General features: G+C 45.1%; 1 long non-coding RNA gene across 1 annotated transcript; it reads right to left on the bottom strand.

Annotated features, from left to right (window-relative positions):
* Nucleotides 1–19,880: 19,880 nt before the first annotated feature.
* Nucleotides 19,881–46,932, bottom strand: LOC141113044 (uncharacterized). Its single transcript, XR_012236703.1, has 2 exons — nt 46,800–46,932; nt 19,881–20,343 (listed from the first exon to the last, which is right to left on the bottom strand). It is a non-coding gene; the product is annotated as an uncharacterized lncRNA (long non-coding RNA).
* Between the last annotated feature and the right edge of the window lie 25,157 nt (nt 46,933–72,089).

Raw genomic sequence — 72,089 nt, 5'->3', positions numbered from 1 at the left:
GCAAAGACAGAAAGGTTACTTTTAATCTCAGACCCTATATCATTTTTAAATAAAAAGTAAGGGTTCCAACACCTTGGGGTACACCACTGATAACCTTAGACCATTCAGAGTATGAATCATCAACCACTACTCTCGGAATTTAGCCAGTTTTCTATCCATGTACAAACTGATTTTTCCAAGCCTGTAGACTTTACCTTACACATGAGCCGTGTGTGGGGAACTGTGTCAAACGCTTTTGCAAAATCCAAGTAAATGTCCACAGCCACTCCTTTGTCTAAGGTTTTACTTACCTCCTCATAAAAAGAAATCAGTTTTGTCTAACAACTTCTGTCTTACATAAATCCATGCTGTCTGTTGCTTAAAATATTTTTTTTTCCAGCATAAACTCATCTATGTGGTCTTTGAATAAACTCTATAAATAAAGGAGCTGTTAGGATGCTGTCCTTAATAAAGGCTCACAAAGATCTGGCATTCCTGCCAGTATTCCACATGGCATGCAGGAATGCTGTAGCAAATTGGTTAATGCTTTGCTGAGGTTTTTTTGTCTTCCTCTGCATCAACTGTGGTTATAGGATTGTGTATATGGGACTGGATGATTTTTTTTCCTCTTTTATTGGTTGAACTAGATGGACTTGTGTCTTTTTTCAACCTGACTGAATGTAATGCTCGCTGGGGCATGGTGGATGTGCACTGGCGAAGGCCCTTGTCCCAAATTGGTGCCAAACAGCCTTTATAAGGAAGTTAGCTTTCTCCAGTGATTGCTGGTTGATCTTCTGCTCTCCAGTGCGCTTGTTCCTGTGAACCTTGTATCTGTGGATTCTCTGTTTGACCCCGTTGCTTAATGGACTTGCTTATTTTGTTTTCCTGTGTATGTTCCTGGCTTACCCTCCTGACCATGCTTGTCTATGCCTGTATTTGGTACATGACCCCAGCTTTGAACCAGCTGCTCTTCTGGCTTCCCCTCTACCTGAGGACTTCTACTTACCATGGACTCCACCTGCCTCCAGTCACTGCTCCGATGCCTTGGCTAACTACCTGGACATCCTGCTCGGCAACACTCCACATCCTCACAAGCAGTTGAAGCAGGCGACCCGTGCTTCTTTGAGCCTAGCACCTCTTGTTCTCACCTTCAGGGGTGCCTGGAGCTTAGCCACAAGGGAAGCCCTCTCACCAATTGGCCTCCAACCAGGTACATTATAGAAGCACTTACCGAGTCTGTTAAATCAGGGCTCAAAATTTCAAGTCCTGAGCTACTAGCCAGGCCTCAAGGGTTTCTGCCCCACCCAACCCTTACCCTGCCCCGCCCTTAATTCCACCCGTAAACACGCCCTCATAAATTATCTCATGAAATGACACTTAAATGTTTTATGCAGAATTAAGTTATAAAAATAAATATTAAGGACAACTTTATCAGTGTCTATCAGTGCAGCCTCACCTGTGCCCAACAATGCAGCCTACCTGTGCCCAACAATGCAGCCTAACCGTATCCATCAATGCCGCTTCACTTGTGCCCAACAATGCAGCCTACCTGTGCCCAACAATGCCACCTACCTGTGCCCAACAATGCAGCCTCACCTGTGCTTAACAATGCAGCCTATCTTTGCCCAACAATGCAGCCTACCTGTATCCATCAATGCCGCTTCACTGTGCCCAACAATGCAGCCCACCTGTGCCCAACAATGCCACCTACCTGTGTCCAACAATGCAGCCTACCTGTGCCCAACAATGCTGCCTCACCTGTGTCCATTAATGCAGCCTACCTGTGTCCATCATACAGCCTGCCTGTGTGCATCATGCAGCCTGCATGTGTCCATCAATGCAGCCTCACCTGTGTCCATCAATGCTACCTGTCTGTGTCCATCAATGCAGCCTCACCTGTGTCCATCATGCAACCTACCTGTGTCCATCATGCAGCCTACCTGTGTCCATCATGCAGCCTGTCTGTGTCCATCAATGCAGCCTTCCTGTGTCCATCAATGTAACCTACCTGTGTCCATCATGCAGCCTGCCTGTGTCCATCAATGCAGGCTACCAGTGCAGGGGAAGAGAGAGGAGAGCAGGTGGCCAGATTATCAGAAAGTGGGACATCACTGTAATAGCTTACATTTCAAATGCCGTGTGTTCCAACCACTCGCCGTCACATACAGCCCCGCCTAACTTTGATATACATCACATGTCCTGGGATTGGATGGGTGATCTATCTATCAAAGTATCGGGGGCCAGAAGGCGGGGCTGTATGTGACAGAACACACGGCAATTGAAATGTAAGCTGTTACAGCGATGTCCTCGCTCTCTCATAATGCGGCTGCCTGCTCTCCTCCCTCTTCCCCTCCGTGGTCAAGATAGAGATATATGTGTAAATATGTATAAATATGCAGTATATAGTATACGAGATGGAGCTGGTCAGAACTTTGTGGTGATTTAATAGTAATTTTTTTAAATGATTGTATTTATTTCAGATACTTCTAAAGCGCTGTCAATTTAAGCAGTGCTTTACATATTTTGTACATTCACATCAGTCCCTGCCCTCAAGGGACTTACAATCTACAATCACAATTACAAATTTTTGATTTGTATTCATTTTTTATACACATGCATTCTTGGATATTTATTATTTAGGACTGACCAGTTCTGGTTATTTGCATACTTTATTTGATTTCATTTGATGTTACTTTACTGATGGGAGGAGCACTTGTTGTTTTGTTGATTGCAGTCTTTATAATGTTTATGGCAGATGTTAATTGCTAGACTCCTGTCCCCTGAAAATGTCCCCTTGTGATGAAATGCGTCATATTGAGCCTAGCAGTGACATTATTTTGCTGGCTGGCAGTGGCGTAGCTAGCACATCTGGCACCTGGGGATGAACCCCCCCCCCCCCAAGAAAAATGGTATGTGGCAATATAGGGGCACCATGCCAAAACTGTGGGTGTGGTCAGATTACATCAACAGTGGGAGGGGCTTAAAGGGCCATATGGTTTAATGACAGTGCCACAAGCGAGTATGTAGCAGACAGTGCAAACCTCAGTATACTTGTTTTAGTAAAATAAAACTGTTCTATTGCATATCCCTTACTACACAGCTACCCTAGTAGAGAGAGATTATCACCGCTCCAGGTGGGTCAGATCAAAGTAAAAGGCATCTCCTTCAGTCTAGAAGTCCAGGTGTTGGCAATGCTGTAGCAGTTAGACATCAAAGAAATCCTGGACATCCGCACTCCAAAAATATTTGCCTTTATTCAATAAAGTGTCATCCAAAATACAGATCACAGCAGAGTGGAACAAAGCTTATGCGTTTCGCACTACACAGAGTGCTTAGTCATATGTCCAGGATTTCTTTGATGTCTAACTACACAGCTACCCTTAGGGCCGGTTCACACAGGGGCAACACGACTTGCAGGTCAACTCACCGAGGCGACCTGCACACGACTTCAGCGGCGACTTGCAAAACGACTTCTGTATAGAAGTCAATGCAAGTCGCCTGTAGTCGCCCCAAAAATACTACAGGAACCTTTTTCTAAGTCGGAGCGACTTGCGTCGCTGCTATTAGAACGGTTCTGTAGTAGAGAACGGGACGCGACTTGTCAGGAGGCTAGGTTGCCTGACAAGTCGCCCCTGTGTGAACTGGGGCTTAAAGTGATATTGAAGTCTTATTTTTTGTTTGTTTTTTCTAAACAATAAACATACTTACCTGCTCTGTGTAGTGTTTTTGCACAGAGCAGCTTGGATCCTCCTTCTTGGGTCCCTCGTCGGCACTCCTGGCCCCTCCTTCTTTCTGGGTTCCCCCACAGCAAGTAGGTTGCTATGGGGGCACCAAAGCAAGCGTGCTCCCAAGCCACAGCTCTGTGTGTCCATTCACACACAAAGCCATGGCTCGACTCCGGTCCTTCCGTCTTCTGATTGGCTCACTGGATGTGATTGACAGCAATGTGAGCCAGTGGCTCCCGCTGCTGCCAAAAGCCACTGGAGTGCGGGTCCCCAGACAGCCAAGGCTCTCGTGAACATTGCTGGATCGAGAGGGGGCTCAGGTAAGTATTAGGTGGGGCTGGGGGGGCTGCTGCACACAGAAGGATTTTTACCTTCATACATAGAATGCATTAAGTTTGAAAATCTTGTGCCTTTACAACCACTTTAACAAAGAATGTGCTGTAGTTAGAATGCAGTAGTCAGGAGTAAGAAATAAAAAACACAGTAAGGGGTATTGATCAAAACTGGTGCAGTCAGAATTTGGAACAACTGTGCATGGCAACCAATCAGCTTCTATCTTCAGCTTGTTCAGCTTTAAAAATGAAAGCTATGAGCTGATTGGTTGGCACGCACAGCTGTTCCAAATTCTGTCTGCTCTATGTAGCACCCTGATGTTTAGGCAGGTTTGCTGGTACATTTACCAAAGTATAGTTGCCTTGGCCAATTGATAGGAGATATATTGATTCCAACCAATTGTGGAATTGCTGCATGTCTCTCTAGATGGTGGCATTAGATAAGACAAGGGCATTGCAAGGACAGATCAGGAATAGATGGGGTGTCTCAGCCAATGGGATATTCTTGGGTCCCTTGGCCTGCTGGGAGAACCTATTTATTTGGGTGAGGTCAGGTGATCGGGGTTCTGTGCCACCTGGATGGCTGTCTGGGTGGATATGTGTTGTACTGCCAGGCCAGAACATGAGGCCTATCCCGGGGACATCTGGCTGCTAGGCTGTCTGAGGGCCTATCCAGAAGCAAGAGAGCAGCGCAGGGTCGGGACTGTGGCTTGCAGTCCAACCAAAATGACGGTAAAGGGGAAGCTGTCGCCTTTAAGGGACCATCCACCTTGTTACCAGGGACCACCATGAGTAGCTGAAGCAAGTACCAGAGCAGCATTCTCACCAACCCGGGATGGTGAAGAATTGGGAAACTTAAGCAGGTGTCAAGCCAGGGACCCAGCCAGTGGAGGTGACACTTGCAGAGCATTCTTGTGTGCCAAGCCAGGGACCGAGCAGGTTAGTGGGGTGACACTTGAGGAGTATCTGTGAGTGCGAAGCTAGGGACCCAGCAGGGACGCGGGGGTGAAGCTTGAGGAAGATACTCAGTGAGAAGATTGGAAGAGCTCAGGAGATCCAGTGGCAGTGGCTCTGCGGGTCTAGGTATCTAGGCGATAGACTGCAAGCTCAGTTGATTGAAGATAGAAAAGGGAGATTGTGGAGGAAGTGAAAGAGTTAATTGCAACCTTTGTTAGAAACTGTTCAAGATTGTTGCTATAGGAGATAGCGTGTCTACACATGCAGACGTGGTGTCCAGCTGGGTGCCTTTCCCTGCTTGGCTGTGTACCTATAGAAGTATGTGAATTAACATTGCAACTACTAAAGGATGTCCTGGCCCTAACCCTCTCTCCCATAGTTTTATTCAAGAGAAAATAAATCTCTTTGCATTCAAGAAGTGCATAGTTGCCAACATTGTAAAAAAAAAATGTGGGACACTTTTGTGGCTGTAGGCGGAGCTGTCTAATAATTAGGGGGCGGGGCATTCGTCAGCAGGCGTGGCCTAGCAAAAATAGACAAGTGCGGCGCGCTTAGCGCGCCGCTGCGAAAAATGGGCGTGGTTTACGCGAAATTGTGGGCGTGGCTTAAATGGGCGTGGCTCTAGAGGGTGTGGTTAGAGTCTGAAATGAATGAGGGATGGAGAGGGGGAGAGAGGGGAAGAGAGGGGGAGAGAGAGGAAAATGACGGGACAGCAGCCCCAGATCCTACACAATAGAAATATGTGTATTCTAGAAAGTTTAACAATCAGCAGATAAAGATACTCCAAACACCTGGTGTTAGCACTTCAATCATCCCGGCACCATGGTTGTTATGGTGTCAGGATGATTGAAGCGCATTATTTCTATTATTATATTGTAATATAAAATGAAATCATTCAACTCACCATAATGCAGAATCAGTGGGATCCCTGAGCGTGTCACCAGCCATGTCGCCTGCCACCAGCCATCCGTCCTTGCTTCAGATGTCCGAGCAGAGTCCGTCCTTGCATCAGATGTCCCCAGCGGAGCCCCCCCTCACACCAGGAGTCCCCGGCGGAGCCCCCCCTCACACCAGGAGTCCCCGGCGGAGCCCCCCCTCACACCAGGAGTCCCCGGCGGAGCCCCCCCTCACATCAGGAGTCCCCGGCGGAGCCCCCCCTCACATCAGGAGTCCCCGGCGGAGCCCCCCCTCACATCAGGAGTCCCCGGCGGAGCCCCCCCTCACACCAGGAGTCCCCGGCGGAGCCCCCTCTCACACCAGGAGTCCCCGGCGTAGCCCCCCCTCACACCAGGAGTCCCCGGCGGAGCCCCCCTCACATCAGGAGTCCCCGGCGGAGCCCCCCCTCACATCAGGAGTCCCCGGCGGAGCCCCCCTCACATCAGGAGTCCCCGGTGGAGCTCCCCCTCACATCAGGTGTCCCCGGCGGAGCTCCCCCTCACATCAGGAGTCCCCAGTGCCCCCCCCTCACATCAGGTGTCCCCAGTCCCCCCCCACTCACATCAGGAGTCCCCAGTGCCCCCCCCACTCACATCAGGTGTCCCCAGTGCCCCCCCACTCACATCAGGTGTCCCCAGTGCCCCCCCTCACATCAGGTGTCCCCAGTGCCCCCCCTCACATCAGGTGTCCCCAGTGCCCCCCCACTCACATCAGGTGTCCCCAGTGCCCCCCCCACTCACATCAGGTGTCCCCAGTGCCCCCCCCACTCACATCAGGTGTCCCCAGTGCCCCCCCACTCACATCAGGTGTCCCCAGTGCCCCCCCCACTCACATCAGGTGTCCCACAGCGCGCTCCCCCCCACCTAGAACCCCCGCCCCTTTCCATATCAGACTGGCAGCGGGGCGGGGAGTAGGCGGGCCGAGGCGGAGCGGGGCGAGGCGGAGCGGGGCGGGCCGAGGCGGAGGGGGGCAGGGAGTGGGCGGCGACGCAGAAGCTTCGTCTAGCCCCCCCCCAGCCGTCTTCCTGAACTTCCACAAAATGGCGGCCGGCGGAGACAATGTCTCCGCCGGCCGCCGACCTCTAGTGGCGGCGGCGGTTTCAAAAACGGGAACCGGATTTTTCGGGACATTTCCCGGGACACCACAAATCCGGGAATGAAGTCCAAGTCCCGGGAATGTCCCGGGAAATCCGGGACAGTTGGCAGCTATGGAAGTGTCTGACGCCCATTAATCTACCTTACATTGCACCCACCATGCCTCGTAACCCACTCTACATAGAAGGATGTCAGCTGTCCCTAACTCTGGAGGTCACCATTAGGCCTGGAGAGGCCCAGGAGTTGGCTATATCTATGTTTGATAAATTCTCCTAAGGGCTCATTCAGACAGCATAGTTGCTAACAGTCCCGATTTTCCCGGGACAATCCCGATTTTGGGACCCTCGTCCCGATTGGAGAGTGTCCCGAATCGGGATTTTCCATAAGGAAAATCGGGAATGTTGTTTTTTTTTTTGTTTTTTTTTGGAGCAGCGGGCTCCAGCAAAATGGCGGCTGGCGCCGCCGCTCTATCTGCCTCTAGTGTTGAGGGGAAGGGGGCTCGATCCGTGCAGCCAATGAAGCGGCTTCTTTGGCTGCACGGCCCCTCCCCTCTCCACTGAAGCGAGCAGAAGACACGGCGCCCGCGCCGTGTCTTCCTGAAAGTTCCCCAGCCCCGTACTGCGCAAGCGCTGCGCCTGCACAGTACAGGGGGTCCGCCATTGCCGAGGGGAACTTTCTCGGCAGAACACCGGCCACTCCTCCACTGAGCGGGGGCCGGTCTGCATTGAGGGGGGGAGGCTGCACTAACTGAGGGGGGGCTGCAATAACTGAGGGGGGGCTGCAATAACTGAGGGGGGGCTGCACTGAGGGGGGGCTGCACTAACTGAGGGGGAGGCTGCACTAACTGAGCGGAGGCTGCACTGAGGGGGGCTGCACTAACTGAGGGGGGGGCTGCACTAACTGAGGGGGGGCTGCACTGAGGGGGGGAGGCTGCACTAACTGGGGGGGCTGCACTGAGGGGGGGAGGCTGCACTAACTGAGGGGGGCTGCACTGAGGGGGGGCTGCACTAACTGAAGGGGGGCTGCACTGAGGGGGGGCTGCATTAACTGAGGGGGGGCTGCACTAACTGAGGGGGGGCTGCACTGAGGGGGGGCTGCACTAACTGAGGGGGGCTGCACTGAGGGGGGGCTGCACTGAGGGGGGGGAGGCTGCACTAACTGAGGGGGGGCTGCACTGGCGGGGGCACCTGATGCAAGGACAGACTCTGGCGGGGGCACCTGATGCAAGGACAGACTCTGGCGGGGGCACCTGATGCAAGGACAGACTCTGGCGGGGGCACCTGATGCAAGGACAGACTCTGCCGGGGGCACCTGATGCAAGTACAGACTCTGCTGGTGGCAGGCGACGTGGCTAGTGACACGCTCAGGGATCCCACTGATTCGGCATTATGGTGAGTTGAATGATTTAATTTTATATTACAATGTAATAATAGAAATAATGCGCTTCAATCATCCTGACACCATAACAACCATGGTGCCGGGATGATTGAAGCGTTAACACCAGGTGTTTGGAGTATCTTTATCTGCTGATTGTTAAACTTTCTAGAATACACATATTTCTATTGTTGTGTAGGACCTGGGGCTGCTGTCCCGTCATTCCTCTCTCCCCCTCTCCCTCTCCCCCTTTCCCTCTCCCTCTCCATCCCTCATTCATCTCAGACTCTAACCACACCCTCTTGAGCCAAGTCAATTTAAGCCACGTCCACTTTCATGCAAGCCACACCCACTTTTCATGCAAGCCACGCCCACTTTCTACGTAAGCCACGCCCATTTTTTTACTAGACCACACCTACAAACAAATGCCCCGCCTCCTAATTATTGATCGGCTCCGCCTACAGCCAAAAAAGTGTCCCACATATTTTTTTTTCAATGTTGGCAACTATGAGACAGGCGCTGAGACAGGTTCTGTATGCTGAGCCACTTTTTTCTGCATCTGCATCCACCAGAGAGCTTGACTTATAGAAGTGAGTGCACAGATCCGAATGTAGACTGTGCGTTTGGATACATGCATCCCTTCCTGCTCTGCATGTCAAATTTTGACATTCGACTATGTCCATGCTGCTGTGCCCAAATTGACTTCGACTGGACTGCCTGCACAGGGATGCACAGCAAGTATCCCCATGCAGTACACGCCCATTACACTAGGCATGGACACATATGCTCCATGTGAATGAGGCCTAATTGCCATGTGGGCCAGAGAGCAGGAAAGAGGAGATGTTGGATAATTAAAAGAGAAGTATGAGAATTTTATTATTCATACTTACTAGGTGGATGCTGCATCTGTCCCCTGCCGACTCTAAGGCTGAGAACCGAGTAATCAAACACCGCCGATCACTCAGTTCTCAGTGCTCCCTGAGCAGGGAGCTGGTCGCTGTCAATCTCTGGCTCTGCTCCTCCCCCCCGGGTGCTCACCGAAACACTGGGCTGTGGAGGGGGCGGGAGTGGCTGGCTCAGGCTCTCAGCAGTTCGCGCCAGTCCAGGCATGTGGGCAGATCCCAACCATATGGGTGCAATCTTTCCCCAGCCTGGACCGACTCTGTGACATCACCGAGAGCGGGCTTAAGCCTGCTGTCACCTGAAAATGGGTCTCGCAGTGGCATTGCTATGGGGGTGCAGGGGGTGCGGCCCGCAGCGGGTGACACCCGCCAGAGGGGTGACACCGGGGCCAGCGCTGCTACACAGTGCACTATATTGCTTGAAGCTAGCAGTTCGAGCAGGGCACCCAGCCATGCGGGGGAGGCTGCTTGTATCACTCTGCAGTCAGTCTAAGCTGTCACTCGAGACCTCCAATATCTCTTGAGGCAGCCGGAGTTGGTGGGCGGAGCTGGGGTGTGGCTGTCTCTTCCACTCCTCCCACAGACTCCTTCACTCTGGCTGATCGCGCAGCCGAAGAAGGAGAAAGAGGTGAGGACACAGCAGCCCTGCTCGGGTGTCTGTCTTCATCTGCAGGCATGTTGTAAGTTGCTGTGTAAGCTATAAGTCCTAACCTGCCCTATAGCCCCCCAAACTGCCACTATACCACCCCAAACTGCCCTATACACCCCAAACTTCCAATATACCACCCCAAACTTCCAATATACCACCCCAAACTGCCAATATACCACCCCAAACCGCCCTATACCACCCCCAAACTGCCAATATAACACCCCAAACTGCCCCTATGCCACCCCAAACTGCCCTATACACCCCAAACTTCCAATATACCACCCCAAACTGCCCTCATACACCCCCAAACTGCCAATATACCACCCCAAACCGCCCTATACCACCGCCAAACTGCCAATATACCACCCCAAACTGCCCTGTACCACCCCAAACTACCCTAAACCACCCCAAATCACCCCCAAACTGCCAATATACCACCAAAACTGCCCTATACCACCCCAAACTGCCAATATACCACCCCAAACTGCCCTATACCACCCCAAAATGCCAATACACCACCTCAACCTGCCATATACCACCCCAGCCTGCCCTATACCACCCCAAACTGCCAATATACCACCCCAAATTACCCTATATCACCCAAACTGCCAGATACCATCCTAATCTGTCCTATACCACCGCAACCTGCCCTATACCACCTTAACCTGCCCTATACCACCCCAACCTGCCCTACACCACCATAACCTGCCATTATACCACCCTACCCTGCCACTATATCACCCTATACTATCATTTACAAGGGCCAGTTTGGGGTGCACCCCGTGACCGTGCGCTGCCTACAGGGCGCTGGGCAGCCTAGACAGGAGAGGGGAGGACACCATGTTTTACTGCACCAGGTGACACCGACCCTAGTGACGCCACTGACAGGAGAGCAAAACAATCTGCACTGATGTGATCAACAGAAGTACAACCAAACAGGCTTTGGCTGTACTTCTCCTTTAATAAATCTCTCACACGACCTGTCTGTCTGCTCCTGTTTGGCATTACTTGCAACAATTGATAAATGTCCCCATTTGAGTTGTGAACTCATCCTCCAGGGCCCAGGCAAGCTCTTCGGCAGTCCGGGCTTTAAATCCAGGCTCTTTCTCCCTGGAAGGTCCTTCAGGTACACTCTTTCCTAGTTCAGAGGGCCTCCACGATCCCCCTTTCATAGTCCAGGGCCTCCAGACACCTGCTGCCAGGGGCGGACTGACAACAAGATTATGGGGCCCCCGGGCAATAGGAGATTATGGGGCCCCCAGGCAATAGGAGATTATGGGGCCCTCAGGCAATAGATTATGGGGCCACACAGTATACACACACACACACACACATACAGTATACACGCACAGACACACAATATACACACACAGAATACACATACACACACTGAAAAGGTACTGAAGAGGTAGGGCAGCTATAATTTTGGGATTTTTTAAAAAACACAGATTTTTACATACTGTCCCTGGTTTTATTGAGGCTGGCAACCCTGATGGGGCCCCTTAGTGGCATGGGGCCCTTGGGCAGTGCCCAAGTGCCTGAATGGTCAGTCCGCCCCTGCCTGCTGCCCTAGTCCAGGGCCTCCAGACACCCCCTCTCCTAATCTGGGACCTCCAGGAACCCCCTCACCTAGTCCAGTGTCTCCCTTGTACCCCCTCATCCACACCAACCACCATTTCCTAGTCAATGGCCTTCTCTGCACTCCTCTCCCAGTCCAAGGCCTCCTTTACAGCCCAACCCAACTTAAGAGCCTACTCTGCACCCTGCTCTCTGAATCCAAGTCCTTTATTAACCCGCGCTTTTCAAGTCCAGGGCACCTATACCCCCCAGTCCAGGGCTTCCATTGTACTCCCCTCCTAGTCCAGGGCCTCCTCTGCACTCCCCCACTCCAGCACCTCACTCTACACCCCCCCAGTCCAGGGCCTCCTCTGCACCCCCCAGTACAAGACCTCCTCTGCACCCCCCCAGCCAAGGACCTCCTCTGCATCCCCCAAGTCCAGGGTCTCCTCTGCACCCCCCCATGTTAGTGTCTCCTCTTTACCCCCCTCCCCCAGCCAGGGACCTCCTCTGCATCCTCCTAGTCAAGGGTCTCCTCTGTGCCCCCCCCAGGTCAGGGCCTCCTCTGCACCCCCCAGTCCAGGGCCTCCTCCACACTCCCCAGCCCAAAGCCTCCTCCACATCCCTCATCAGCCCAGGGCCTCCAATGCACTCTCCAGTCCAGGGCCTCCTCTAACCCCCCCTCCTCCCAGTCCAGGGGCCTCCTCTGCACCCCCCCCAGCCCAGGGCCTTCACTGCACCCCCCAGTTCAGGGCCTCCTCTGCAACCCCCAGCCCAGGGCCTCCTCTGCACCCCCCTCCCAGTCCAGGGCCTCCTCTGCACCCCCCAGTCCAGGGCCTTCTTTGAAGCCTCCCCTTCTCTGGGATGCCTCACGCAGAAAAGACATAGGCTGTTTGGGCACTGGGCAGGACTAGGAGGGAGACCTGCCTGTCCATTACACTTGATCGGGCCGCATAGACACTCTTAGAGCAGCGGTTCCCAGTACAGGTGGCACCCCTGGCAGCACCCCCCTAGATGCGTCACCCAGGGCAGGCACCCCCCCTGCCCCCCCCTAGTTTCGTCTCTGCCGACTGAATCAAGAGCCGTAATGTTTTCATGCCTGTCTTTGTCTCACGATGTGCCTTGTGTTTGTTTTCGCTAAAGTGGTCTGTGGACCATTGAGTGCTTTCTTGGAACAGTGCGGATGCACCGTTAGGAGCTGGGGAGCTGTGATATATACTACCATATATGCTGAAGACCTCCTTTAATTTATATGTTTTTGGTAAGAAGCCTATGCATTTGGTGGTGTGGGTGCAGTATCATGTAATTGAAGTGGATTTTCTCACATCACATTATTTGGCACAGACTATGGTTACACTGGACCTTTTTTTATAATTGAACATGGCTTATTTGTATTTTTTCAAAGAACCACCTTCATACAGTATATGGTTCATTATTTATCACAAATCTTTTGAAATAATTAATTGGAGCAGAGGTTTTATTTTTATACGTTTAGTTCATCCCTAATTTTATGCATTATACATCACAGGGGAATAGGTAATTTTTCGTTTTTTATTAAATTGCCCAATTTTAGCAGGAATCGGTCACATTCATTCTGTGGGTGGCACTGCCAGTACCACCTGGCTCAATTTTTCATCTAACTTTTGTCAAAAATGCTGGGAAAATTATTATTTGGTTGATCGGCACCTGCATCTAATCAGATGCAGGCACTGTTCAGTTATCCTGACAGCTGTGGATGCTGGTTGTTAAAATACAATAGCCAACACTGCAGATTCATTCATCCATGCTGTTTAGCAAGGATGGGAGACTTTTTTTGCACAGGGGTTTAGTGTTGTGGGAGGTGGGAGCAAGACATTTGTGTAGGGTGTGGAGCAGATGCTTGGTACACAACATTTTCTTTAGACATTTTATTTTCTTTGGATCACAAATAGTCTGTGAGCTCCTTACATGTTCACAAGATCAAACTCTGACTCACATAGAATTTGCCTATCCTCGGTGATATTTATTCACACAAAAGATTAGTCTATGGGGAGTCAAAGGATGTACGTCATAAAATCAGAAGTACAGGTTAACTTATGTCTAAAACTGGCATTGTTACCAACACTTGAAATGAAAAGACTTGTCTGTAGATACTGTGTAAACTTTAATATAACTCATGAGAGTTTTTTTTGTATGTGTGAGGATACATCTGATAAACATGAAACAAATCCTAACTATGGCACTACCTGCCTAGGGTTTTCATGTTCTCCCTGTGCCAGTGGCGGCACGTCCATAGGGGGCGCCCCCACCCCCCCCCAGGCAGTCACAAAAAAAAATGTTAAACATGGCCTTTTCAAAAAAAAAAAAATAAAAAAAAAATCTTTAAGTGCACTGTGTTCGGACGCCGGACACAGTGCACTATGGAAAGCGCCACGTCAATGCAATCACGAAATTGCAGACGTGGCGCTTCATTGCCAGGTTTTGGAGCTGCTTTGCGGCGCAATTCATCGCTTTGTTCTCATTGTGAGAACAAAGTCACTTCTGGCGGGCTACAAAAAGATAGCTGTCGTGAGGACTAATCCCCTTGTGTTCAGTGGAGAGGGGAGGCCCCTCCCCTCTCCACTGAACACACGGAGAAAGCCAGAAACTAGCTGGGGAGAGACAGATGCAGCTTGAAGGAGGGCTGTGCTGCACAGATGTGAGGAGGACCCTGCTGCTCTGCTGGGGACACAGGTGTGAGGAGGACCCTGCTGCTCCGCTGGGGACACAGATGTAAGGAGGGACTCTGCTGGGGACACAGATGTAAGGAGGGGCTCCGCTGGGGACACAGATGTAAGGAGGGGCTCCGCTGGGGACACAGATGTAAGGAGGGACTCCGCTAGGGACACAGATGTAAGGAGGGGCTCCGCTGGGGACACAGATGTAAGGAGGGACTCCGCTAGGGACACAGATGTAAGGATGGGCTCCGCTGGGGACACAGATGTAAGGAGGGGCTCCGCTGGGGACACAGATGTAAGGAGGGGCTCCGCTGGGGACACAGATGTAAGGAGAGACTCCGCTGGGGGCACAGATGTATGGAGGGGCTCGGCTGTGGACACAGATGTAAGGTGGGGCTCCGCTGGGGAAACAAATGTAAGGAGGGGCTCCGCTGGGGACACAGATGTAAGGAGGGGCTCTGCTGGGGACACAGCTGTAAGGAGGAGCTCCGTTGGGGACACAGATGTAAAGAGGGGCTCTGCTGGGGACACAGCTGTAAGGAGGGGCTCCGTTGGGGACACAGATGTAAGGAGGGACTCCACTGATGGGGACACAGATGTAAGGAGGGACTCCACTGGGGGCACCTGATGTAAGGAGGGACTCCGCAGGGGGCACCTGATGTAAGGAGGGACTCCGCTGGGGGCACCTGATGTAAGGACGGACTCCGCTGGGGGCACCTTATGTAAGGACGGACTCTGCTGGGGGCACCTGATGTAAGGAGGGACTCCGCTGGGGGCACCTGATGTAAGGACGGACTCTGCTGGGGGCACTTGATGTAAGTAGGGACTCCGCTGGGGGCACCTGATGTAAGGACGGACTCCGCTGGGGGCACCTTATGTAAGGAGGGACTCCGCTGGGGGCACCTGATGTAGGGACGAACTCCGCTGGGGGCACCTGATGTAAGGAGGGACTCTGCTGGGGGCACCTGATGTAAGGAAGGACTCCGCAGGGGGCACCTGATGTAAGGAGGGACCCTGCTGGGGGCACCTGATGTAAGGACGGACTCCGCTGGGGGCACCTTATGTAAGGACGGACTCTGCTGGGGGCACCTGATGTAAGGAGGGACTCCGCTGGGGGCACCTGATGTAAGGACGGACTCTGCTGGGGGCACTTGATGTAAGGAGGGACTCCGCTGGGGGCACCTGATGTAAGGACGGACTCCGCTGGGGGCACCTTATGTAAGGAGGGACTCCGCTGGGGGCACCTGATGTAGGGACGAACTCCGCTGGGGGCACCTGTAAGGAGGGACTCCACTGATGGGGACACAGATGTAAGGAGGGACTCCACTGGGGGCACCTGATGTAAGGAAGGACTCCGCAGGGGGCACCTGATGTAAGGAGGGACTCTGCTGGGGGCACCTGATGTAAGGACGGACTCCGCTAGGGGCACCTGATGTAAGGATGGACTCCGCTGGGGGCACCTGATATAAGGACAGACTCTGCTGGGGACACCTGATGGCTCATTATGGTGAGTTGAATGATTTCATTTTATATTACAATAGAAATAATGCGCTTCAATCATCCTGACACCATAACAACCATGGTGCTGGGATGATTGAAGTGCTAACACCACGTGTTTGGAGTATCGTTATGTGCTGATTGCTAAACTTTCTAGAATACACATATTTCTATTGTGGTGTAGGATCTGGGCCTGCTGTCCCTCCCTCTCTCCCTCCATCCCTCATTCATCTCAGACGCTAACCACACCACCTTAGAGCCACGCCCACTATTTAGCTGAAAGCACGCCCATTTTCACCAAGTGGGAGGGGTCAAAAAGGAAGGGCGGGTCTGGTGCCCCATCCTAAAACTTCACCAGCTGCCACTGCCCTGTGCCCACCTGAGTTTTCTCTGGATACTCCATATTCCTCCCACATTCCAAAGACACGCTGGTAGTTTAATTGGGTCCTATCTAAATTAGCCCTAGTGTGCGCAGAGCTGGTGCAAGGATTTTTGACACCCTAGGCGAAACCTCATTTTGCCGCCCCCTGGCTCCACCCCTGACTCCACCCGCTTTCCCCTGCCCATGTAAACCCCACCTTTTTAATGAAGCGCCCATCCAATGCAGCCTCACCAGTGCCCATCAAATGCAGCCTCACCAGCGCCCATCAAAAGCAGCCTACCAGCGAGCATCAAATGCAGCCTTACCAGCGCCCATCAATGCAGCCTCACCAGTGCTCATCAAATACAGCCCCACCTGCGCTTATCAAATGCAGCCTCACCAGCGCCCATCAATGCAGCCTCACCAGCGCCCATCAAATATGGCCTCACCAGCGCCCATCAAATGCTGCCTCACCAGCGCCATCAAATGCAGCCTGCCAGCGCCCATCAATGCAGCCTCAACAGCGCCCATCAAATACAGCCTCACCAGCGTCCATCAAATACAGCCTCACCAGCACCCATCAATGCAGCCTCACCAGTGCCCATCAAATGCAGCCTCATCAGCGCCCATCAATGCAGCCTAGACCAGCGCCCATCGAATGCAGCCTCACCAGCGCCCATCAAATGCAGCCTACCAGCGCCCATCAAATGCAGCCTACCAGAGCTCATCCAATGCAGCCTACCAGTGCCCATCAATGCAGCCTACCAGTGCCCATCAATTAATGTTTGCTTGTGTTCCATTCATTCAGGAGTTGGGACACAGACACAGCCCCCTGCTGCCGCTGCGCCTCTGACACTATGTGCAAACTGAGCGTCGGCTGCCTGCTGATGCTGAAACTTAGTTGCTTGCTGCAGAGAGTAGAGAGTAGGAACACCAGTGGCCGGGTGCCCTAGCCAGCAGGGCGCCCTAGGCAGCTGCCTAGTTTGTCTAGTGGTAGCACCGGTCCTGAGTGTGTGTATGTATGAATGCTAGTTAGGGACCTTAGACTGTAAGTTCCATGAGGGCAGGGAGTGATGTGAATGTATATAAATATGTAAAGCACTGTGTAAATTGATGGCACTAAATAGTAATTACCTGTAATTAAAAAAAAAAATAAAACACATGAAAAGACCTTCACCAGAAACTACCCTCTACTACTCAGCAAAAGTAAATCTGTGGAATTGGTAGAACTAAACTTGTAGATGTTAAAACTCAGAAACTAATGATGCTATCAAAATTTTTTGTTTGTTTACCATACATTAACCACTTCAGCCCCAGAAGAATTTACCCCCTTCCTGACCAGAGCACTTTTTGCGATTCGGCACTGCATCGCTTTAACTGACAATTGTGCGGTCGTGTGACGTTGCTCCCAAACAAAATTGACGTCCTTTTTTTCCCACAAATAGAGCTTTCTTTGGATGGTATTTGATCACCCCTGTGCTTTTTATTTTTTGCGCTAGAGACAAAAAAAGAGCGACAATTTTGAAAAAAACGCATTTTTTACTTTTTGCTATAATAAATATCCCCAAAAATATATAGAAAAACTTTTTTTTCCTCAGTTTAGGCTGATATGTATTCTTCTACATATTTTTGGTAAAAAAAAAAGCAATAAGCGATTATTGATCAGTTTGCGCAAAAGTTATAGCGTTTACAAAATAGGGGATAGTTTTATGGCATTTTTATTAATAATTTTTTTTTTTTTTAATGGCGGCGATCAGTGATTTTTATTGTGACTGCGACATTATGGCGGACACATCGGACATTTTTGACACATTTTTGGGACCATTGTCATTTATACAGCAATCAGTGCTATACAAATGCACTGATTCCTGTGTAATTGACACTGGCAGTGAAGGGGTTAACCACTAGGTGGCAGTGTAGGGGTTACGTGTATCCTAGGGGCGTGTTTCTAACTGTGAGGGGGAGGGACTGTGTGTGGCACGTCACTGATCTCCTCGTTCTTCCTCCCCGTGAGGCGATCGCGGGTATCCCCGCGGCGATCGAGTCGGCGGGACCCGCGACCCGACTCGCGGCCCTTGCCGCGCACCCGCTGGCCGCCTCTTAAAGGGGATGAGAAGGAGGAAATGCATTAGTACACAACATGATGTAAGCAGGTTGCTGTCAAATTAAACATAATTCTGGCCAAAATGTGACTAATGAGCAGGGCCCTCTGATTCCTCCTGTATTGAATTTTAGTGTAACTGTACTGTTTGCCCTAATGTTGTAAAGCGCTGCGCAAACTGTTGGTGCTATATAAATCCTGTATAATAATAATATTTTCATACAATTTGGGTACAGTGGGGACAGATTAAAAGCCCTGCTGGATTTTTATTGCTCCCTGTTTGAGAAATTTCTCCACGCTGTGAGTCCTGGTGAAGTAGCCATTTTATTAAATGATTATGTGTTGTGTTATTATTTTCATAATTTAAACCCTGTTCAGAATAATCTATAGGGCCTGTCATTTTTCGTTTCTATCCCCGCTGTTTCAGCTCTGTAACAATGTGCCCGGTAAATTTGTAGCAGCCCATTCTAGAATATAATTACTTAAAAGACAATCTGAACAAGTTTGGCCAAAGAAGAGAACAAGCTATTATTTAAACCTGATTTGCTAATCAGTCTTGCATGCAGTTTACTGTATGTACATGAAAAAGGATTTTGTATATTATCTGTATTATTATTTTTTACTTTCAGGACAATAAAATGTGCAATATATGTTCTTTCAAGAATACATAAAACAGAGGAATTGTGAGTTAAATGGAGCAGATGTGTAGTTGGAAAAGGAGAGGACTCAATAGATAGGGGAAGAAGGTTCATGAAGTCTTGAGAAAGAGTCAGGAATTGCCTTGAAACATATAGTCACGCCCACAGGCATCACTTCCGGTTTCGCCACTTCCAGTTTCGGGTGCGCTCCACTGATCTCAGCATGCTGCTTCCTGGTTCCTCCCCAAGGCTGCCTGGTCTCCTAGGACACCATACCACCACTTCCCAGTGCCAGTGTTAACCACTTGGTTTCGGAAACTACTACAGATTGACCCTGGACAAAACCTTCATAGGACTACATACATGAGATCTTTGCATCTGATTAGTACAGGTGTCTCTACTGGCAATTTTCCTACTCTATTCTATAATCTATTCACTGATGCCCCTTCTGGACAAGACCCCTTTCTGTGATGAAAGGCATTTTATTTTTTATTTTCATCCTTATGTGAGCTACTAATTGCTGTGTTTTAAATACAATTTTGTAATAGCTATGCTTAATCTGCACACTCTACTACAGTGTTTCTCAACTCCAGTCCTCAAGGCGCACCAACAGGTCATGTTTTCAGGATTTCCACTATTTTGCACAGGTGATTTGATCAGTTTTCACTGCCTTAGTAATTACCACAGCCGTTTCATCTGAGGGAAATCCTGAAAACATGACCTGTTGGTGCACCTTGAGGACTGGAGTTGAGAAACACTGCTCTACTATGTTTGCATAAAACAGAGGAATCCAGGTGTTCTAACAAAAGAATATTTATGCTGCTTTCACATAAAGTGCATGTGTTTCAGCATGCATTAACGTGTGTTTTACATTCAGTTTGGGTATGTTTTGTACATGTTGTAAAGGACCTCACTCGGTTGGCTTGAATAGAAAAATGCATGGAATACATGAGTAAAGCAGCTGTCAGGACATTTTCCTCAAACACCTTGATGCCGTAGATTGCTGTGAATATGTACACATTACCTGACCTGGGAAATGCAACAAAATGCAAGAAAATGACGACATGCAGGAACACTCCATGTACTGTGAAGAATAAAAAAATGACTCTTTTAGTGTGCTCAGAATAATAAATATAACCTTAGAATCAATACAGAAAATAGAAAATATCTAGTGAGTGATAATGATTATCCATGTCTAGGGTTTCAGTGTTAGTGAGACAACGATAAAGCAATTCTTCATTTGCTGGACATGAGATGGAAGGATTAAACGGTGCCACAGCCACTTGACCCGAATGCAGTATGTCATCCTTTATTATGATCATTTCTGGCTGGGGTCTTGTACCATCTGTGGTCAGTGTTCAGTTCAACTCATCCTTCTTCCTCTTGACTGTTTCCCATATCCTTCCTGATTAACAGGATTCTGTAAATCCTTTCTCTATACTTCTTCCACCAAACCAATACTGTTTGAGGTTTTTCTTTTCTTATTCTTTTTCTTCTTGTTCTTTTTTTCTTTAATCTCCTTTATTGGTGTTTGCAGGTTTTCTTCTACAAATATGAAATAAAAAATATATATATTTAATATATATTTATTTTTTTATATTTTATTCTTGATCCTAATATTATTGCCACATTTAACATTTAAAGCCAGGCAGATAGAAAATAAACAAAGAAGTTATATTTCTGTAAAAATAAGTTAAAAATAAAAAAATTACATCTGACATTTCACTGCTAAAAAATGAATGACAGATCTCTCCTCCAGTTATGGAATTCTGTCTGGTTCGTTAAACTGAAATAATTTAGTAAATTACTGCAGGCTCTATTTTGTGGTGGGACCATAAAATGCAGGCCCCAGTGTGGAGTACCCTGGCAATGTATAGTGGTGAGTTTTTAATGTAATTAATGTAACTACCTGAATTTGTTTTTGAATCAACTCTCTCTCTCTGAGCAGCAAGACCCAGTCTGGGACCTAGGGGAGGATCATCAAAAGCAAATCATGCTCTTCTGCAGTGCACTGTAAAGCTAACACAGGGAACATGCTTATTGAATAAAAGAGCACTAGGATGACTTATAACTGCTAACAATCTTACTGCTTACCCTTGGTGTAAGGTGACCAGATTTTTTTAAATGAAATCCAGGGACATCTTTCTTTTTTTGTTGGCAAATGATAAACTATTTTATAAGCATATTTTCTATGCAGTGTATGTGGTATGTGTTTATGGAATGATTGTATGATATATAAGTTATTTCTCACATTTTGTCCATGATATAAAAAAAGCTACTTCTTAGAATTTTTGGGATATAACTATCAAAGATAAGACAGAGAAAAAACTTTTCAATCCATATTTTGTTTTTTATTCTTACCAAATAATTTTGGTTCAACAATAACAATATAAATTAACAATTCAGAACAGTAAAAGATTGCATGGTGAGAACACGTACACATATGACAATTAAAATTTTTTTCACACAACTAGGGCATTCTTTTGGTGGTATTTAATCACCACTGTGTTTTTTTATTTTTTTCTAAACAAACAAAAAAAGACTGAAAAAAAAAGTTTTCCTTAGTTTCTGTTATAAAATTTTGTAAATAAGTAATTTTTCTCCTTCACTGATGTGCGCTGATGAGGCTGCACTGATGGGCACTGATAGGTGGCACTGATATGTGGCAATGATGGGCACTGATATGTGCCAATGATGGGCACTGATAGGCTGCACTGATATGCGGCAATGATGCACACTGATAAGCGGCAATGATGGACACTAATAGGCGGCACTGATGTACAGCAATGATGGGCACTGACAGGTGGCAATGATGGGCACTGATAAGCATTACTATCCCAATGATGGACACTGATAGGCGGTACCGATGGGCACTGGTAGGCAGCACTGATGGGCACTGTTAGGCTGCTCTAATGGACACTGATAGGTGGCAATGATGGGCACTGATAGGTGGCACTGACAGGCATTACTGATAAGGAAGGGGGGCACTAATATAAGGGAACTGTGAGCTAATGGGGGTCTCTAATGGGGGGGCTTCTGATCTAATGGTTGGTCACAAACCATTAGATCAGCAGTCAGGACCCCCTCTTAGAGACCCCCATTAGCTCACAGTCCCCTTATATCTGTGCCCCCCACACCCCCTTCCTTAGAGACCTCCAGAGGTCAGAGAGCCCCCCCTTTTATCAGCGCCCCCTGCCCTCTTTAACACATCCATTTAGATTGCCTTATTATTGGGACCCGGGAACTACTGCAACCAAGTGTGAGAGCCGAGCTGGGGGGCAGAGCTGGGAGGTGGAGCCACTCTAGGGCTTTTTATCTCCCACTATGTAGTGTGAAGGGCAGAAAATGCATTTCATTGGTTGCTAGGACAGCAACCAATGACTGTAAAGGAGATGATCGAGGCGGCGGCAGCGGCGGTGGGGGGTGAACAGCACTGGGTGGGGGAGGCAGAGAGGCGCAGCCTAGACTGTCCGGGGCATTACCAGACAGGTGGCAACCCTATCCAGGGACATTGTCCTCAGTCCGCGGACTGTCCACGGAAACCTGGGACATCTGGTCACCCTACTGCAGTGGATGTCCAGCATTTGGACCAAAAGTAGGCTGAACAGAATTACATCAAATAATTTAGCAGTTAAAGTGATAGTAAAGCGTCCCTTTTTTCATTAAAATAGTGAGATGGTTTTGCACAGAGCAGCCCTGATCCTTCTCTTCTCTGGTCCCGTGCCAGGGCTTCTGGCTCCTCCCCCCTGCCCCCTCATGCCTGCTTGATCCTGAGCGAGGCTGTTTGGATCTATTTAAATACACAGTCTGGCTCGCCCGCCACCCACTCTCTGCTCACAGGTTTTGATTGACAGCCAAGCCTGTAAGACCCGGGAGAAGAGCTGCTGCAGATGTGCACATCAATGGACCGAGATCGGGCTCAGATTAGTTTTTATTGGGGACTGCGGGGGGGAGCTGCACTTGTCTGCACTAAGGTAAATAACCTTTTACCTTTACAACCAATTTTTAGGGTAACTAAAGTCTGCAGAATACTCACCTCCATCTTCTACCTGGGCTTCCTTTGGATGCTAGGTTTTTGACTTCTCGATTGGCCAGCAGAGTTAATGGGACACATTGGCACTGTACAAGAATGTTTGCTAAGCTGCACATGCGCAGCTCAGTGTACATTCAATAGAATAGAATAGAAGACTGAGAACAGGCAAGTGAATCTGTTTCATTGCAGAGCAGAGAGAGCATGTTCTTACTGCAATAAGAAGCAGCATGTTCGCAATTATTTTTACTGAAGGTTTAGTTCCACATTTCAAACATATGTGTTTTAACTATGTATTTAGCTTATTGCATGGGGTTCAGCTTTAAAAAAACTGAGCACAAGCAAGCATTCACTTAGCCAAGAACTTAGCCAAGAAAATGTGCCCTCTACTGGCTGCTAGGTATTTTGCAATCAATTGTTTTTTATCAGTTTTGAAGGACAAGTGCAAGAGTCTGAGAGTTGGAATGCATTGAGGTTAATGGGAATTATAACATTCAAAATCAAAGGTCTCAACCTTTGTATTGTCTCACTTCTTTGGAGATCTTGCTTAAGGAATAAACTAAAAATAGCCTTGGAATATGCATAGACAAAAGACGGTGGTTGGATAAGTGGCAAATAATCCAAATGTAGAAAATGAGTTTCCCAAAATTAGAGATGCATACACATGGATATGAACCCACAACCTAAAAACATGCATATCTATTCTACATGTCAGCTTTGTCTGCATGAGCCTGTTTCCTGCGTGAACAGCTTAATGATTGTTCATGCCAATTCTTCAAGATTCCAAAATTTCCCAAATACAGAGATACCATTTGTTAAACATGGGCATTTTTAACCTGCTGTAATGTCACATAAAGAAATGCATTTGGTATGGTGAATATATTGTACCTTTACTTTCCTTTGTAAAACAGCAACAGCAAGATACATAACATTTTTTTATTTCTGGAAAGACCATTGCTAAATAAATCATTTTAGGGAGGGGTCTTTTGAGGTATTGAGGGATTGATGTGTAATAAAAATAATCTTTAATGACATGGTTGAATCAGTTCATTCTAACCAGGTCAACAGGCAACAAAGTCATTCATATTGTTCAATTGAAGGCTCTATAATACCTCTTTCCCTGGGTAGTGAAATAAATAGGACTTTCAAAATGATTTCTTCCTAAAATAGCAATATTCTTTAAATGTTTTTTAACAGAACTGTTTGTGTCCAACCAGCCTGTGGAAAGAATCAAATCATTTAGGTCATTATACTATCATTTACCCTTGCCATTACTTTTGTCCCCAGGCTGGCTATGTATACTTGGATGTGTTTATTGTCCATATATAAGTTATACTCAGCCTTGCTTTTCTCCAGCAATGTTTCCTCTCCATAATTTTCAAGGAATGCCAGCATGCATTTTAAATTTGTATTCCCTTATTATAATTCTTGCATAAATTATTGACTTATATGTAGGGATGAGGTTTGGGTTCTCTACTACCATGGGTTCATGGCGAACCCCGCATGTTTGAGGTCCAGGGACCTGCCAAAAGTAATGTGCGAATTTGCTATAGTAACCACAATGGCCTTTGAAGTTAGGTCATCTGGCTTAGGAGGGTCAATAAAGAGGCATTTGGATAAGAGTCACATAAAACAGACACATAAAACTGTGTGTAACAGCAACCATATTGATAATGCGCTATAACTGTGAAATGAAGAGCTTAAGAATTGTTGCGGATGCACTACTTAGAAAAAGATTAGTGTAGGCCTTGTAGGCACTGGAAGGTCTGTTAAAGTAGATGTAAAACCCTTACTAATTAACATGTAGTTTTTTTACCTTTTTATAAACTTCGTTGTTCATACATTAATAGATTACTTTTGTTCAGCATGTGGGATGAATGATAAAAAATCTCACAGATTCCTCCATCCACACAAATGGCATTGATGGACAATTCTCCCCTGCTAGGCTATTGCATTCTGACAGCCACTGGTGCTAGCTGCCAAAATACAAAACAGTGCCTGCAGCTGATTGGCTGCGGGCACTATTTGGCCAACAATTGTAACCCTGACTCCTTTGAAGAAAGTCAAGTGAGTAATTGACTTTTTACAAACCAGCAGGGTCACCCACTATTCCAATTTGACAGAAAATTTAACAGGGTATGGCCAGCTTTATTGCTGCTGATGTCGTTCTGACTCTTTACAGCCTGTCCCTGTCCATATACAGTATCTCACAAAAGTGAGTACACTCCTCACATTTTTGTGAAAATGTTATCATATCTTTTCATGTGACAAAACTGAAGAAATTACACTTTGCTACAATGTAAAGTAGTGAGTGTACAGCTTGTATAACAGTGTAAATTTGCTGTCCCCTTAAAATAACTCAACACTCAGCCATTAATGTCTAAACCAGTGGCAACAAAAGTAAGTACACCCCTAAGTGAAAATGTCCAAATTGAGCTCAAAGTGTCAATATTTTATCGAAATAAAAGAAAAACAAGGGCGCACCAGCCTTGTGCATTAACTTTTTAAAAAATATTTAATATAAAAAGATAAAATGAAACGACTCACAAGCAGTAGATGGAGGAGGCACAGCATATAGTGTACCGACAGCTAGCATGCAGCTTAGGATGAGCGATGCCTTCCAATAGTCGCGGAGAGACGCACAAACATCACAATCAGCTATCACAATCACTATCACAATCAGCTTACGCGTTTCGAAGGGAACGTCCCTTCTTCATCAGAGCTGTGCTGTGTGGGCACAGCTCTGATGAAGAAGGGACGTTCCCTTCGAAACGCGTAAGCTGATTGTGATAGCTGATTGTGATGTTTGTGCGTCTCTCTGCGACTATTGGAAGGCATCGCTCATCCTAAGCTGCATGCTAGCTGTCGGTACACTATATGCTGTGCCTCCTCCATCTACTGCTTGTGAGCCGTTTCATTTTATCTTTTTATATTAAATATTTTTAAAAAAGTTAATGCACAAGGCTGGTGCGCCCTTGTTTTTCTTTTATTTCGGTTTGCACTAGGATTCCCCATCCCTGAGGGCAGCAAGGCCTGTGTTGACGCATCTTTTATATGGTGATCCACCTGTGCGCAGGAGTCATTGTGTTTTGTTTGTCAATATTTTATGTGGCCACCATTATTTTCCAGCACTGCCTTAACCCTCTTGGGCATGGAGTTCACCAGAGCTTCACAGGTTGACACTGGAGTCCTCTTTCACTCCTCCATGACAACATCACGGAGCTGGTGGATATTAGGGACCTTGCGCTACTCCAGCTTCTGTTTGAGGATGCCCCACAGATGCTCAATAGGGTTTAAGTCTGGAGTAATTGGCTCAGTCTAGTCGTTCCATCTCATTCCATTCCATACTCCACAGTTCGGTTCGTTGTCAGTCGCAATTACAGGCACACTGATTCGTGTTTCTGTCGTAGCAATCATTCCATTTGTCTCATATACCCATCAGTCGCATCTGCGACACACCGATTTGTGCCGACTTATTATAGTCATCCCGTCTCATGCATTTCATGCTGCACAGTCTGGTTCATTATCAGTCGCAAATTGCGGCACACGGATTCGTGCCTCTGTCATGGCAAGTAATTTAATTTGTTACATTCACTCTAATTCGAATTCAGTCACAATCTGAGATGCACCGATTCGTGCCGGCCCGTTCTAGTCATTTCATCTCATTTCATTCCACGCTCCACAGTCCAGTTCGTTGTCAGTCGCAATCGCGGCACACTGATTTGTGCCACTATCATTGCAAATCATTTAATTTGAAACATTTTGCATACCCTTCACTCCGATTCGAACCAATCGCATCTGCGACGCACCGATTCGTGTTGGCTCATTCTAGTCATTCCATCTCATTCCATTCCATGCTCCACAGTCAGGTTCGTTATCAGTTGCAAAATTGCGGCACACCAATTTGGGCCACTGTCATGGCAAACATTTCATTCATTACATTTCGCATACCCTGCACCCCAATTCAAATTCAGTCGTGTCTGTGATGCACTAATTCACGTCGACTCGTGTTAGCCATTGTTATATCATGTTCCTCAGACAGTTTCATTGTCAGTCGCTATCGTCACACACCAATTCGTGCCTCTGTCATGGCAATCATTTCGGTCCAGTCTCGCCGATCCGGCGCTTTAGCAGCACTCCAAATCGTGTCGGCTTCATTTTGCTCATTTTATTTCGCCCTCATTTCATCCCATATTCCACAGTGTGGTTAACTGTCAAGTCACAGTTACGGCACCCTGATTCGTGTCACCATCACTTCAATCGGTCACCCCTCAGTACGGCTCACCTTACGGTCCAGTTCGAATCCAGTCTCAACAAGGCACATCGGTCCACATAGATTCAGATTCAGACCAACTGTTCTCAAAGCCATTTTCCTTTAAATTCCATTTACGGTTTCAAATTCATTCATTTCACCATCGTTCGCCTCCCGATAAGGTTTTCCTTGCAGTCGCTATAAACGCATCTCAAAGTAGTACGACCTGGTCACTCATGGCATTTTAGTTAAGCCACCACCGTTGTCTGTCTGTCATTTCTCCTCTAGGTTAGTCAAGTTCAGGTAGTTCCATCCTGGACCAGGTTGGACGTTATTCCCCCAGGTTCCGGTCGACTGAGCTTTCAACCTCAAAAACCAGGACTTTGCAACTAGGGCACAAGTCAGCCAGAGCCATGTATCAGGCCGGCAGTGAAGACCTCACATCTGCCCCTCTGTCACCCTCTCTGGTTTCAGAGAGCAGCAGCGTACAGTCCCTCAGGGGATGGACCATCCCCAAGTTACACCGGAAATAAGGCACAGTGGTGTGCCCTTCCCCGCTACAGCCAGGAAAGCCGAGCTTTTCAGCCTCCTCTTCCCACCACCAGCGACAGATGGGCCCCAGCACCCAGCAGGTATCTCTTCAGTCCGTGTCCATTTTTTAGCTTCACAAAAAATGTGTTTGGTGTATGACCTGTCTGCGCCTCATTCTTCCCTCATTCCTTCTGAGGAACATGTCGACATGGCGATCCAGGCCATTATCAAAATAGGCACAAGCACCTAGCTCTCTAAAGCTGACATATAAGAGGCATTTAAGCTTCTACCCATCCAACCATCCCTCTGGGGCTGGCACGGCATTAAATGGAAAGAATCATATTACTTCACTACCAAAATGACCTTTGGCTCTAAAAGCAGCCTGTGGCTCTTTAAAACCTTCTCAGTCCCTCACTTGGATCCTGTCGCACCAAGCCCAGTGCCAGATGGTCATTTATTATCTGGATGACTTCCTGCTAATCGAACAGCCTGGCATGCCCCCAGTAGACCTAGATAGGTTAAGAGTGGTGTTTCGGTATCTCAATGTGCCCATAGCACAACACAGTGGAAGGCCCAGCACACTCTATCACCTTCCTCGGGGTCAGCCTTGACACTCGCTCCATGCAACAAAAAGTGCACAGGGGTGTACTAAGAAATAGCTTCAATCCCTCTTAGGGATGCTCAACTTTGCAATGAGAATCATTCCCCATGATCTTTTATTTCGTGCCTCTTGATCTTCCTCTCTCAGACACAGGACCCCGATAAAATCCTTAGATGAGACACAGCAGCAGTAGCGGATTGAGTCCCTTACTAGTTGGAATGGCATATCCATGTTCATACCATCAGTATTGCCTTTATCACCACAGGTAGTAACGTATGCTGCAGCCTCCACATGCTTCGCTGCAATTTTTGGCCATCATTGGTTTGCAGGACCGTGGCCTCCAGAGATACTCCTAATCCCCGGGTTTAACCAGTCTTCCTCATTTCCAGCTATACCTGATCGTGGCAGCCACTCAGGTCTGGGGCCATACCTGGACCGGACAAACGGTGGCCTTCGCCACCGACAACCAGGCCACGGCTGATATCAGTAATAAGGGCAGGTCCACGTTGCTTCCTGTTATGTCCTTCCTACGCAGGCTGGTACAGTTATCTCTGCAGCATCAGTTCAATGTGCACTGCACATACATTCCGGGCAAGTGCAACGTCGCAACAGTCCTGTTTTAACTTCATTTCATCTTTCCAGCAGAAACCAGGAGCCGACCCACCTTCATCTCTTAGCCCTCCTTTGCCTCAGCTGACATTGGATTAAAGCAGTACCTTCACAGCACAACCCAGTTTATCAATCAATACATTTCCCGCAACACACTCAAAGCCTACCACACTGCTTGGAACGCCTTCTGCAAGTTTCTGGCACCCTGCTCCACGGCAACGTTAACAGACACTAAGCACATACTAGCTTTCATTTCATATTGCCACACTCAATTGGCTCTATCACACAACACCACCAGAATATACTTAGCTGGCATCTAACACTTCCTGGCTTTACAGGATCTCATAAAGCCATCCTCCTTCGCAACCCATGCAATCCAAGCCATTTCCGCGTGGCATTCAGAAGCAGCAGCCCATAGCCAACTCCAAACTCCTGCCCATCACGAGTACCATCTTCAGAGACATGTCATCCATCCTCTCTCGTTCCCCATTTGGCTTTCTTCTCAGCTTGGTCATTCAAGCGGCCATCTAAATGGCCTACTATGGTTTCTACGACCTAAGCGAGTTTATCAGTAATAGCCCTGCCGGCCAGGTACTGTGTAGATGTCACCTGGCTCGCTTCCAAGATCATTTCATTCTCCACCTCGCAGTATCCAAAACCCAGCAATCTGGCCCCGGGGTCGACATCCATCTTTTCAAGACAAACAACAGTTAATAACACTAAACCAATAAAGAGCTTTCAACCCTACCTGAATGTTTTTTCCCCCTTTTCTGGAATACTGACCAGCAGACCAGAGCACACTTCAGGTCCATTTCATGATGTAAGTCTTGTGGTGCATTTATGTGGTTCACATCCATCCCGGTTGAAGGGCTTCGACCATAAATAAGAAGGCCAGTATGGTGGTCTGAATTTATGGGAGGAGTCCGGGGGGTTATTTAAGCAGCCCACTCATCTGTGGTCTTTGTCGGTTCCGGTGCGCGATTCTTTCCCTCCCATTCCCCTTTTCAGGGCATTTCTCAAATTCATTTATCTCTACAAACATCTATTACTTATCTTGGGTATGCCCCCTTTTTTGGTATGCCCCCCTTTTATCAGTGATCACATACAGTGTCTTGCAAAAGTATTCACCCCCTTGGCTTTTTACCTATTTTGTTACATTACAGACTTTAGTTCAATGTTTTTTAAATCTGAATTATATGTGATGGATCAGAACACAATAGTCTAAGTTGGTGAAGTAAAATTAGAAAAATATATACAAAAAACTATTTTTCAGAAATAAAAAACTGATAATTGGCATGTGCATATGTATTCGCCCCCTTTGTTATAAAGCCCATAAAAAGCTCTGGTGCAACCAATTACCTAGCACACATAATTAGTGAAATGATGTCCACCTGTGTGCAATCTAAGTGTCACATGATCTGTCATTACATATACACACCTTTTTGAAAGGCCCCAGAGGCTGCAAAACCTAAGCAAGAGGCAGCACTAACCAAACACTGCCATAAAGAGGAAGGAACTCTCCAAACAAGTAAGGGACAATGTTGTTAAGAAGTACAAGTCAGGGTTAGGTTATAAAAAAATATCCAAATCTTTGATGATCCCTAGGATCACCATCAAATCTATCATAACCAAATGGAAAGAACATGGCACAAAAGCAAACCTGCCAAGAGAGGGCCGCACACCAAAACTCATGGACCGGGCAAGGAGGGCATTAATCAGAGAGGCAGCACAGAGACCTAAGGTAACCCTGGAGGAGCTGCAGAGTTCCACAGCAGAGACTGGAGTATCTGTACATAGGACGACAATAAGTCGTACGCTCCATAGAGTTGGGCTTTATGGCAGAGTGGCCAGAAGAAAGCCATCACTTTCAGCAAAAAACAAAATGGCACGTTTTGAGTTTGCGAAAAGGCACGTGGAAGACTCCCAAAATGTATGGAGGAAGGTGCTCTGGTCTGATGAGACTAAAATTGAACTTTTTGGCCATCAAAGAAAATGCTATGTCTGGTGCAAACCCAACACATCACATCGCCCAAAGAACACCATCACCACAGTGAAACATGGTGGTGGCAGCATTATGCTGTGGGGATGTTTTTCAGCAGTTGGGACTGGGAAACTGGTCAGAGTTGAGGGAAAGATGGATGGTGCTAAATACAGGGATATTCTTGAGCAAAACCTGTACCACTCCGTGAGTGATTTGAGACTAGGGCAGATGTTCTCCTTCCAGCAGGACAATGACCCCAAACACACTGCTAAAGCAACACTTGAGTGGTTAAAGGGGAAACATGTAAATATGTTGGAATGGCCTAGTCAAAGCCCAGACCTCAATCCAATAGAAAATCTGTGGTCAGACTTAAAGATTGCTGTTTACAAGTGCAAACCATCTAACTTGAAGGAGCTGGAGCAAGCTCAAGCTCATAGAGACTTATCCAAAGCGACTTAGAGCTGTGATAGCCGCAAAAGGTAGCTCTAGAAAGTATTGACTTTAGGGGGGTGAATAGTTATGCACATTGACTTTTTCTGTTATTTTGTCCTATTTGTTGTTTTCTTCACAATAAAAAAAAAAAAAACATCTTCAAACTTTTGGGCATGTTCTGTAAATTAAATGATGCAAATCCTCAAACATACCATGTTAATTCCAGGTTGTGAGGCAACCAAAACACGAAAAATGCCAAGGGGTGTGAATACTTTTGCAAGGCACTGTATCCTGTGTTCTCAGCTGCACAAGGAGCTCAGAGAGCTAGATGAGGAGAAACAGCAGCTCACTGGTCTTTCCAGTGAATGGCTGTGTAAGGGTGGGGGGAGGGGTTGGCATGTCAGCACAGGTCTGATCATTGGAGTAGAGCAGCCTTAGTTCCCAGCACAGCCAGAGAACTGACCACGGTGCGTTCTCATGCCTAATGTGGTAAGGTTTTAATAGGAAAGCAGAGGGACTGGCAGGAACACCAGGAATTTCACACAAAGGAAGCAATACAAAGAGAACAGGAGACTTTTTTCATACAAGTACAGGCAGTCCCCGGGTTACAAACAAGATAGGGTAGGGAACAAGTAGAATTTTTAAGTGTAGTTCCAGCCCAACAAACAATTTTTATTTTTTTTTTTGATAGCATAGCGAAGGGGTAACACCCCATGTAATGTTTGTTTTGCTGTCTGTGCCCCTGTTCAGAAGACTTCACCTCACTTTCTGTCCCTATGACAATTGGATTTTGAATATTTTGGGTTGTTGTGGAACCAAGGATTGCTGATAAAGCTTTAGTTTAAACCATGATAACTCTTACAGGAGTGAATTTCCCTACCTAGGGGTAGATTTCTTCTCACTCCGTTTGTAAGTAGGAGTCGTTTGTAAGTCGGATGTTTGTAACCCGGGGACCACCTGTACATGGTACAGCAGGCACATATTAGGAATATGAAATGTTGGGTTTACATATTCTTTAACTAGAGGGCAGGGGAGACATAACAAATCTAATGGACCCCTAATGTATCAGTAAAGAGACCCTTCCACAGCAAAATTCTATCACATAGAGATACCGACACTTTAGCCTTTATTCAGTTTTACTAGTTAACCCAACTCCCTTCCATTAGAATATTTCCCAAATGCCTACAGGGATAATCATGTAGCTGGATGTGTTAAACATGCAACTATTTTCCAAACAGCGTTTCTCAATTTTATTTAGTTTTGATTAAAAAAAAAAAGAAAGACTACATGGGAAGCATTTTAATTATCTGGGAAGAAAGGGGGGGCATTTCACTTAACTGCTCCCAAAGTATAATATGAATGTCAAATATTTAAATAAGCAACTTTTTGTTAATTGCATTGAACAAAGTAGTTTTTTTTCTGATACTTTCTCTTAATCTATCTATTTTGATTTCTCTTCCCCTACTAGTAAGTGTATTCTGTTAAATTCAGAGATGTTAATTATGCACAAACCTAACACAGCAGGAAAACTACAATTATCCAGACTGTTCAGAGAAATCAAAACAGAAAAATAAATTAAAGCTAAATAAAAGTGGAATGTTCCATGGCGCCCTGGTGTTAATTGCAGAGAGAGTGTTATTTCTGCTACAAAGTTATTGAAGAGTTACAGGCTGAATGTAAAAAATCAGCTAAGTTTGGCATGTCAGATATGTAGCATACAATAACAATGTCATAATTTATTAATTTACCAATTATTCCTGTCTGCTTTCTGGCTGCAGTTTTTTTTTTTTAACTAAAATAAACAATGCCTTCTGTTGTTTCTAAAGAAAATACATTTCTGGAACTTTGTGCCAGAAAATTGTACAACTCTACACTGGTGCTGACAAGCTAAAAACAGTGGTTAATCTGAATTAAATAGAGTTTATTTAAAAAAATGTAAGCTGATTGTACACATGCAATCGTAATTTATTCACGTATACCATTATTTCTGAGTTAAACATAGAATTTATAGTGGAAAAAGGAAACAATAAATTCCATGTGAAAGATGTAGGCCAATATAATAATGGAGGTGTTAGGGTTTTCCTTACCTTTACATAGAGAACAGGGCAAAGCATGGTTCAGTGACTAAAGCAGGCTCTCTTGCACTCAAAAGGCTGACCTCTGGTATCACTAATGCCGCATACACACGAGCGGACATTACGGCGGACTTTGCCCGGCGGACTTTTCGATGTACTTTCCGACGGACTTTCTGAATGAACGGACTTGCCTACACACAATCCACCAAAGTCCGTCGAATTCGTACGTGATGACGTACGACCGGACTAAAACAAGGAAGTTCATAGCCAGTAGCCAATAGCTGCCCTAGCATGGCTTTTTGTCCGTCGAACTAGCATACAGACGGCGGACTTTTCGACCGGACTCGATTTCAACGGATAAATTTTAAACAAGTTTCAAATCTAAGTCCGTCCAACTTTTGAGAAAACAAAGTCCGCTGGAGCCCACACACATCGAATTGTCCGACGAAATCCAATCCGCCGGGCAAAGTCCGCCGTAATGTCCGCTCGTGTGTACGCGGCATTAGGGAACCATGGTGTGGAAATGACCAAAGACCATTCAAAACTTTTCCTCTAGTGAAAATTTAGGTATAGCAGTGACCATAGCCTAGCACAGTGACTTAAGCAGGTTCTTTCTAGCATTGACATGGTCTGCACCCTGGTATCACTAAGGATGCTATAATGCGGACATGATCTAAAGTCCATCCAAAACCTTTCTTGTAGTGTGCATTTAGGTATAACACAGGGCAGAGCATGGCAGAGTGATTAAAGCAGGTTCTCCCTGACATTGAAGAAGTTTGCATCCTAGCAACACTAAGGGTGCCATGGTGTGGCAAAGATCTAAGGTCCAGCCAGAACTTTTCCTGTAGTATACATTTAGACATAGCACATGACAAAGCTTGGGACTGTGGCTAAAGCTGATTCTCTTTAGCAGTAAAGAGGCCTGCCCTCTGGTATCACTAAGGAGGGTATGGTATGGAAATTATTTGAGGTCCATCCAAAACCTTTCCTCTGGAATACATTTAGGTATAGCACAGGGCATAGCATGGTACAGTGCTAAAGCAGGTTCTCTTTAGCAGTGAAGAGGCCTGTATCCTAAAATCACTAAGGGACCATCATATGGAAGACCTAAAATCCATTAAAAACATTTCCTATAGTATACATTTCAGTATAGCACTGGGCATAGCCTAGTACAGTGACTTAAGCAGGTCCCCTCTAATGCCCCGTACACACGGTCGGACTTTGTTCGGACATTCCGACAACAAAATCCTAGGATTTTTTCCGACGGATGTTGGCTCAAACTTGTTTTGCCTACACACGGTCGCACAAAGTTGTCGGAATTTCCAATCGACAACCACGCTGTCACGTACACCACGTACGACGAGACTAGAAAAGGCCGGTTCAGAACCAAGTGCGGCACCCTTTGAGCTCCTTTTGCTAATCTCGTGTTAGTAAAAGTTTGGTGAGAGACGATTTGCGCTTTTTCAGACTCGTGGCTTTCAGATCGTTTTCTGCCGTTCAGTTTGTGCTTGTGGGTTTGTATCTGCTCTTCAGTGCGTGCAGTCAGTTCATATCAGAGTTTTCTGTGTGATCTTGCCTGCTCGTTGCTGTTTTTCAGGTCGCTCTTCACAGGCCTTGCTGTTCTTCAGTGCGTTCTGTTACTTCGTTCTGAGCAGCCGACCGTCTTCTAGCCATGTTTCGTATGCGTACTCCTCGTAGAGTTCGTGCTGTGCGGGGGCTTGGTGTTGGGGTCCTGACCTTGACACAAGTCCAGTCCATGAACAGGGTGGGAGTTCATGGACCAAGAATTGGTTGCTTCAGCGTGACCAGTTCTGTCATATGCCTTTGCTCCGTGAGATCCGTGAGAATAATCCTGATGATTTCAGGAACTTTCTCAGGATGACGGACCCCGTATTTCACCGTTTGTTGGCTTTGCTGACCCCCTATATCAGCAGGCAGGATACCTGCATGAGGCAAGCCATCACTCCGGAGCAGAGGTTGGTCGCTACCTTGCGGTATTTGGCCACAGGGAGAAGTCTGCAGGACTTGAAGTTCTCGACAGGCATCTCCCCCCAGGCTCTGGGTATCATCATCCCAGAGACCTGTTCTGCCATCATACAGGTCCTGCAGAAGGAGTATATGAAGGTAAGATTTTTATCCTTTAATATCACATTTTATTGTATTGAATGTTTGCTAATATCTTGTATTTCTTTCCTCATTCCCTAATTACCATGATTATAATATGCTGTGAATGTCCCCTTTGTTCTCATGCATGCTGGATTTTTATGTAATTATTATTTTATGTCCTTCATACATATTTGCCCTTCAATAACCTCCCCAGCATGGTGTCTCCTGCCCTATATTCACCTCATGTAGTCACTTAACAATGTATTTTATCTGCTCCATAGTAGTGCTTTACCCCAAACACCCCCTAAAATGTTTGGAAATGTTATTTTTGATTTAAATTCAGGCAGAGTGCCAGAGGCTTTTTTTTATGGTGTCCCCAAATTTTTGGTAACCCTCCCTCCCCCAACTGCTAAGTCAGCTGATCACAATTCTCTATCCTCAATCATCTATCTGCTGACTTTGCCAAACCCATACACACTATACCCATCTCTTTACTGGTCAGATTTATGGATGAATTCCCCAAAGCATGTAGTGCAAGGGTCTGCCTGTATACTTTCCAATGGTACTGTTTAAAGTTTTTGTATCCTATTATTATCTTGATAGGTCATAGCAGAATGTCCAAATGTCCTCAAATGTGTACAATGTGTATTTATATCTTTGTATTATGACACTTCTTACCTGTCCAGTGGTCTGCCAATAGTGTAACTAAGGAGGGGCTGTTCCAAGTAATACCCATTATTTAGGCATTCATCTCTCAATGAAGTGAAGAGGGTTACCTGTCCAAGAGTTCCCCCCCTATAATGTTAGAAATGGCCCATGAGAGGGGGGGAGGGGGAATATGATAGGTGTACCTTATACTTTGTTGTTGTTAAATTCCCCTTAATAAATGCTATCTGGAGATTGCCCCATAATGTTTGTGTCTAATCTGCTTGCCATGTTTCTGTGAAAAAATAGTAATGTTTATTGTTTTTTCCTCAACAGTTTCCTTCAACGCCACAGGAATGGCAGACTGTGGCCTCCCACTTTGCCCAGCGGTGGGACTTTCCTAACTGCGGAGGGGCAATTGATGGGAAACACGTCCACATCGTCCCACCACCCAACTCGGGGTCGTATTATTATAATTACAAGGGGTTTAATAGTATAGTGATGTTGGCGGTGGTGTCGGCTAATTACGAGTTCCTGTATGTGGACATGGGGAAGAATGGCCGGATGTCCGATGGTGGAGTCATCGCCCAGACGGAGTTCTACAGGCGTCTCCAGAATGGCAGCTTGGACTTGCCACCTCCAGAGGACAATGTTGAAGGTCTCCCATTTGTGTTCGTTGCTGATGAAGCGTTTGCACTGGGGGACCACCTGATGCGGCCATTCCCGATGAGGACCCTCACCCCGAAACAGAGGGTTTTTAATTACCAGCTGGCCAGAGACCGAAGAGTGGTGGAGAACACATTTGGAATCCTGGCCAGCCGGTTCTGATTATTTCTGACACCCATCCATATGGCGGAGTATAAACTGAACCATATAATACTTGCCTGCTGTGTTCTCCATAATTTTTTAAGAAAACATTCAGCCAACTATGCTGGCTCAGTTGGGCCTGAGGCCAGAATCCCAAATCCATCAACACTGACGGCGCTTGAAAGTGGCCGTCCTGGCTTGCCCTCCCTGAATGCCCGTGATGTCCGGTTACGCTACCTGGAGTTCTTTGCGGGTAGGGGGGCTATCAATATGCCAGACAATCTGTGAAACCTTTTTCAAATAAAAAACAACCAAAAGAAATTCTTTGTGGACATTTACTGCTTGTGTTTGTTTTAGCTGACCCTGACAGAAATGTGTTGAGTGCAGAAAATGTCGTGATTGGGTAACCTTATAAAAAACACTGTTGGCTGGTACTTCCTAAATGCAAAAACACATTTCACTACAAGTGCACTTGCAACTGCACTGAAACTGCACTTGTAGTGCAAAGTGTATTTGCCCTTAGGAAATAACCCCCATGTTTGCATAAAACAGCAATTACATCACCCCAAAAGTGTTGTAGCGTTGAGACAATAATCCACACATTCTTGAGTAACCAACTTTTTTATAGCTGCACAATCACATGTGCATTTACCAAAGGTTTTTAAAACGAACCAACATGTTTGTTGTATAACAATTTTTGCTGTAGCATTATCAAAAATTGAAATGTCCTTTTCTGATAAAACAGGCCTGTGTAAAACCAACAAGAAAGCCAAAAAAATTGAACTTACAAAGTTCACATATGGTAAAACCTGAAGACTATATCAGACATGAGTATTTAGGAACTGTGTTTGATATAGCGTTCAGATGGGGGGAAATCACCCCTGGAAAAGCCAAATTTGGAAGATGCACACCAAGTTCAGAATGTCAACATGTGCTATCTGCCATCAGGGGGGATCAAGGGACGTGTTTTGGGGGAGCAAGCCCTTCCTCACCGCTACTTTATAATTGAGGAAGGTGTTGCACCCCCAAAACGCGTCCATTGATCTCCCGTGATGTCAGATAGCACATGTTGGCACACTGTGTGCATCCTCCAAATTTGGCTTTTCAAAACATTGCAAAACAATTTTAAAGATTGGACCACAATCCAAAAAGGTGATTTGGTGGCCTTTTAAATTCGCCCCAAAACATCAATGATGTTATTATTTTTTTTAATAACATCACTGATTTGTTGCTGTATGTTGTGCAATTCGAGATTACACCCCATGATCTCCCCGAAGAGGATCTGGGCACTTTCAGAAGTAAAGCGTTCTCTCTCCCTCACATCACGATCACCTAAAAAGAGATAAAGAAAACAAAAATAGGTATCAAAAATCTGCCACCATCCATATCGGTAACCTGAGCCTGTGGTCGCAGACACTCACCTGTTGTGGTGCCAATCTACACCACATCTTCTTCTTCCTCCTGCTCTTCTTCTTGGGTTGGGGGTATTTCCCCTTCTTCCATAGGTGGGGGGTCTGTGTTCTCCTGGGATGAGGGGTGTCCTCCGAGTCTTTTCTCCCCTATGTAAAACAAAAATGGTATAATTAGCACACAGATATTTGATGGCAGAACTAGAAATAGGAAACATTGCTTGGAAGTGAGGTACAATTGTCTATTTTAGCAGAGTTCCAAGATGTATTTTTTTTATTGCCCTTTGTCAAGCTGCAATACTTTACCTGTTTTGTAAAAACCCATCTACACAAACAAATATTTGGCATCCAAGTAGGCCCCAAAAAATGTGTGAAAATGCATATGGCCTAAACAATGGTGTTCTAGAGGCCGAAAGAAAAATGTTTGATACGAACGAATAATGGGCCCATGAACATTAAAGTTGCCCTTTTAAACGTTCCAATTAATAAAAGCACATGGAGCAGAACGAACGGAATAGAGACAGAAAGAATAGGAACACAGCACAACTACTTACTTTTTTGCAGCACTCTCCTGATCTTTCGGTACTGCTCTGGCTCTCTCAACTTCAGGTCCGACCACCGCTTCCTGAGCTGATCTTTAGATCTTCGTACCCCGAAATTCCTGTGAAGGCTTTTTATCACTTTAGCAATGATTTTGGCCTTTCGGATGTTGGGGTTGGGGTAAGGCCCATATTTTCCGTCATAGTCAGACTTCTTCATGATGTCCACCATCTCCAACATCTCCCCAAAGGACATATTTGTGGCCTTAAAACGTCTCCTTCTGGATCGGGACGTGCCTGGATCCGGGCTTTCCTCCTCCTCCTCCTCGTTGCTAGAATTAGCACACACCTGCTCTAAATCCGCCATCATGCTCTTCACCCACTGCGCCGAACGAAAAGGGGCGGGGAATAGACTAGAAAGAACGTCAGGGGCGGGCGGAGTTACACGCATGCGCAGTGTGTATAAAGCGTAACACGCGTGCGTATTACGTACGATCTGTGAGCGGAGGAAGGAGCATTGGACGCGCCGATCGTAAAAACGAAGGTAAGAGACAAACTTGTGCCTATACTGCTTCTAGATTGAGGCCTATATTGTAACAAGATTAGGAGAGTTTTGTCTGACATTAGGCTTTGTCTTGTGTTGTGTCTTGCAGTGAACATGGATATGCTACTCAAAGATAATGACTTCATGTCAGTATTCGTAGATATGTTAAGGGAGCTGCCCTGTCTGTGGGAGATTAAACACCCCCATTTCAAGAACCAAGCAAAGAGGAAGGCAGCACTGGTGCAATTGTGTGAAATTGTGAAGCAGGTGATCCCCACGGCAGACATCACCTATTTAAAGATCTTCATTGGTGGCCTGAGGAGTACATATCTGAGGGAGCGCAAGAAAGTCCTGGATTCACAGAGATCCGGAGCAGCAGATGACATCTATGTCCCCAGGATGTTGTACTACGACAGGCTGCATTTTCTGGCAGGCCAGACTGAACCCAGGCCATCCCTCTCCAGTCTTCCTTCCACGCTTCCTTCCCCCCCGGCTGAGGCTTCTGACGCCCAACCTGGGCCTTCCAGGCAGCAACATGTGGAGGAGCCCAGATTGAGCCAGGTATAGCATTCCTCTAAATATTTCTGCTTGTCCAATCAATGATGTTAACTAGATGTTAGTTGGGAGTACTAATTTAGGATTGTGATTGATGAAGCAAAAACTAAAACCATGTCCCTTTTTCATACACAGGGAAGTCTCAGCCAGGAGGTGGCGGGGCCGAGCCGGCTGGCTGATCTGCAGGTCCCTCCACCCCCCCCCTGAAAAGAGAAAGTGGCAGTAGGAGGAGTGCCCTAGAGGAGGCTGCTATAGGATTCTTTTGGAGGGCTACAGAGGTCCTGGGAGCACCCCACACCATGGAGGAGAACATTGCTGCCTTCATTGCATATAAAATGCAGAGGATGGAGAAGGGCCAAAAAGTAATGTGTGAGGCCCTCATATAGGAGGCTCTGGAGAAAGGTATGAGGGGCCAAATTACACCTCAGACACACCTTCGCGTTGGTCCTCCTCCTCCTCCTGCAGGTCCTCCTCCTCCTCCTCCCTCTCCTACAGGTCCCCCCAGTCCTCCTCCAGGTCCCCCCAGTCCTCCTCCTCCTCCAGGTCCTACTCCTCCTCCTGCCACATCTCCAACTGCACAGCCACAGCCCGGAATGAAGCGTGGAAGGAAGACTAGACAGTGATTGCCCTGGATCCAGTCTGGTCGGCCAAAAAATGCAGCCTCTTTTGGTACCACAGCCTGGGAACATAGATGTCATCTGCTGCTTTCCAGATCTCTGGGACTTCTGGACCAGACTGCCCTCCCTTACATATGGACTCCTCAGGCCACCAATTTTGATGTTGAAGAATTGATGTCTGCCGTGGGGGTCCCAGGCTTTGCTAATTTCTCCTGTTGATCCAGTGTTGCCTTCCTCTTTGTTTGGTTCTGATCCCTTAATAAAGGATTTTTGTTTTGAATTATACTCTCCTATGTCTTTTACTTCAAAAATGACAGTTGGTTTGTGAGGATTCAGGTACATTTCAAATATACAATGTGAAATGAACAAGGGACACCAACACCAAACAATCTCCTTGAGATTAAATAATAAAAGATATCAATGGTGTTGGGGTAACTTGACACACAAAACACACCCAAAAATATTCTGGAGTAAAAATAAAAATAACATTGAACAAAGATCAGCCTTGGAAAAAATCCAAACATTAAAGAAAAAAAAAAGGCTGAAAATCCAAAAAAAATAATAAATAATAATATAAAACTGTCAGATGTGACAACTAATAACAATATATTCAGGGAATCCCACTAAATAAAACACAAATAAAAGTTTGTGAGAAGTGTGTGTGAATATGAGCAGCAAAACTACTTAATTCTTGTCACATTATAAAGAAGAAGAGAGTGCGCTGTATTAAACCATTTTGAACATTGCAGCGTGACGAAAGTGCTGTATCCATTGCGAACGCTAAGTTTACCAGAACGAGCTGTCCCATCTCGGAATTTCTTCTGAGCATGCGTGGCACTTTGTGCGTCGGAACAGGCCACACACGGTCGGAATTGACGCGATCAGATTTTGTTGTCGGAAAATTTTATCTCCTGCTGTCCAACTTTGTGTGTCGGAAAATCCGATGGAAAATGTCCGATGGCGCCCACACACGGTCGGAATTTCCGACAACACGCTCCGATCGGACATTGTCCATCGGAAAATCCGACCGTGTGTACGGGGCATAACACTGACAAGTCCCCTGTACCCTGGCATCACTAAGGATGCCATAGTGTGGACATGATCTAAAGTCCAGCCAAATCCTTTCCTCTAGAATACTTTTAGGTAAGCATAGTATAGAGACCAAATCAGGTTCTATCTGGCATTGAAGATGCCTACACCCTGGTAACACTAAGGGGACCATGCTGTGGACATGATCTAAAGTCCAGCCAGAACCTTTCTTCTAGTATACATTTAGGTATAGCACAGGGTGTAGCATGGCACAGTGCTAAAGCAGGTTCTCTTTAACAGTGAAGAGGCCTGTTTCCTAAAATCACTAAGGGATCATCATATGGAAGTGACCTAAAATCTATTCAAAACTTTTCCTCTATTATACATTTCAGTATAGCACTGGGCATAGCCTAATATAGTGACTTATAGTGACATTGGCAAGTCCCCCTTAGCATCACTAAGGGTGCCATGGTGTGGAAATGATATAAAGTCCAGCCAAATCCTTTCCTCTAGTATACATTAAGGTAAGCATAGTATAGAGACCAAAGCAGGTTCTCTCTGGCAATGAAGAGCCCTGCACCCGGGTACCACTAAGGGCTCCACGGTGTGGACGAGCTCTTTTAATTTACAGTACTGCATGAAAGGGATAAACCCACTGTCAGGTTTGTATTGATGTTTCTGTCTCTGTTGGCAAATTTACCCTCAAGTGAGTAGATATCTACAAAGTTGCGGAAAATGGTCAGACTTCCCAGTTCCACGATACTAGCAGTCTTACTTTCACATTGGAATCTTGTGCCCCCCACCTTTGTTACAGGAGAGAAACTGCCATGTAGATTTGCAACTCAATTGGTCATAGTGAAGTGGGCTACCCCTGTCTTACAAGATCATGGCTGCTATGTATATTGTAGACTTAACTGACTTACAGTGTGATTTCTTTTTCCCAGAAAACAATATTAAATATATATGGCTGCCACTTCCTCAGCACATATATGTACAAAATCACCGCTGAAGAGATTACCAAAATCACAAATTTCCCATGAAAGCATACACACTAAATGTAAAGTCCCCCCAATCTTGTTCTGGGGCTCACTATAATACCTCTGAGGTCTCTCTTAGCACACATGTAAGAACTGTATTCACTATTTTGATATATGGTCAAAATATGCATTAAAAGATGGATTTTGGATGATTATTTAAAATGAAAATATGGAGCTCTTATGTTAATGTTAAGATTAAATGAGATTAAAATATAAATTGAATGTTTGTCTTTATAAATATGCTGTGTCTTTCTAACAGAAAGATATGTGTGGGATTGAAGTATGGTTTACTAATGTTCTTCGTTGTTGATTAATATCAGTTTGTACTAGTTACCTATAGGAGTGTTTGTGTCTTTGTGAAGTGTACACTTGTAGAAGGAGTGTGTCCCCTGGTTGGCCTCCTGAAAACAGCAGCGAGCAGCCAGGCTGTCATTAGTTGAAGTGTACACCAGTAAGAGCACCGAGCAGCCAGGCTGTCATTAGCTGAAGTGTATTGCACTTAGCCTAACGCTTGTAACCCATCTCACTTGTGTGGTGGAAATAATTGCTGTAATGCCTATTTTTTGTCACTTTCCTTATCTGTTATGTTTTTCCAAGTAAGATGTCACCAGTAATTACATTAAGTTGGCCGGCTAACTTGCTCAAACCACTTGTACCACACCTGGCATAACAATTTTATATATCTCCCTTTAATTCCGCTCTACAGGCATGTCCAAAATGCTGTAATTCACAGAAGCTAAACATGTTTTATATTTCATCATTATAACAATAAAAGATGATTAGTGGTTGGTTGCTTTGTGTTAATGTTACTTGTGTATCATTTATGTGACACTATACTCTGGTTAAAAAAAAAAAAAAAAAAAATCATGTATGTTTTTTTACCTAAAAAAGTACCTACTATTGTTCTTCTCAGAATATAATTTTTTTTTTATGCTGCTGTGATCTTACTTTCTGTTAGAAGGTGGCTACATTCATTTTCCATGGTCCCACTGCATATAGTAACATAGCCACCCTCTCTTGCTCACTCCTGAGATGGACTGTAGACTATGGACTATGGCAGTGGTTCTCAATCCTGTCCCCATGTACCCCCAACAGACCATGTTTTGAGAATTTCTCTTAGATAAATTAGCTGTCCAAAATACCAAGCCATTGACTCTGGTTTAACCACTTGCCGACCGCTGCACGCCGATATACGTTGGCACAAAGGGAGCGGAGGGCAAATGGGCGTACCCGTATGTCCCCTTTAATTGGCGGGTATAGCCGGTGCACACGCCGTCGCGTAAAGCGTGACCGTGCCCGCGGGACCCGAAGACTCGATGTCCGCCGATATCCAGGTGTTCGTGTCCCGGAGCCGCAGAACGGGGAGATGCTTATGTAAATAAGTCATTTTCCCGTTCTGCCTTGTGACATGAAAGAGATCACTGCTCCCTGTGATCGGAAGCAGTGAACGCTATCATGTCCTAGGTAGCCCATAACCCCCACACTTAGAGTCACTCCCTAGGACACACTTAACCCCTTGATCGCCCCCTAGTGTTTAACCCCTTCCCTGTCAATGTCATTTACACAGTGATCATATATGTAATTATACTGATCGCTGTATAAATGACAATGGTCCCAAAATAGTGTCAAAAGTGTCCGATCTGTCCGCTATAATGTCGCAGTAACAATAAAAATCGCAGATCGCTGCCATTACTAATAATAAAAAAAATTAATAATAAAAATGCCATAAAACTATCCCCTGTTTTGTAGACGCCATAACTTTTGCGCAAACCAATCAATATACGCTTATTGCAATTTTTTTACCAAAAATATGTAGAAGAATACATATCTGCCTAAACTGAGGAAAAAAATTGTTTTTTATATATTTTTGGGGATATTTATAATAGCAAAAAGTACAAAATATTTCTTTTTTTTCAAAGTTGTCGCTCTTTTTTTTGTTTATAGCGCATAAAATAAAAACCGCCGAGGTGATCAAATACCACCAAAAGAAAGCTCTATTTGTGGGAAAAAAAAGAACATCAATTTTGTTTTCAGTTAAAGCGACACAGTGCCGAATCACAAAAAGTGCTCTGAATATAAATGGTGAACCACAAAGACAAATAACATTTCTCTAATAGAGTGTTGCCAACATCCCTTTATAGTTTATTGTATAAGGACCCTTAAAAAGGGACACAAGTACCCCCCTTGTTTCATGCATGGGGGATTCTCTAACTTATCTGATAGCAAATATTGCTAGATTAAATCCTATTGGAATTCATTCCTTTTTTAGGCATAAAAACAGAGGCTTTATAATACATTCTAAAGTGAGCTCTATTCTATAATACTTATAACACCATCATCCATGATATATACCTGGATACATCTCTCTCTCTCTCTCTCTCTCTCTCTCTCTCTCTCTCTCTCTCCACATCAATTTAAATACTTTATTATCCCTCAGGGTTTCCTTGCGGTCGGCTGTGGTGGTTGTCCTTTGGGGACCTTTGTGAGGGCTGCTCCGAGCACAGACATGGTTCATCAACTTGATGGACAGCTAGCGGCAAATTCCATGAATTATTTTTCTAAATAAATTATTTTGAAATATTTCTCTACAATTTAATAATTTAATACTGGTATGTATGCTGGACATGCTCATATACTATAAATGTTGATGCTGCTTTGAAAGACATTCTGATAAAACTGTTTTTGCTTTTTTCAGAATATATCTATACCCTCTCTTAAAAACGCTTCTGAGGAAGGGATATTCTCCCGAAACATGTCAGGTTAATAGAGGAAATCCATGTACATTTTTGAATTTGTAAATAATGTATTCATGTGTGAAATTTTCCTTGCTTTGCACTATATGTGCTGTATCAACTGTGATCATGTTTTTGATACATACCTTTTAATCGTTTTTCTACATAAATTACATTTTATGATATATGATTTTCTTTCTGTTCGCCTTTAAAGTCCCACTGTACCGTGAGGGGGGGGGGGGGGGGTACTTGTGTCCCTTTTTAAGGGTCCTTATACAAAAAGCAAAAAGTGCTCTGGTCAGAAAATCTTCTGGGGCAGAAGTGGTTAAAGCACCTGTGCAAGATAAAGGAAAACTTGCAAACATGACCTGTTGGGGGTACTTGAGGACAGGGTTGAGAACCACTGGACTATGGGGTCCATAGTGTGCATAGAATACTGCTTTGAGGTTTTCTATTGAAGCTGCCGGTTGAATATTTTAATTATTTCTTTAGCGCTGAGTAGGGGCGAGTTTAAGTTTAACTTTTTTTGGTATTATATCTATACATGTGTTTGCAGTAACTTTCATTTAACCAGGTGTGTCAGAGGGGCTGAGATTTTTCTTGCAGTCAAAGGAACAGAACTGAGAACCCAAAATACCACTAAAAATCACTAGTTTATTTTTTTAAAAGCACCATAGTGCTAGACAGTAAACACGGATATATCCCTGATATGGTCACATCTTCTAGGCTAAGTGTTAATTATCTGAACACGTAGGGCAAAGTGGGGAGGTGGACATACAAGAACCCTTGTTTGGCCGAGAAGTTTCAATATTTAAAGTGGAACTACACTGCATCTGAGCACCACAACCCAAAAACGTTATTTAATTCAATTTTAGGATTCAAAGCAAACTCACCAATCCATCCATTTTTATTTTGCTTAGAAATCATTTTAAAGAAACACCCCCTATCTATCCCTATGTGCTCATGTTAGCAGCATAAGGTTTAAAATAATCAATGTTGATTAAGGCTGAGTTCACTCAGGAATGGACAGCTGCCAGAGGGCTTTACAGCTCCAGCAGCTGCCTGCTCCTGACTGTGCTAGGGTGCAGTGTGGTGCACAATTCAGCAATCACACGGCTCCATTTTTTTTTACTTTGTACAAACTTTATTTGAAGTGTATAAAACGTACACTTCATTCATAGATCTATACAGCAGCCTCATGTTTTGCACTGCTGTACAGTACCATGCGATCCTGCACAGTGCGCTGCAATAAAATGCTTTCTGCAGAGTGAATGGGACACAATTGTTTTCTGTGTGTCCTTGCTGGGACACGTGTTTTACAATGCTGTGAAACATCTGTCACTGCACAAAGTGTGAATTAGCCCTAAGAGAGTGCTTTAGTTGACCTGCATATTAATACCTTACCAGTAGCATACATTGGTTCTCTACTGAAACATTACATATGTGAAATATATAGTTGTGCACACTCACCATCATTACTTTGGTCAGGTTCACTATAGATTGATGCCAAGGAAAACAGTGAGAAGATAATGAAAGCCAGTAATATAAATGCTATTTCTAGATTGGTGAATGGCAGCTCCATGAATTAGTCGCAAGTCTTTATCTGAAATGGAAGGGAAGTTATGTGCTAATGAAACTGAGGAAAGTCAGTATACTATTCCGAACAGAACATTTAATTAATGTGTATTGTTAGACATTTATCGGTTTATTTGATAAGACAATGAAAAGAACAATGATAATGGGTAAAGTGCAGTAAATAATAGCAGCCAATCAAGTGTCATCATTCTGTTCACTAGACTACAGTAAGCACAATATGCACACATGGGAAAAAAATCCCTGGGTTCTACTCTGAAGAAGGTAATATATATATATATATATCTCCTAGATTGCAAGCTCTAATGCTGCGTACACACGACCGGTTTTGCCGTCTGAATAAACTCCGAAGGTTTCTCAGACGGAACTCCGATGGAATTCCATTCAAGCGGTCTTGCCTACACACGGTCAAACCAAAGTCCAACCAAAGTCTGACCGTCCAGAACGCGGTGACATACAGCACGTACGACGGGACTAGAAAAAGGAAGTTCAATAGCCAGTAGCCAATAGCTTCCGTCTAGTACTTGCTTCAGAGCATGCGTCGTTTTAGGTCCGTCGGAACAGCATACAGACCAGCGTTTTTCCCAATAGGAATTGGTTCCGTCGGAAATATTTAGAACATGTTCTATTTCTAGGTCCGTCAGAATTTTCGAAGAGAAAAGTCAAGTCCGATGAGGCACACACACGATCGGAAAATACGATGAAAAGCTTCCGTCTGACTTTTTCTGTCAGACATTCCGCTCGCGTGTACGCGGCTTAACAAGCAGGGACCTCTGATTTCTCCTGTGTTGAATTGTATTGTAACTATACTTTCTACCCCATGTTGTAAAGCACTGCGCAAACGGTTAGCGCTATATAAATCCTCTATAATAATAATAATAATATATGTATACACAGTGCCTTGAAAAAGTATTCATACCCCTTGATATTTTCCACATTTTGTCATGTTACAACCAAAGTACGTAAATGTATTTTATTGGGATTTTATGTGATAGACCAACACAAAGTGGCACATAATTGTGAAGTGGAAAAAAAATCATAAATGGTTTTCAAGATTTTTTACAAATAAATATCTGAAAAGTGTGGCGTGCATTTGTATTCAGTCTTCTTTACTCCGATAACCCTAACTAAAATCTATTTTTAGTCCACCTGTGTGTAATTTAAGTCTCAGTATAAATACAGTTGTTTTGTGAAGCCCTCAGATGTTTGTTAGAGAACCTAAGTGAACAAACAGCATCATGAAGGCCAAGGAACACACCAGACAGGTCAGGGATAAAGTTGTGGAGAAGTTTAAAGCAGGGTTAGGTTATAAAAAAATATCACAAGCTTTGAACATCTCATGGATCACTGTTAAATCCATCATTCGAAAATGGAAAGAGTATGCCACAACTGCAAACCTACCAAGACATGGCTGTCCACCTAAAATGACAGGCCGGGCAAAGAGAGCATTAATCAGACAAGCAGCCAAGAAGCCCATGGTAACTCTGGAGGAGCTGCAGAGATCCACAGTGCAGGTAGGAGAATCTGTCCACGGGACAACTATTCGTCGTGCACTCCACAAATCTGGCCTTTATGGAAGAGTGGCAAGAAGAAAGTCATTGTTTAAAAAAAGCCATAAGAATTCCCTTTTGCAGTTTGTGAGAAGCCATGTGGGGGACACAGAAAACATGTGGAAGAAGGTGCTATGTTCAGATGAGACCAAAATTTAACTTTTTGGCCTAAAAGCAAAACGCTATGTGTAGGGGAAAACTAACACTGCACATCACCCTGAACACACTATCGCCACTGTGAAACATGGTGGTGGCAGCATCATGCTGTGGGGATGCCTTTCTTCAGCAGAGACAGGGATGCTGGTCAGAGTTGATGGGAAGATGGGTGGAGCCAAATACAGGGCAATCTTAGAAGAAAACCTGCAAGGACTGAGACTGGGGTCGAGGTTCACCTTCTAGCAGGACAACGACCCTAAACATACAGCCAGAGCTACAATGGAATGGTTTTGTTTAACCACTAGCCGACCAGCGCACGATGTACCTTGGCACAATGACATGGCTGGGCAAATGGGCGTACAGGTACGTCCCCTTTAAATTGCAGCATTGTGGGTGCGCCCACGCACCCGCCGCATGCTCCGTGACTGTGCCCGTGGGTCCCGCAGACTCGATGTCCGCCGGGGGCAAGCAATCGTATCCCCCCCACAGTTAGAACACCTCCCTAGGACACACGTAACCCTTTGATTGCCTCCTAGTGGTTGACCCCTTCCCTGCCAGTGTCATTTACACAGTAATCAGTGCATTTTTATAGCACTAAAATGGTGTCAAAAGTGTCCGATGTGCCCGCCATAATGTCGCAGTCACAATAAAAATCGCAGATTGCCGCCATTACTAATAAAAAAAATTAATAATAAAAATGCCATAAATCTATTCCCTATTTTGTAGATGCTATAAGTTTTACGCAAACCAATCAATATACGCTTATTGCGATTTTTTTTTTTACCAAAAATATGTAGAAGAATACATATCGGCCTAAACTGAGAAAGAAATTCGTTTTTTTATATATTTTTTTCGGGGATATTTATTATAGCAAAAAGTAAAAAAATAGCTTTTTTTTTCAAAATTGTCGTTTTTTTTTTTTTTGTTTATAGCGGAAAAAATAAAAACTGCAGAGGTGATCAAATACCACCATAAGAAAGCTCTATTTGTGGGAAAAAATGGAAGTCAATTTTGTTTGGGAGCAAAGTCTCACGACCACGCAATGGTCAGTTAAAGCAACGTGGTGCCGTATCGCAAAAAGTGCTCTGGTCAGGAAGGGGATAAATCCTTCCGGGCTGAAGTGGTTAAAGCATATTCATGTGTTAGAATGGTCCAGTCAAAGTCCAGACCTAAATACAATTGAGAATCTGTGGCAAGACTTGAAAATTGCTGTTCACAGACGCTCTCCATCCAAACTGACAGAGGTTGAGCTATTTTGCAACGAAGAATGGGCAAAAATGTCACTCTCCAGATGTACAAAGCTGGTAGAGACATCCCCAAAAAGGTGGTTCCACAAAGTATTGGCTCAGGGGGGCTGAATACAAATGCACGTCACACTTTTCAGATATTTATTTGTAAAACATTTTAAAAACCATTTATCATTTTCCTTCAACTTCAAAATGTTGTGCCACTTTGTGTTGGTCTATCACATAAAATCCCAATAAAATACATTTAAGTTTTTGGTTGTAACATGAGAAAATGTGTAAAGTTTCAAGGGGTATGAATGCTATTCCAAAGCACTGTATTTTATTATGTATTGCAATCCAAGTTTAACTAGTCACAAAGCATTTCCAAAGTGGTTTCTGTTACAGAATCGCAGCCTTTAGTCATAGGTTAACCCCTGCAGCACTAGATTACTGTCATTGACGCTTAGAGCAGGTACATTATGACCAGCATGATGCTTGTAATATGACTGCTCAAATAAACTAGGATTCACAAACATTCCGGGAAGGACAATTCTGTGGCTTCTAGATCAGCAACTAAACAAATATAGATTTTGCATGTGTATATCTGTACCTATGTTTAGTGGAATACAATATTTGCATTCTGTATTGTTTGTATGGAGATAAACACAAAACCAGATTTTTACCTTTGTATTATAAGGTTTTTCTAAGTTGGTATAATCGGTATACATGGCAGTCTTAGGCAGCATTGTCTTCTGTGTAGCAGAGCAGATTTGATGTAGTTCATCATGGTTATTGTGGTAGCTGGTAACACCCGTGTTGTTGGAATGCTGTAAAACCAGCAGGTAATCTACGTTCTGTCTATTGTAAGATCACACTATGGGCGGGACAGTGATCCAGGATACACACATCCGGTTATACAGGATATCAAATTAATGAAGCCACAATTACAATGTCATACAACATAAGAGACACAATCTTATAATTTCCTGGTGAATAGGTTATTTTTATTTTAACACATGACTAGTTTTAAAAGCTTTTAAAGGATAACACATGGCAAAGGTCTATTTTTAGTTATTAAAGAAAATGTTTCCAACGCAAGGATAGTGGCCGTCGTCTGTCCAAAGTATCTGTTCTTTTTGTGTGCAGCCACTACCTATTACCCATGCTATAAGGTTGCGCTAGGCTATGTGAGACCACACTTTCTAATGCCGCGTACACACGAGCCGTTTGTCCGGCAGAAAAGGAATGATTCCGGCAGACATTCCGATCGTGTGTGGGCGAAATAGAACATGTTGCAAATCTTTCCGACGGACTCGAGTCCGATCGAAAAATCCGTTCGCCTGTATGCTAGTCCGACGGACAAAAAAGGACACAAGGGCAGCTATTGGCTTCTTGCTATGAACTTCCTTATTCTAGTCCAGTCGTACGTCATCACATTCGAAGCAATCGGACTTTTGGTACAAGTCCACTTCGTTGGAACTCCATCGCAACTCAGTCGGAACTCCGTCGAAAAGTCCTTCGGAGTTCAGGCGGACGAGAAGTCCGCTCGTGTGTACGTGGCATAAGACTGCTTTCACACTGCTCCGTTGGAAAAACACAGCAAAAGCGTTATGCATATGCTTTTTTGCTGAGTTTTTGTCATGGTTTTGCTGCTGTGGGTTGTGTTTTTTTATGCATTTTTAACTTGCTTGTGTTGCATTTTTTGCTACATTATGGATTCAGCTTACATTAATTTCAATGGGGAAGTGCATTTTTGGTGCACCTAAAATGCAGCAAGCAGGACTTTTAAAAACGCAAGTGACCTGTGTGAAGAGTATATTAGTGCCTCCTCATCAGTGCCACCTATCCGTGCCCTTCAGTCCGCCTCATCAGTGCCCATCAGTGCAGCCTCATCAGAGCACATCAGTGAAGGAGAAAAATTACTTATTTACAAACTTTACTGACAGAAACAGTGAAGAAAAACTTTTTTTCGTTTTTTTTAGCAAAAAATAAAAAACCCAGCAGTGATTAAATACCACCAAAAGAAAGCTCTATTTGTGTGAAAAAAATGATAAAAATTTAATTTGGCTACAGTGTTGACCGAATTGTCATTCAAAGTGCAACAGCAATGAAAACTTAAAGAGACACTAAGGATTCTTTTTTCTTATTTTAAAATAACAAACATATCATACTCACCTCCACTGTGCAGCTCGTTTTGCACAGAGTGGCCCCCGAACATTCTCTTCTGGGGTCCCTCAGCGGCTCTCTCGGCTCCTCCCAGCATCAAATAACCCCCTAGGAGAAGCGCTCTTTCGGGGGGTTACCTTGCAGGCATGCTCCCGTGTCCAGCATTCGGCGTCCATAGATGCCGAATGCAGGACTTGGCCCTGCCCCCCGGCGGCCGTGTCATTGAATTTGATTGACAGCAGCAGGAGCCAATGGCTGCGCTGCTATCAATCTGTCCAATCAACAGCCGAGAACCCCCTAGCAGAGAGACGGCCCGGGGCCGGTCACTGACAAGTGTTTTTTCACCTTAATGCATAGGGTGCATTAAGGTGAAAAAACACAAACCTTTACAACCCCTTTAAAATTGGCCTGGGAAGGAAGTGGTTAAAAGGATGCATTTTTCAGGCATTTTTCCTCCGCTTTTTTTAACTAAACAAAAACTGACCGGTGTGAAAGCAGCCTAAGGCCCCTTTCAAACATGCGGACCATTCAGATCTGCCTGTCAGTTTTTTCAGGCGGATTTGAATGGTCGCTCCATACAGCTCTATGGAGCGTAGGATGTCAGCGGTGACATGTCCGCTGACATCCGATCCGCTCCGCAAAATCCAGACTGATGGATGTCCTATTTTCCATTCGTCTGGCGGATCGGATGAAAACAGACAGATGGTCCGTAACCATCTGATCCCCCCCATAGGGGAGAGTGGACTCTCTGACAGGTCCGTCCCTGCACAGATTGCAGAGATGGACTTGTCATCTGCCGGCTCAGTGGGGATCAATGGAGCCATCCTGCTGAGCAAGCGGAGCAGTAAAAATGGATCTGCACGTGTGAAAGGGGCCTAAGTCTACAATTTATTTTTCCATGTGTTCTCTACCACACATCTCTAGACATATATCTGATCTCTTGAAGAACTCTGTCCCATCTTAACACCTCCTGATCTCCCCCAAGCTTGAAACTGTCAGATGCTTGTTTCTGGATTGCTATGAATGTGAGCAGGAAATGAGAATGGTATGACGGAGTCACTCTTCCAGCCCTCTGGAAGCTTAAAGTGGTACTAAAGTCTCGTGTTTTTTTTTTTATTTTTTATTTGGAAATATGTTATACTTACCTGCTCAGTGTTGTGGTTTTGCACGGAGCAGCACAAATCCTCCTCTTCTCGGGTCCCTCTTCGGCACTTCTGGCCCCTCCCCCCTACTGAGTGCCCTCACGGCTATGGGGGCACCCGAGCCGAGCTGCTGCTCTGTTTGTCCATTCAGACACAGAGCCACAGCCTGGCCCTACCCCCTCTCTCTCCTCATTGGCTCACTGACTTTGTTTGACAGCAGTAGGAGCAAATAGCACTGCTGTTTTAGCCAATCAGGAGGGAGAGTCCTGGCCAGCCCAGTCTCTTGTGCAACATCGCTGGATCTATATGGGCTCAGGTAAGTATTAGGAGGGCTGAGGGGGGCTGCTGCACACAGAAGGTTTTTAATCTTAATGCATAGAATGCATTAAGATAAAAAAAAAAAAAACTTCTTACTTTACAACCACTAAACACAACCACTAAACTCTGGTTTAAAAAAATATCTATTGAAGTATGTATTCTTAAAGCGGAGCTCCACCCGAAAGGAGAAGCTCTGCTTATTTGCCTCCTCCTCCCCTCCACTGCCACATTTGGCACCTTTTGGGGGAGGAGCGGGTACCTGGTTTCGATAGGTACCCGCTCCCACTTTTGGGTGACTTTGCCGTTTCTAACTCATACAAAAATTTGGCCCCCCTCCCCCTTCCACCGGGCCATTCACTGCTGGCTTCTCTTACCCGAAATGTCGGCGGTGGCACACGAGAGCCAATTGAAAAATTGTCTCGGATAAAGACACTGCTGGATTTGTAGACAGGTACTGTAAGTGTCCTAATATTAAAAGTCAGCAGCTACAGTATTTGTAGGTGCTGATTTAAATTTTTTCTGATGCAGCCTGGAGCTCCACTTTACCTTAAAAAATGACTTTCTGTTGCTCTCATCCTCCTCCAATCCTCCTAATTCATTTTTTGTTGCTGTGATCCCACTTCTTGTTAGAGGGTGGCTATGTTCATTCTTCATGATCCCACTGTATGTAGGAACATAGCAACCCTCTCTTGCTCACTCCTGAGATGGACTAGGGACTATAAACTATAGATGCTCAACCTGTGGCCTTCCAGCTGTTGTGGAACTACAAGTCCCATGAGCCATTGCAGGCTGCTGACAGTTACAAGCATGACTCCCATCTGGAGGGTCACAGGTTGGGCACCCAAGTTAGCATTTCAAGTTAACCCACGGGTGATTGGTTGCTAGGTCCTAAGCATCCAATCACCAGCTTGTTAATATGAAAAGTCACTCTGCCAGCTTCCGCCCCTCCCCCTATCCAGAACTGTGCTGCCTCTCAGGCTCCTGTACAGGTAGGATGCTATGCACATCACCCCTCCCCCCCAATCCCTGCACTCTGAGCCTAATGCTCTCCTGAACCCTGCATTCTGAGCGCAACGCACTCCTGAACCCTGCATTCGGAGCACAACGCGGATCAGTCGGCCGTGTACAGAGCAAGTCCCAGCATTCTGCAGCTAGATCCAGGATCCCCCTATGTATCTTCCAGCACCCACCACTGAAAGTCCAGAGGAGGAAGTGGAATGTGGAGATGCTAAGCATTATTGACCACCAGTGTGTATGGTGGGGGGCAGGTAGAATGGCACTACCACTAACCATCAAAGTGAAGGGGAGAGTTTGAGACCATAGTTGGGGGTTATTATTGCTGCAACTGACACCATAGTTGGGGGTTTTTACTGCTGCCACTCACTCCAATGCTGAGGGTTATTATGGCAGCCACTGACACTAATGCTGGAGTTTATTATTGCAACCAGACACCAGTGCTGAGGGTTATTATTCCAGCCACTGACACCAATGTTTGGTTTGTTATCCCAGCCCCTGACACCAATGCTGGGTTTATTATTCCAGCCACTGACACAAATGCTGGGATTATTATGCCAACCACTGACACCAATGCTGGGTTTATTATTCCAGCCACTGACACCAGTGCTGAAGTTTATTATTACAGCCACCGACACCAATGCTGGGGGTTATTATTCCATCCACTGACACCAATGCTGGGGTTTATTATTCCATCCACTGACACCAACACTGGGGATTATAATTGTAGCCATTAACACCAATGCAGGGATTTAATAATATTGTGGCCACTGACATCAGTGCTGGAGTTTATTATTGCGGCCACTCACACCAATGCTGAGGGTTAATATACTTCAGCCACTGACACCAACGCTAGGGTTTAATATTGCTGCCACTGACACCAATGCTGGGGGTTATTATTCCATCCACTGACACCAATGCTGGGGTTTATAATTACATCCACTGACACCAACACTAGGCTGGGGGTTATTATTGTAGATACTAACACCAATGCAGGGGTTTAATAATATTGTGGCCACTGACACCAATGCTGGAGTTCAGTATTGCGGCCACTGACACCAATGCTGGGTGTTAATATTGCAGCTACTGACATCAATGCTGGGGTTTAATATTGCTGCCACTGACACCAATGCTGGAGTTTATTATTGTGGCTCCTGACACCAATGCTAGGGATTATTATTCCGGCCACTGACACCAATGCAACATACATTTGTACATAATATAACAGGGTACTAACATTTATAGGTAAAGTTGATCCAGGGAATATCCGACTCTCAGGGGATCAGGAGGGCATTTTTTCTCCTACTGGGGCAAATTGGATCATGCTTTGCTGGGTTTTTTGCCTTCCTCTGGATCAACTGTAGATACAGGCTTTTGTATGTGGGATTGTATGGATTTATTTTTTCCTTTTTATTGGTTGAACTAGATGGACTTGTGTCTTTTTTCAACCTGACTAACTATGTAACTATGTAACTATGTAAGAAACCAGTGCTGGTTATTATCGCAGCCACTGACACCATAGTAGAAGGTTATTATTAATGCCACTCATATCAATGCTGAGGGTTATTATGGCAGCCACTGACACTATAGTTTCATAGTTAGTCTTGTTGAAAAAGACACACAAGTCCATCTAGTTCAACCAATGCTGGGAGTTATTTTTGCTGCCACAGAAACCAAGTGCTGGGGGGGTTGTTATCACAGCCACTGACACCATAGTTGGGGGTTATTATTGCTGCCATTCACCTCAATGCTGAGGGTTATTATGGTGGCCACTGACACCGTAGTTGGGGGTTATTATTATGGCCATTGACACTGGGAGTTATTACTGTGGCCATGGAAAGCAGAATAAAAAATAATCAAGAAAAAAAAGTTTTGATTAATGCTATATATCATATAATACCATAAATACTACCAATTACTGTGTGTAAAAAAAAAATACAAATGCTGCCTCCTTAGCATATAAGTTGCTCCAATGGAACAGCCATGTATCGCATATTGCTAAATAAGCAAAAAAGTGCTTTTTCTTATATTTTGCATGACAGTAATACAATTTCTATGTATTTTTTTCCAGGCGAAAACTATAAACCCAAATATATTTATATAGAACAATAATAGAGAGAAATATAAAAACAAAACTACAATAATGGTAGCGATGCTAAAAGAAATGTAAAAAAATATTAATGCATTTTCATTGCATTTTCCAGTCTGTTATCTTGCCTTTCTATTAAGACCATGACACTTGTTACTTAATATTTCATTTGTTTTTTTGGCTTTTTTAGATACAACTATTTTGTTTTAACTAACAGGCTGTACTCACCATACTCAGTAGCTGTAGTACGGATTTCCTGGCTTTCTAACTTTTGTCCTTAAGGTATATTCCTTGCACTTTAGATCAATTAAATTAAATTGTGCATCAGACAGCTCATATGCAATCAATGCTGCAGCTAAGCAGACCTATTTCAGGTTTATTAATTCTAGCAGTACAATGTGCACCCATAACCCATAGCAAATCACACTAACCCTACTCTAGTTATGTAAAATCTGATTGGGTGCTATGGGTTATTGCAGTTTGCACATCTTCTTTGCTCTTTGCATTATCCTATTGAATAAGTCTGTTGTAGCAGAACTCATACTTACAGTTTTTCTATAATTCAGCAGTCTGTTTACGACATCCATTTGCATCCACTTCATTTATGATTACAGACAGGCTACCTCAAAGGAATGCCAATATATATTTTTCTAGTGCTAGCAACTATTTTTCCCTTTTCTGTGAAGGTGCCTGTCACCTTTTAGCAATGAGATAGAATAGAGGAAGCTATAAAAAAAAGTTGTCCTAAGTAAAGAAAGCTCAAGGTTCAGCCACTCTGGCATTTGTGACGTGTCAGAACTTTTTATTGTCCTAAATAATGATAATGTACCATGTGATTACTTGGCAAACAAGCTTTCTGTGTGATACATGACAGCAGACGTCGATGCAGATTACATGTCATATTGTTTTTATATTAACCTTCTGCTTGAAATATCAGTATCATAAAACATTAACATTTTATTTATTCTATTGTTAATCAAATAAATAGTTCTGCCACTTATAAAATAATTCTATTTCTATCTGGTTGTTTGAGCTGTTATCTATTTATTTGTATGGTGCTGTAACAAGAAGATCCCTGGTGAAAGGCTACTGAGCAAATGAGTGCTGCCCTATGTATTGGTCATTTATTATGATTTGTGATGTCACATGAGCGAATGCAGGAGATGCACAGTGAAGCATCCAATGGGCAATCATCAACAATTGCTCTGTGCAGCCGTGCTATGGTGGTCTTCTTATGCCTTTGGGCATCTTCCTAAAGTATACCTGTTTGGAATGCTTTGTTGTGAATGCTAGGAGGGAAAGTGAGAAAGGAGGTTCCAAAGAGAGAGGGTTTTTAGCAAGGTGGGAGACAGTGTAGGATTGCATCAGGTCTCCTCCATCCAGAGCTATGCCATCGAAGTCTAGAAAACATAACCATTGGTGCTTCCTACCAGGATATGCAGTGGATATACAAAATCTACACACCCCTGTTAACCACTTCAGCCCTGGAAGGTTTTACCCCTTCCTGACCAGAGTACTTTTTACAATTTGGCACTGCGCCGTTTTAACTGGTAATTGCGCAGTCATGCAATCCTGTACCCAAATGAAATTTACGTCCTTTTTTTCCCCACAAGTAGAGCTTTCTTTTGGTGCTATTTAATCACCTCTGAGGTTTTTATTTTGTGCGCTATACACAAAAAAGAGCGTCAATTTTAAAAAATAAACTATATTTTTTACTTTTTGCTATAATAAATATCCCCAAAAATGTTTTTAAAAAAAACAAATTACTTCATCAGTTTAGGCCAATATATATTCTACATATTTTTGGTAAAAAAAACGCAATAATCGTATATTGATTGGTTTGCGCAAAAGTTATAGCGTCTACAAACTATGGGAAAGATTTATGGCATTTTTATGGCATTTTTATTATTATTTTTTTTACTAGTAATGGCGGTGATCTGCGATTGTTAGCGGTATTGCGACGTTGCGACGGACACGTTTGACACATTTTTGGCACCATTGACACTTATACAATGATCAGTGCTATAAAAATGCCCTGATTACTGTGTAATTGACACTGGTAGGGAAGGGGTTAACACTAGGGGGGTGATCAAGGGGTTAAATGTGTGTTCTAACTGTATGGGGATAGGACTGAGTAGGAGAGGAGACATATCGCTGTTCCTACATCGTCTCCTCTGACAGCACAGGGGTTTGTGTGTTTATTTGGGCAGCACAGTGGTGTAGTGGTTAGCACTCTCGCCTCGCAGCAATACGGTCGCTGGTTCGAATTCCAACCACGACACTACCTGCCTGGAGTTTGCATGTTCTCCCTGTACCTGAGTGGGTTTACTCCGGGTTTCCTCCCACACTCCAAAGACATGCTGTTAGGTTTATTGGCTTCTGTCAAAAAACTGGCCCTGGTGTATCGGTGGGGACCTTGGATTGCAGACCCCTTGGGGGTGGGGACTGTTGTGGGTTTGTGTGGAGCGCTGCATAGATTGATGGCGCTACATGGGTACCTTAAATATATATATATAAAAAAAATAATATAGTGGATGGGCATCTTGATGGGATGCAATGTGCGGGGATAGGGAGAATTGTGGGTGCTCACTCAGGTTGGACTGGTGTCTTTTTTCAACCTTACTAACTATGTAACTGTGTAAAATCCTCGTGCACGTGATCGGGCGTGGCTGATGGCTTTTGCGACCATACACATCGGGTCCCCCGCCATGCAGCAGGCACGCGCGCCCTCTGGCAGGGCTCTTTAAGGAACCCCGTACCTGTAAGGGGTTTCGCGCATGGGAGTCATTCTGTCCCCGTATATAGACGCAAGCCGGTTGGGAACCGGTTAAATTGTCAGGTTTACAACGGTAAATCATTTCAGAATTTTTTCCACCTTTAATGTGACCTATAAACTGTACAACTCGATTGAAAAACAAACTGAAATCTTTTAGGGGAGTGAAGTAAAAATAAAAAATAAAATAATGTGGTTGCATAAGTGTGCACACCCTCTTATAACTAGGGTTGTAGCTGTTTTCAGAATTAAGCAACCACATTCAAACTTATGTAAAATAGGAGTCAGTACACACCTGCCATCATTTAAAGTGCCTCTGATTAACCCCAAATAAAGTTCAGCTGTTCTAATAGGTCTTTCCTGACATTTTCTTAGTCGCATCCTACAGCAAAAGCCATGGTCCGCAGAGAGCTTCCAAAGCATCAGAGGGATCTCACGGTAAAAGGTATCAGTCAGGAGGAGGGTACAAAAGAATTTCCAAGGCATTAGATATACCATGGAACACAGTGAAGACAGTCATCATCAAGTGGAGAAAATATGGCATAACAGTGACATTACCAAGAATTGGACGTCCCTCCAAAATTGATTAGAAGAAAACTGGTCAGGGAGGCTGCCAAGAGATGTACAGCAACATTAAAGGAGCTGCAGGAATATCTGGCAAGTACTGGCTGTGTGGTACATGTGACAACAATCTCCCGTATTCGTCATATGTCTGGGCTATGGGGTAGAGTGGCAAGGCGGAAGCCTTTTCTTACAAAGAAAAATATCCAAGCCCAGGTAAATTTTGCAAAAACATATCTGAAGTCTCCCAAAAGCGAAAATGTGTTATGGTCTGATGAAACCAAGGTTGAACTTTTTGACCATAATTCCAAAAGATATGTTTGACACAAAAATAACACTGCATCACCAAAAGAACACCATACCCACCGTGAAGCATGGTGGTGGCAGCATCATGCTTTGGGGCTGTTTTTCTTCAGCTGGAAAAGGGGCCTTAGTCAAGGTAGAGGGAATTCTGAACAGTTCTAAATACCAGTCAATATTGGCACAAAAAATGAAGAGTAGGGATGGGCTTTATGTTCAGGTCGAACATGAGTTCGAATCGAACATTGGATGTTCGCCCGTTCGCCGAACAGCAAACATTTTGGGGTGTTCGCAGCAAATTCGAAAGCCGCAGAACACCCTTTAAAAGTCTACGGGAGAAATCAAAAGTGCTAATTTTAAAGGCTTATATGCATGGTATTGTCATGTATGCTTTGGCTCGTTGTCATGCTGAAAGATGAAGTTACTCTACATTTACATTAGGGATGAGCCGAACACCCCCCGGTTCGGTTTGCATCAAGAACATGCGAACAGACAAAAAATTTGTTCGAACATGTGAACACCGTTAAAGTCTATGGGACACGAACATGAATAACCAAAAATGCTCATTTTAAAGGCTTATATGCAAGTTATTGTCATAAAAAGTGTTTGGGGACCTGGGTCCTGCCCCAGGGGACATGTATCAATGCAAAAAAAAAGTTTTAAAAATGGACATTTTTTCAGGAGCAGTGATTTTAATAATGCTTAAAGTGAAACAATACAAGTGTAATATTCCTTTAAATTTCATACATGGGGGGTGTCTATAGTATGACTGTAAAGGGGCGCATGTTTCCCGTGTTTAGAACAGTCTGACAGCAAAATGACATTTCTAAAGCAAAAAAAGTCATATAAAACTACTATCGCTAGCGCCGGCTATAATAAATTGTCGGTCCGGCAATACACATAAAAGTTCATTGATAAAAATGGCATGGAATTTCCCCACAGGGGAACCCCGAACCAAAATTTAAAAAAAAAATGTGTGGGGGTCCCCCTAAATTCCATACCAGGCCCTTCAGGTCTAGTATGGATATTAAGGGGTACCCCGCGCCAAAATAAAAAAAAAATGGCGTGGGGTCCCCCCAAAAATCCATACCAGACCCTTATCCGAGCACGCAACCTGGCAGGCCGCATGAAAAGAGGGGGGATGAGAGAGCACTCCCCCCTACTGAACCGTACCAGGCCACATGCCCTCAACATTGGGAGGGTGCTTTGGGGTAGCCCCCCCAAAGCACCTTGTCCCCATGTTGATTGGGAGAAGGGCCTCATCCCCACAACCCTTGCCCGGTGGTTGTGGGGGTCTGTGGGCGGGTTGCTTTTAGGAATCTGGAAGCCCCCTTTAACAAGGGGACCCCCAGATCCCGACCCCCCCGTGTGAATTGGTAATGGGGTACAAATGTACCCCTACCATTTCACAAAAAAAGTGTCAAAAAGGTTAAACAACACAAGAGACGGTTTTTGACAAGTCCTTTATTAATTTCTTCTTTCCGCTTCTTCTTCCATCTCACTTCTTATGGTCTTCCTTCAGTGTTCTTCTTCTTCCTCCATCTTCTTCTTCTCCATCTTCTTCTTCCTCCGCTCTTCTCGTCTCACCTCTTCCTCTGGCTTTTTCTCTGCTCCGTCCGCATGATCCGCCTCAGTGGGAGTCTTCCGTCTTGTGACTCCTTGTGACGCTTCGGTTCTTCTGACACTTCTTATATAACGGATTATGTAAACGGGTGACCCCGCCCCCCTCTGACAACACGGGAAAGCCATAGGGAAGTACCCGTGAAGTCCCCATGCGTCAGAGGAGGGTGGGGTCACCGGGTGGCCCCGCCCTCCATTATATAAGAAGTGTCAGAAGAAACGAAGCGTCACACGGTGAAAGACTCCCACTGAGGCGGATCGTGCGGACGGAGCAGAGAAGAAGCCAGAGAAAGATGCGGGACAAGAAGAGAGGAGGAAGAAGAAGATGAAGAAGGAGGAGAAGAAGAAGGAGAAGATGAAGATGAAGATGGAGAAGGAGAAGATGGAGAAGGAAAAGATGGAGAAGGAGATGGAGGAGAAGGAGATGGAGAAGAAGAAAAAGATGGAGATGGAGAAGAAGATGGAGATGGAGAAGACCAGAAGAAAGAATTAATAAAGGACTTGTCAAAAACCGTCTCTTGTGTTTTTTAACCTTTTTGACACTTTTTTTGTGAAATGATAGGGGTACATTTATACCCCATTACCAATTCCCACGGGGGGGGGGGGACGGGATCTGGGGGTCCCCTTGTTAAAGGGGCTTCCAGATTCCGATAAGCCCCCCGTCCGTAGACCCCCACAACCACCGGGAAAGGGTTGTGGGGATGAGGCCCTTCTCCCCATCAACATGGGGACAAGGTGCTTTGGGGGGCTACCCCAAAGCACCCTCCCAATGTTGAGGGCATGTGGCCTGGTATGGTTCAGGAGGGGGGGCGCTCTCGTCCCCTCCTCTTTTCCTGCGGCCTGCCAGGTTGCGTGCTCGGATAAGGGTCTGGTATAGATTTTGAGGGGGACCCCCACGCCATTTTTGAAAAATTTTGGTGTGGGGCTCCCCTTAATATCCACACTAGACATAAAGGGCCTGGTATGGAATTTAGGGGGACCCCCACACATTTTTTCTTTTTTTTAATTTTGGTTTGGGGTTCCCCTGTGGGGAAATTCCATGCCATTTTTATCAATGAACTTTATGTGTATTGCCGGACCGACAATTCATTATAGCCGGCGCTAGCGATAGTAGTTTTACATGACTTTTTTTCCTTTAGAAATGTCATTTTGCTGTCAGACTGTTCTAAACATGGGAAACATGTGCCCCTTTACAGGCATACTATAGACACCCCCCAGGTATGAAATTTAAAGGAATATTACACTTTTATTGTTTCACTTTAAGCATTATTAAAATCACTGCTCCTGAAAGAACGTTCGTTTTTAAAACTTCTTTTTGCATTGATACATGTCCCCTGGGGCAGGACCCAGGCCCCCAAACACTTTTTATGACAATAACTTGCATATAAGCCTTTAAAATATGCATTTTTGGTTATTCATGTTCGTGTCCCATAGACTTTAACGGTGTTCACATGTTCGAACAAATTTTTTGCCTGTTCGCATGTTCTTGATGCGAACCGAACCGGGGGGTGTTCGGCTCATCCCTAATGTAAATGTAGAGTAACTTCATCTTTCAGCATGACAACGACCCAAAGCATACATCTAAATCAACAAAGGAATGGCTTCACCAGAAGAAGGCTTGGAATGGCCCAGCCAGAGCCCAAACCTGAATCCAATTCGAAATCTGTGGGGACATCTGAAGAGGGCTGTACACAGGAGAAACCGGGGGTGGATCTAGGGGGGGCAACGTGGCAATTGCCCCCCCCGAGAAATTAGTTGCGGGTGAGAGAGCGGGCAGGCTGGTGTTGTGCCGAGATCGGTTTCCCCAGGCTCTAAGCTGAGATCGGAACTCCGCCCCTCCAGCCCTCTGCACTGCTGCTCCTCCTACTTAGTCACTCCCCCGAATGCTAATCATCCTTCTACCGCCCCCGTGCGCGTCCCTGGTCTTCTGGGGAAACCTATTTCGGTACAGACACTGGAAGTTCACCCTGCGGTCCCTATTATGTCATCATTATTAGTCCGACAATATCACCTGGAAGGTGGATGCGCACAGGGGCGGGGGGCAGTAGAAGGATGATTAGCATTTGTGGGAGAGTAGGAGGAGCAGCGGTGCAGAGGGCTGGGGGGTCAGAGTTCTGATCTCAGCCGAGAACCAGAGGAAACAGATTTTGTAGGGTAAACCGACATCCTCTCTCACTGCCTGCCCTGCAGTTCCGCCCTCACTGTGCAGGCAGCCGCGGGCAGCAGAGAGATTACATCATCTCTCTGCTGCTTGACTCTGGGAGACAGCAAGAGACAATCCCCACCTTAGCAGCAAGTGACAATCGGCAACGAGTGACAGGTGACGTGGCAAGTGACAATCCACATCGGGTGGCAGGTGTCGTGGCAAGTGACAATCCGCAACTTGTAGCAAGTGACAATCCGCATCTGGTGGCAGGTGACGTGGCAAGTAACAATCCGCATCTGGTGGCAGGTGACGTGGCAAGTGATAATCTGCATCTGGTGGCAAGTGACAATCCACAATGTGTGGCAGGTGACGTGGCAAGTGACAATCCGCATCTGGTGGCAGGCGACGGTGGCAAGTGACAGTCCACAACTTGTGACAGGTGACGTGACAAGTGACAATCTGCATCTGGTGGCAAGTGACACGCTCAGGGCTCCCACTGTTTCTGCATTATGGTAAGTTGAACTATTTAATTTTATATAACAATGTAATAATGGAAATAATGTGCTTCAATCATCCTGACACCATAACAACCATGGTGCTGGGATGATTGAAGCGCCAACACCAGCCATTTCCCCGATAAATTGTCCGCAAAAAAAATGTTTTTCCTGGCAGTGCCCCTCCCGAGACTAGATTCTGGATCCGCCCCTAGGAGAAACCCTCACAATCTGACAGATTTGGAGTATTTTTGCAAAGAAGAGTGGGCAAATATTTCCAAGTCAAGATGTGCCATGCTGATAGACTCATACCCAAAAAGACTGAGTGCTGTAATCAAATCAAGAGGTGCTTTAACAAAGTGTTAGCTTAAGGGTGTGCACACTTATGCAACCATATTATTTTAGTTCTTTAGTTTTTCTTCCCTCCACCTAAAAGATGTCAGTTTGTTGTACAGTTTATAGGTCACATTAAAGGTGGAAAAAAATCTGAAATAATTTATCTTTGTCTCATTTTTTACATCACAGAAACCTAACATTTTACTAGGGGTGTGTAGACTTTTTATATGCACTGTACTTAACAACCACTATTCTATAGGAATAGTGCTTGTAATGTGTAGACTGGAGACCTAATCAACAGCTCAAAGAAGAAGTTTAAAATTCAGAGAATTAACAATTTTATCTACTTCTGTTAACTAATATGAAAAATGAAAAAACTGTAAACAAACTACAGGCCTATTCACTTTGTTATGTCATGAACATTTTTAACTTGTTAAGGGACTTGCTTACCCCCGCATCCCCACTGAGCACAGTGGCAACGTGGGGTGAATTTGTAAAGATGTAGCAGCACTGGAATCTGTTCCTATTCTTGTAGGGGACTCCTGGGTTGAGCCTGGTTTGGCAAGACTATGCTGGATCAAGTGAATACATTTCTGTGGACTTTGCTGGCACTGGATTATCAGCTTTTGGTGCAGAGGTTGCAATGCTATGAGACATGCTTTGTACATGAGTATTAGTTATTGGGTCAATACATTTGGTGTTGGATAAGGTCATTGAACACTTGGTTACATTAATGCTATGGATTAGACTACTGGTTAGGTCAGTGTTTCTCAACCTTTTTTCAGTCAAGGTACCCTTTAAAATTATGCACAACCCCGAGGCATCCCATTCTTAAAGCAGAGCTCCAGCCCCCACCAAAAAAATTAAAAGTCAGCAGCTACAAATACTATAGTTGCTGACTTTTAATATTAGGACACTTACCTGTCCAGGGATCCAGCTATGTCGGCACCCCAGCCAATATTTTAATTGCTCTTGGGTGCTGCCGCTGCCATTCCCTGTAAAGGAAGCTCCGCTTTAAATGTAAAATAACTAAGCTAATAGTTTTACATAATGCAGCAACATTCACATATGTAGGACACCCAGTGTTAGAGGTAATTTATTCTTCCAAAGCAAATACACTGGTACTGACTAGTATTCTGATGTTTCTTTTCTCCATCAGTTTCTCTCCTTCATTCAGTCAATGTGACCCCAATGCTGACACAGAAGGGTGGGGGAGGGGCAAACATGGATGCTGTTCAGGCATCCAACGTCCTCCTTATTGTGTAACGAAAAGCAGGCTTCATCCACTTGTTAGCTTGTATACAATTTTTGAGCGATTTTTAGGCATTTTGCCAATGCACCTCTAAAGAAACCTGAAGGCACCCTGGTTGAAAAAGGCTGGGTTAGGTTATGGATACATTTAGGGTGAGAGGAGGGTGTCAAGGTTAATAGTGGCCATATACATGTCAAAGTTCTAACAGTTCCAATCTTTTTAACTAAGAAAGCTGCAGTGTCATAAATATCAGAGGGAACTGGCTGCATTAGTCCTAAGCATGATGGGGCCATGGCCTTGTTTTTGGAGACCAGGCACAGGAAGTACTTGGAATGAATGTTGCCACAGTCTTACACAGGTAGCTGGAGGTAGTCAATCAAGTAAGAGGAGAGAGACATGCAGCTGGAGAAGGGAGGTAGGAACTACCTTCCCCAGCTCTAGGTGGCTGCACCTGGAGGAGAGTTGCTGCTTGGAGGAAAAAAGACTGAGTTATTGCTCTTTATGGGCACTTCTGAAGACAAGGACTGAATTTGCTACCTATGAATACTCTGCACACACTGCACAGCAGCAACCATAGTTAAAGGGGACCAGAGACCCCTTTCAAGCTATTTGGGCTGCTATGGAGAAATAGAAGGACACTGCCATCTGAAACTCCAGGAAGGTAGACAGTTGCAGCCCTTTTCACTACCAGCTTGAGGAAGGGAACTTCAGGATGTAAAGTGTGATCCCTCACCAGAGATCAACCAGGAGTCCAGAGTAGTGAGAGGCCTGTTGGCCAACCAAGTTCATACTTTATTTGCTCAGGTTGCTAACCTTTTACCTACCAGATTCTGCCACCAGGGACAGTATTCCAATGGTCCAAGCATCAGCAGACTCTAAAATACATTGGCCAGTAATATAGGGATGGACCTTTCAAATTAGTTTGCCTCAATTTACAGATATCTTTCTTAGCGTATTTGTTTACGTGCAGGGTTGTGTATTTGTGCATTGTGTTTTGAGCTGCCTAGTTAAACTGAAATTCTGAAAACTGAAATTAAACTGAAATACTGTTTGACGTTGTCAAATCAACTGTGTTTTCTAAACTGCCAGACAGTCTTTCCCCAATAAACTTGATTGATAATCCAAGGTTTGGCAGTGGGTGCCAGAACTATCAAATCAAGTCACCCACTTGAGACCAGAAAAGCCCAATACAAACAGCAGCTCCCCGTGGGAAGGGGCGTTGCTACATATTATATTTGTTTTATCATTTTTCTAATCAAAGCAGAGTTTCCTTTTAGAAGAGGTGATGTGGTAAATATATAATCAATAATGTTGTTTAATCTATTTAATAGTTTATTCAGTTTTTTTGACACTAGAAGAATGTTGATTCAATTGATACCTTTTAGGGCGAGGATTTTTCCTCATGGCATAAGGTAATGCTACTACTAGTATGAAAACTAAGTAAACAGTGTAGAGATGCAAAATTGATGGTGTCCATATTAGCGAATCGAGTTATGATCAGGGAGTGGGGTTTATCGCTGAGTAGATATTCAATCAAAGGGTTAGAGAAGAGCACCAGTCTAATTGAAGTGATTTTGTTACCATTTGGTATTTCTAAAGTGTAAGTTCATCTTTAACAACATTTCCCAAAATCTCCCTGTGCAATCCAGGTGTCCCCCAGGAGCTGGCTAATTTGGCTGCCATGACAGGGGACACCTACAGCATTTGCCACTGGGAGACTGTTTCCTTCTAGTGTTCAGCACAGACTCTGTTTACCACATCCTGAATGCAGAGCGAGTGAGGACTTGCGAAAGAAGAGCAAAGGATCTTGGACATGTAGTCCAGAAGGCTAATAGTCTGCTTTAAAGTTGGATTGTTGTGGACTACAAGTTCCAGCGACAAAAATAAAAAGTAAAAAAAAAACATTGCGAGCTACCATGTGTTTTCACTTTAATTACCAACAGTGTGTAAATACATGAATGACCAGCTGCTGACACTGTTCACATTCTCATATATACTGTATGTGCAAAGTAAATATAAACAACATAAGTGTCACGCTGTGATCTATAACCAAAAATATATCCTACTGGATTAGTGCTTAAGTCATATAACAAAATAAATCCTACTGGATAAGTGCATAAATCATATGCAGTGCATTACAATTCCACATTAACCAAATTTAAAATAATTAATAAACGAATGAAATAAAGTATTGTTTCTATCCTGTGCATGCACATTAAAGGTGCTCATACACAAGTCCATAAAGTGTCCTCAGTGTATTTCAATATAAATAGATCCATGTGATAGTGCTCCAAAATTATTCAATGTGCCAGCGCTCTCGTGCCCCCCCTGGTGTTATCCTCACCTCAGGGCGTGTGACCTCACAATTAAGTTTGGTCAATCAGCACTGCTGAGCCCCCCCTGGCCTCTATGGTATGTAGAAACTGCAGGCTCCCAAGTTGATCTGTGAAACAGTTTCCTCGGTACATGTAGATAAGAAATAAGCTACATGGTGCTTATTTTGTTTTAAAAAATTTATTGTAAAAGTCAATCAAGGTACTCACACTTTTGAGGTGCCTCCAGTGCACTACTCTATATCAAACAATCTGTGTAAAATCCCAAATGTGGCCGCACGGCCATTTGTTTTGTCCACAGCTCCTTGTCCTCATAAAACAGCTGCTGCCAGGGGCGGACTGATAACTCATGGGGCCCCCGGGCAATAGAAGATTATGGGGCCCCCAGGCGATCAGAGATTATGGGGCCACACAGTATACACATTTACAGTATACAATCACACAGTATACACATACATGTACACACAGTATACACAGACAGATGTAAAAAAAACACAGATTTATACATACTGTCCCTGGTTTTATTGAGGCTGGCAACCCTGATGGGGCCCCCTAGTGGCCCAGGGCCCTCGGGCAGTGCCCGAGTGGCTCAATGGTCAGTCCGCCCCTGGCTGCTGCCTGCACCATCCTCTCGCCTCCCCTACAAACGTCGACACAGGGATCATGTGTCTTTCTCAGGGGGATTGCTATTGGATGTGTAGTAAGGGCTAAATATATAGTGTGTCGGCGGCCACTGTAGTCTAGACCCGCAACATTTTGTTGTGGTTCAGAATGTCATGTCCTGAGATATGTGCCGTGTAAATTCTATCCAGTCAATCTATACAGTCGGGTTTGTACTAAGTGTATAATATGCCTAATTAATTATCTATCCTTATGTTTTTAAACTACTTTAAGGACGGTGTATAAAACTGTCATGCGCCTCCATAAGTGTGTGATAGAAACCCCAAATCCCAAATCACATATGTTCTGGGACATTAAGGGTTTCCACAGCTGTAGCCGATGCTATAGCTGTGTGAGAGTTCCAAAAAACATGAGAAAATGAAACACATTAATTATTCCTAGTCTTTAATATACTATTAAAGAGTTAATTTCTTGTGAGACTAACGGGTTGTGTATGCTATAAAATGTCCTCTGATATATAACAGAAGAACCAAAAGGGCCCTCAAAGACAGAATTGAGGAACATTTTAGAAACATGGGTTTGATAAACATCATGTCAAGGAAATGGCCATAGGTCTGGCAATGTCACCAATACTCGCCATGGCTGCATCTGGCGAACTTCCAGGTGCGCAGATGCACGACAGCTCAAATTGGCACACGCACGCAAAAACCTGCTGCTGGGATCTCTGAATTGCTGGATTATTGGCAGATTCCCAGTGTTCCCTGTGCTTCTGTGTATTCTGATCTTGGACCTCCCATTACCAGCCTGGCTTGCCTTCACCCGTTTATCTTGATCTTCCAGTTTTTACCCCTCGCCCGTACTCTGACTTGTTCCTGCTTGCTCCACTGTTTGATCCCGGCTTGGCTTCTGACTGTCTTACCGTGAATGACCCCAGCTTGTTCCCAGTCTGCTACCTAAACCTGCTACTGACTGATCTTACCGTGTATGACCCCTGGCCTGGCTCCCAATTTTTCTTCCGGACTGACCAGCTGTCTAATACGTCTGGCTCTATCCATGCATGCCTGCTCTACAGTGCATCCTGCTTGTTCCAACCGCCTCACGGTGATTGAGTCTTCAAACCACAGCAACAGGCAAACCGTGCTTCTTTGGGCACTGTATTCCCTGTACCTTCTTCAGGGGTGCGCTGCACTTAGCTGCAAGGGGAGCCCTCTCTGCACCTTGGCCTCCAACCGGACTTCTGACAGTATAATCCAGCTATTATGTCAGAGGCCAGCAGAGGTGCTTCCCCTACGGAGGTTTTGTGCCAACAGGTAACTGCACTCACTCAGGCTGTACAGAGACTACAGGAAGGTTACTTCCAGCTGGAAGGACTTCTACAACATTTGACAGTGACACCTGCATCTACAGATCATAATCCATCCTCTGCCAGCTCTGCTTCTGCGATGCCAGCTCCAGAACACACCGTCTCTACAAATACCTTGGTAGTCCCTCCGCCAGAGCCATGGGTGCTAACTCCCGAATAGTTTTCTGGAGACTGGAAAAAATGTAGAACCTTTAAAAAAGCCTGCCTGCTGTACCTTGACCTACAACCAAGGACTATTTCTATAGAGACTGTAAAAGTGGGTTTCATTATTTTATTACTTTCAGATGAACCGCAGGCTTGGGCCCACAGCTTGTTGGAACAGAGGAGTCCTATCATTAAGCCAGTGGACTCGTTCTTTGAAGCCATGGCACAATTATACGATGACCCACAGTGGGTGGCCACCGCGGAAGCTGCTCTCCATACATTACAGCAGGGCCGGCATCCAGTGGAGGACTACACGGTGGATTTCCTGAAATGGTCCACCGACACAGGGTGGAATGAAGCATCCCTGAGGTACCAGTACTGGTTGGGACTATCCAAAGCTCTCAAGGATGAGTTGGCCAGAGTGGAGACTCCCGCCTCCCTAGAGGGTCTTATTCAATTGGCTATACAACTTGATAGACGCCTGCAGGAGCAACGCTCCCAACGATCCCAAACCTTCAGACCCACCTGGATGATGCCCAAGGTCTCCTCTTCACCAGCATCTGTACCTCCTACCGCAACTATGCCTGAGGTTGAACCTATGCAGATTGGCTTGGTCCATTCAGCTCTAACTCCTGATGAGAAACTTAATCGCTGGCAAGCTAATCTATGCCTCTACTGTGGGAGAACAAGACATTTCCTTCATAACTGCCCCATTAGACCCAGTAAGTCCTTCTCACGTATTCCAGTATACTCCCAAGTCTTTAGGTCTTCCTCATCTCATCTTGTCCTCCCTATTTTGTTGCAGGCAGCGGAAGAGGAAGTCTGGCTGCTGGCAATAATTGACTCTGGGGCATGTAGCCGTTTTCTGGACTTGGCTCTGGCAAAGAAACTCTGCATCCCTCTCTATGACAAGGAACATGGACTGGAAGTACACCTAGCCGATGGCTCCATGCCCAGTTCAGGGCCTGTCACACAAGAGACTGCACCATCCTCACTTTAACTGACTCTGGCCAGCAGGAGTACTTACGCTTTGATGTTTTGTGTTCACCCATGTTTCCTATCATTTTGGGAACCCCATGGTTGCAGGCACATAATTCACAAATTAACTGGTGCTAGAAGGAAGTTCTCTTCACTTCTTCTTAGTGCCTGCAGCACTACTTTGTTCCTGAATCCGGAAACTCTACTAGCTGCCTGACTGTCCAACCAATGCCCAGCACTCACCAGGATATACCATCATTTTACTGGGAATTTCTGGATATCTTCAACAAGAAAAAGGCAGATGTCCTCCCACCTCACTGGCCTTATGATTGCCCAATTGAGCTGTGTCTGGGTTCTGAGATTCCCTTTGGCTGCTTATTTCCCCTTTCTGAAATAGAGCTTGAAACGTTACGGTAATACATTGAGGAAAATTTGGAAAAGGGGTTCGTTTGTCCATCCTGCTCTCCTGCTGGTGTGGGCATATTCTTTGTTGAGAAGAAGGATAATACACTAAGACCATGTGTGGACTACAGGAGCTTAATAAGATTACCATAAAGAATCGCTACCCACTTCCACTTGTTTCTG

Source organism: Aquarana catesbeiana, linkage group LG01 (assembly GCF_042186555.1).
Source record: "Aquarana catesbeiana isolate 2022-GZ linkage group LG01, ASM4218655v1, whole genome shotgun sequence".
NCBI classification, from domain to species: Eukaryota; Metazoa; Chordata; class Amphibia; order Anura; family Ranidae; genus Aquarana; species Aquarana catesbeiana.
Note: the sequence above shows the minus strand (reverse complement) of the source record. Positions and strands in the feature narration are given on the sequence as shown.